Genomic DNA, 72,089 nt, shown 5'->3' with positions numbered 1-72,089 from the left:
TATTACACATTATTAACAATAAACAAACAAAAAAATCAATAGAATAATGTGACAGACAAGGTTCAAATAAGCTAACTCATCACTCGCGGATATGTACACAGAAAGATATTGTTTGGCTCTTGTACCATTGAGCAAAATAATTTTCATTTATTTGGACATTATTTTACTCAATAACAGTACGATACCAGTCAAATATGTACCTTGCAGAAACTTTTCAGCAGGCCAAATGAACTCAAAACTCCGGTCTGCAGCACTCGAATTTCCAAATTTACCCTTCTTAGTAAGAGAACTCAAGGCCTCTAACTGATATATACTTCTTCACCCAAATTGCAATATCTTCAACACACGCCTGGGCTTTTGGCGTCTTAAGAAACATCTCAAAAGTCGCAAACTCATGTATAGCATCTTTATAATCATAAACAGGAGCATCTACATTAACCTTTCTAAGCTCCTGTGAATACGCAATCGCACGGTCCCGCATAAAGTCGTGCTCAGCTACTATTGTTAACGTAGGGGGCATTTGTCTTAAGGGTATCTTCGCCATTAGAGGGTTGGCAGCTGGGTGGTCCAGATTGAACTGATCATTCGGTAAGAAAAGTTTCCATGCTAAAACCGCCATGCTTCTGTCATAAAGATAAGAGTTCGCCAACTTGATCTCTGATTTTGTGGCTGTGTTTCCAATTACAAAAGGGTACAATAGAACTTGAGCCACTACTCTTATCGGGTCCAAATGGTTCCCGGCTTCCACTGCCTTTTGTGTCACATAATTTGCAATATTTGATCCCGAGCTTGATCCAAGAAGCACACACCTATTTATGGCCACACAAATACGTCAAACTATTTGCAATATCTTAATGTCATTTATTGATCATCTTATTATTAATAAGATGCTTTAATGTCAATTTATATCAATTACATCCTATTTAGGGATGTAAACAGGCCGAGCCAAGACTTAAAAGGACTCAAGCTCAAGCTCGGCTCGCTTATTCTTTATTAACTTTTTAATTACTCTATTCCTATACTTTAATAATTATTTACATATAAATTCATAGTTAAAATTTTATGTATAACATAATAGGTATCATTTAATAACTTTTAGCATATGCTTATATATAATGATAGTTATTGTATAAATATATTAAATAAAAATTATAAAAATAAAAAGCTCGTTTAGGCTCGTGAACGGCTAGAGCTCGATATTAGAAGCTCAAGCTCAACTGATCAAGCTCGTTTACTACTTGCTTAAGCTGGCTCAATTCGAGTTTTTAATGAGCCGGTCTCGAGTAGCTCGGCTTGTTTATCCATTCAAATTGATCTTTCTTTTTAATCCTAACATTATGTGTATATGATGATGAAATCATGTGCAAAGGTATGCAACTCAAATAAGCCTAAATCAAATTAATAAAAACCAAGAACTCAAATTCTCAAATTTCCAATACCTCGAAAGATCAGCATGACCCGCGATCCATGGCTCAATCATCTCCGACCCAAACCCATCAACAATCAGTCTCCTGTTCAACCCCACCCGTCCGGAAACCCGACACTCGGCCAAATTTGACTGCTTCGCCAACCAATTCAACGCCTCCACACCGTCCTCAAACGCAGCCGGATATTTACTCTCGGGCGCCAGGCGGTACCCGACCGCCACCACAATCGCATCACACGCCTTGGCAACCCGCCTACAAAACAAATCATTCGCCACCGAAACCCCACTTCCCGTCACAAACCCACCTCCATGAAACTGCAAAACGACCGGCAGCTTCCGTAAATTACTACCCAGTTCCGGCGAATACCCGCCGTAAACCCCATCACCGTGATTCGGGTTCAAGCTCAAACCTTTTGACCCGGTAAGTACGGCTTCGGGTAGAAAGATCCGTAAGGAAAGAGAGGTTAACGGGTCGATGTGGATGTCTTTGGTGGCAACGCCTTCGTGGAAGCTAGGGTTTGCAGGGGCGACGGATTCGTCGGCGCGTGAGACGACGCCGAATTGGTTGTTGGGGTTTTGAGTGAGGGTTTGTAATTGGCGTTTAAGGATGAATTTGTAAATAAGACTGTAGAGTTTTACGGATACAGAAGGCATTATTATTGTATTGATAAATGGTGAATTGAAGAAGATGAAGAATACATTAGGATTTGGTGATTACTTGTTGGGGTTTTAAGGGAGACTTGTTCTATTCAAAATTGGGGGTCATGCTTAGAACCTTCGATAATGGTTTATTAAGTTTTTTAATTTGAATTTGAATATAATAGGGATTATTATTATTATTATTATTATTATTATTATTATTAGGCTTTGGTTCAAATAAGAATTTTGATTTTCCTAAGAAGGCTAGGAAGGAGGGTATTTTTGTCTAAACACTTTTATATCAAAACCCATTTACTTTAATCTCAAAACCCACTTACATAAAACCCAATTACATCTTCACTCATCTCCTACATCCACCGCCCACCGCCACCACTCCCGTCACCCACCGCCGCCACCTCGCCGGAAAAGTCCGAAAAAACACAATGAAAAACACTATGAAAAATACAATGTAAAAACACAATGATAAAAACACAATTGTATGACACAATGTAAAAACACACAATGAAAAATACTATTATATAACACAATTTTGTAAAACACAATTTATAAAAGACTCACTAATTTTTTAAAAATTTTTATATTACAATATGGTACTCATATTAAAGATAAAAAGACACTCGTTATTATGGTGAATTTGTTTTTCAATAAAAACGTAGTAAAAAAAAGTTATGGACGTTTTAAAATGATGAGGGAATTTGGTATGTTCCTTCATGTGGAAAGAGAAAGTCAACAAATGTGTTATTCCTTTTATGCCCTCCCCCCTTCTTTCACACTTGATTTCCCCTAAACTAATCTCAACCCTCTATGTTCAAAATTAATAGACAATATTACTTCTTATTCTTCCTACAAAAACTATACTTCATGTTATAATCTAACCTATTATTATTATTACTAGTTTTAGAGCCCGTGTCAAAAACGGGATGATTCAAATTATAAAATTATAAGTAAAACAAATAATTAGATAGCGTATATGAAAAAAATGTATTACATCTATGCTTATATCTATACAATGTGTACATAAATTGATTTTATTTATATCACAAAATGATTTTTTTAATTGAACTTAATAAAAAAAAATGTTCGTGTAAAATCATACCCGAGAATGCTTCTTTCTATTGAAAAAATCATTCTCGGTGTCATATATGTATAATTGAAAAATTTTGGTTATGAACCAATTTCGAAAATAAGACTTTTCATACGATTTACGATTGTAGTTCTAACTACTCAGCCTAAATACAAAAGAGGCGTTACCTTTATTGAAATATTTATCAATTTACCAGCTATCAAAGGAAAGAGAGATATTAAATTGTAGCAATGGATGTTTTTCAAGAACTATGTTTTTTTGAGCTACACCATAAAAATGATTTTGATAAGTTTTAGATGGCTTTTTGACAACATAAAAAATAGCATGTTAACCAATTCAATTTTGTGAATATTTTGTTTCATATGAACATAGTTTTGCACGACATGCTTTTCATACAATATTTTGATCACCATTGAAGGAAAAATTAGTGTTGAAATAAATATTTCAAATTTGATAAAAGTTAGAAGTATTGATAGGCATGGGGGTGGCATGTCGAAAGTGCTCGCAATTTTTTCTTAAATTTTAATAGTTGAGGGAAAAATAGTCAATTTGCCAAATCCTGAACCTTTTGATTATTTCAAAAAATGCCCTTAAAAATAATCTTGAAACCCGAATCATGTTTAAAATTCTAACTTTCATATTTTTGACATTTTAAAGTCAACACTTTGAACTCATAACAAATTTAACGATAAATCTATTTTGCATTCTCAAACTTTTAAAAAATATTCAAAATTTTCATTTGTGACCCGTAACAAATTTTGACCCAAATGTAGTTAACTTGTACCAAACAATGTATTTACCAACTTTTGACCCATAAAATCAAATTTAACTTCCACAAAAAACCCAAAACATTTTCATTTGAGAAACATGATTTGTTGTTGATTTTTGGAATTCACCAAATATTTTGAAATACATAGTAAAATAATATGTTAATATTTATATTTATAAAAATATATAGATATTATATAAATATAGTGTAAAAGGAAAGTGAATAATTATTTATTTATTACATACATTAGGATATATTAGTTTTGAAGGGAAAAAATTTATAAGAATTAACCAAAACATGACAAGTGTCCATATTTATTTTATTTTATTGGAATAGATAGATTATTATTACTATTATTATTATTATTATTTTCAGTTTTCAATATGGGTATGCGCTGCATGCATATTATGATTATTCTAGACGCTTGACTTTTATTACGTAAGAATGTAACAATATAAGATTGATAGTTGATACCATGTCGTTGCATGGAAATTAATTGATTACTATATTGTATGTCATTGTTATTTGTTTAATGTGTTTTCTTTAAAAACCAACGTTATCCTGATAAATTGGTTAATGAGTCGTTTGTGTGTTCGGTTTAAGAGCATTACCAGCCTATTCTCTAAAGTTGTTAAATTCATATAATTTACGGTAAATTTTGAGAAAACCATCAAAATCACCTCTTCAATCCATTCTCCATTATATGGATGTGTTATATTTCAACTTAAGTAAAAACCTAAATATAGAGACTCACTTTTGATCCATACCATATAATATATCAACTATATCTTAAATTCTCAATCATCATATACTATACTAGCTTTTGAACCCGTGTATTACATTGGTTTTGTCAAATGATAAAGATAAATAAGGTCTGTTATTTCAGTTGTGATTCTCAAAATACTTGTGAATTAATTTAATGTAGACTTAATAGAAAAAACAAACAGGGTTAATGAAAAGTATTAAGATAGCATGATTTTAGAAACACTATGTGTTGATTTGCAAGAAATTTAAAAAAAAAAGTACTAAAGTTGTGTAGTTGGTCAAACCTTAGGTATGAAAATGACACTTGATTCAATAATGAATATAATCCACACTATGTTATAACCCATTTGACAAAATGGTTTTAGCCCATGACCCATGAATAGCTAGAATGAATGAGATGAGAGATTGGGAATTAGGTGAAATGTGGGCTTGACACGTAAGCTTTAACATTTTATTTTATTAGTATTGTAAGACGTAAGATAACAAGACAAAAGAGAAAAAAATAATAAAAAAAAGAATTTATGGATATGAATAAGGTAAAAAATATGAAAGTTTTTTGAAAAATGATAGATAAATTTATGGAATGGTGTGTTTTGTAGCTAAATTATAGGGAAAAATGTGTGAAATGGGCTGGGAATGCTCTAAAGGGGGTCGCTTTTGAAGACTGAAAAACTTAACAAAATAATGAATATGAAGTATGAAACAAAATAATCATGGAGGTTTTAGTAAATGAGATTTTAAAATGAAAAATAAAAGAATATATAGTAGCAAATTTCAAAAATTTTTCAATTAGTCCACTCATAAAATTTTTCTTAGTCGGGTCACTAAATTTTCAAATCAAGTCTCTCTGTTTTTTTTGTGTTAAGAAACCAATGAAGGATAAAATGTGGGAGGTTGAGATTTTTAGTATATGTAGTTAAATTTAAAAATTTTTAAAAACGTTAATTATATTAAAGTTTTAAAAATAAAATTGACGTCATTACTCAACATCAACATAAAAAAATAAAAATAAAAATAAATTATTTTGTGAAACAAAAAAGAAAAATGCTAAAAAATATATTAAAACATTTAACTTAATAAAATACGAAAGTTGAGTGACTTAATTGCAATGCTTTATAAACTTGAGTGACTTAATTAGAGCGCTTTTGAAATTTGCTTACCATTACATGAAATTGCCCCTATCAAAAACTCCAACTACCGATTTGTTTGTTGGTTGAACCGGCTACCACTGACACTTACATCAATTAATATGAATAAAAACGAATTAAAGGTATTTAATTGAAACAATTTTAAAGACTTTCTTGTCTTCCTGGTCTAATTTGAAGAACATTACAAAAATATCCGTGTATATGTGAAGGATTTTGAAAGTAGTTTAACCCTCATTCATAAGAATACCCAATTCCAAAAGAGTTTTGATAAGATGCGTTTTTAATCACACATGTTTATTTATATTTTATATAAATATAAGATAACATGTTATTGTAACATTATTATGTTTATTAAAAAATCATAGTAGGGTTGTATATTAGTCACTTTTTTGAACAAGAAAGGAAAATCAAAACTATTATATTTTGTCACCAAATTTCTTTAACAAAAATCGTTTACATTATATATATATATATATTAAAAACCAAAATTTCTTTCACTCACAATTCTTACTATTCATCAAATTTCATCAAATGTACTCTACCTTCTGCTTTAAGTACAAGTTTTTTCTGCATCATAATCTACTATGTAATGTTTTGTGGTCCTCATTCTTCCTTTTTCTGTACCACCGCAAATGACCATCAAATTAAATATAAGATCATGATCAACTTCATCAAAACGTCTATTGATGAGTTTTTGCTATACTTCTTCTATTTAATCAAAGTAAAATTAACATATCGATTGGTGGTACCGTACCGATAATAATGCCGACTGAACGTGTATATCAGGTTTTCATTATCTACAACTATCACCTACTTTATACGCACGTCACAGCATGCGGATACAAAAACTCGTTAAATTTAAGGAGAAAACAAGCATGATAACCAAAAATACTACAAAAACTTTTAAATAGAAACACCATTATATTAGGTTAAGGTAAAGGATTCAACATAAAATAAACTAAAACTAAGATGCTCATAATTTATAAGTTATGGCGTCTAAAGTTTAATGTGAGAGAGAATATAATAGGCAAATTAATTTATCATTTTCACTTACTTTTGACTAAAACTTTGGTGCACACCCCACAAGTTTTGTTTTTTGGTTTAACGGCCTTTGAAATGACTATCAAATTCAATTTTTAACCATTACAATGGCTTTCACCTTTATAAAGGGACGCGTGACAATACGAGTATATGACATATTCAAGCACTAGGTTAGAGCCCGTGTTTCACACGGGTGAAAATTATAATAAAAATAAAAATTTGTTATATGTTATACATTAATTATAAGTAAATTAACAATATATCATTTAGAAGTCAAGAAATTCAACACAACTATTTAAGTGGAGTTGGTAAGCATCTTTAGTTTGAAACATGGGGTCTTGGGTTCGAGACATGAATCACACAATAATTTATTTTTCAAAATTTTACAAAATGTTATCTTCATATAAAGATGGTTGCATTTGAAGAGAAACCAAGTCATGGATTATAACATAACTAAACTAAAGTAAATGTTTGGTATATATGTTTTCTATCCATGTGAATATATATGTTTACATTTTTAGTCCCTACAACTTGCTTTTCATAAGTGTATGCCAACACTTCACTATACTTTCTGATTATATTTAATTTGATTTATTGATTTGCTTTATAGGGTTTTTGATGTGTCGTGTTTGATTTTGCCTTAAATGTCTTTTTTGATCGACGCTCTACAATTAGGGACACCTTATACTGTATCTTATGTCAACACTTTAGTGTATGGTTGCAGGATTCTGAATCCATCTTTGCTTATATTTTGTAAACTAGGTGTTCTGTGGAAGGTTGATATCATAATCCAGATTTATATTGTACTTGTCTATGATGTCATGGTGACTTTTGTGTTTCTTTTCTTTTCTATTTTTTTTATTGGTTGCTTAAAGTCGAGCACGTTAGCATGCCCCGCCTTACAATTTCGTTAACCGACCTGACCTTGAGTATAAGATTTTAATAACTATTTGTATAAATAAAGTATATATGTGTGAACCCTCGGGTGGGCAAAAGTAAAATTGCACTAATTTTGACGTTATTTTACCAATCTCATGAAAATAACGTTAAAGGTGGCGGAAGGTTAATCAGGCATCATGTGGTGGCGTTGATAGCCGAAAGACAAGGGCACATGCACCAATCAGCCGGTGTCCCTGATGATTGAGTGCTATGTGTCTTATGTCCAAGGCTTGATGCAAAACTACTATCGAGCCGAGGGTCTCACCGGAAGCAGCCTCTCTATCCCTATGGGATAGAGGTAAGGCTGTCTACATCTTACCCTCCTCAGACCTTACCATAGCATTGCTATTGGTGGGATATACTGAGTACGATGATGATTTGTATAAATAAAAGCTGTTAAGATGTTGAATGGGTTCTACAATACTTGCTGTTAAATGGGTTTTGCCTTCTCATTTCTTTTAATTTTGTTTCTTACTATTTTTAAATAAAATATTTAATGTAATAAATCTAATTATTTATTGCTTCCAGTTAAAATACCATTTCAAAAGTAGAAAGCAGTGTGTTTGGTTTGGCAGCTAAATAGTAAATACACATACAATACAAAGTACAACTCTTGTGCCACAAAATTTCCAGAAGTGGAAATTATAGTGCAGAACAAAGTCACAAAAACAAGTTTATGCTAGTAAACCGCGTACCTCGGTGTCAAGATCATGATAACCAACTTATTAAAGCACTGATTACTGATAACTTATGCCATCACCAGTCACCACTTATCACTTCACCAATACGGTATGCTGTTTCACATTCGTTGAGTATCCTTTCATCATTAAACTCAAAACGATTTCAATAAAGTGGCAGGCAAACGGGCAGCAAGCTGCACCGCAACCCCCTTTTGAATAGCAAAGTCAATCCTACTAAAAACTAAGCTTTGGGACGTTGGGGCCGAAAAGGTACCGTGTACGACCCGCTGAACCTTGCTCAGAAAATTCACAGCCTCCGGGGCTAGAAACCCAAATGTATCAAAAGCAAATGGGAGAAACACATGCTGATTCTCTAAACAGGCTTTTTTCGTGTTTGACAACTTTGCCCGGTTTGGCCTTCAACGCAGCCTGACCCACAACAAACCACGGTCTTTGAGCCCAACAAGCATGGGCGGATTTAGTGCGGGTTCCCTGGATTCACGGGAACCCATATTTCAAATTTTGTATTAAAACGATACATAAAAAGTATCTTTAGAAGTTAACTCATATCAAGAAGTTAAAGATGGTGTAGTGGTAAACTCCTTTAAAACCTTCCAAGTCTCTTGTAAGATCTCAAGTTCAAATCTTTTAAAGACCCATTTTGATTTCAAATTTTTTGTTTCTTTTTGGTAAACCATCATTGTGTTATTAGTTTGAGTTTACTTGAGAGGTCTCAAGTTCAAGTCTTTTTAAGTCTCATTTTGTTAACTTTTTTTTTTTCCTTTTTGATAAATTGTGTATTTAGTTAGTGTTTTTAATAGCTAAAAAAAGAACGTTGTGGCTTTCGTTATTTCCAAAGTACCTATTCACACATCACGTATATACAACCCATTTATTGTAAAAAAAATTTTCATTTTTAATGACCTTACATCTTTTTTAAATTAGCATATTGTTTTATTATGGTATTGTATATCATATTCTTCGATAAGGCTCGATCAACCTGAAAACGTTTGGTTGTGTGAAATTTAAACACCAAAAAAAGGTGAACCCATAGGAAAAAAAATCTTGGATCCACCACTGCCGACAAGAGGAGGCACTCCTGTAAGGTCCACACAAGGGTGTTTCCCCCCTGTCCACCCGAACACAAGAATATTAGCTGGCCTTAACGTGGACCTCCCTTCACGCGAATCTGTAAGAAAGTTAACAGTGACCTTCTTTTCTAGCAACAAGAACCATCCCGATGCCCATATTAAGACTATTAGGTGTGGATACTATTTTGCTTCTTATTTTATATTGTCATGTAAGCACCATATCATATAACACTTCACTCCACTATCTTCATTATTCCATAATATCATGGAAATGGTCACCAATTCATTACTTCCTTCTCTTTTTAAATAAAATAATAATACTTATAAAACAAAAACTAATGCAATATAACTAAAATTAACTTAATACAACAAAAATTAAAACTTAAATAAAATATAAAGTTACATTAAAAAAATAACAAAAAAGAAAAATTATTAATTTAAAACCTAAAATAATAAGAAAAAAAAAATACAACTAAACATATTTGTTGGCGATTTCGGTTTATCCGCCAACACCACCTCCACCATTAATGTATTCAGCCACGGTGGCATTGCCTTCCATTTCAGTTATCCTTTTCAACGAGCTAAACATTTTTCTGTCATATATCGGATTACCGTCAAAGTAATCCACTACTAGGCGCTCGTGACCCGCTTCACGATCTCTGTTCAAAGCAGCTCTTCTCGTTTTCGGTATCGAGTTTTCGTTGTTGCTCGTCTCGTCATCGGATGAAAAATCCGTAACAAAACTGAAGTAAAGGTCTGAGTTGAGAGACATTTGTAATTTTATGAAATGGAAAAAATGAGTAAGAGGGGGTTTATTTATATGGATTAATAGTTATTTAATTTTATTTCTATTTTTATTATTATTATTATTATTATTATTATTATTATTATTTTTCTTTAGAGCTGTGCTAATACCACGGCATTTTAAGCGGTACAAATTGCTCCACAACTTCACCGCCGGCGGTGCAAACGTGAAGTGGGGCGGTGCTTACCGCCGGCAGCTCTTACCACATCAGCATATCAATCAGCATAGTGGGTTCCATACCTAATAGTCTAAACGTCCACTTCATTTCACCATCTTCAATAATTCCAGCCTAGCTAATAATAGACCATTCGTAAATCGTAAATGAGTGCACGTGTACGTTCCTCTATCTCAAAATAATATTATTTATCATACATTTGTGTCATATTTAATGGATCAATTTTGTTACATGCAGTGCTAAACAATTGTAAGTCAAATACAAAAACGAAACTCTTTATCCCAAGCACCTGCACCATTTATGCATGTTCGTCTGTAAGCCATTATCAGGAAGTAAAATACCCTTTCACGAACACCTAACAGAACGAAACTCTTTGTTCATGTTAATGAAACTTTTTGAACGAAACACCGTTCTATCAAACCGAACATTTGCCTTTTAATTTATGTGACCCTGTAGTAATGAAGCGTAAGCCATTTATTGTTGTGTTTGATTCTTACAAGTGACAGTCTCAGTGTTTTTATAAACATTAAACACTATTTAACTACCAAAAATGCCATCTTCTTAAGGTTGATATTTCAAAAACTACATTAAACGAATATAAAAAGTTGTTACAAATGCAGATACAAAGCTAAATTATATGTACACTCACAAAAATTCAACATGTCCTGAAACTTCTCTACACAAAAGCTTTGACTCACTGGCCAACTTTATACTCTTGTGAATTATTAATCCAGTAAGCTTATGTGACGATGCCGGTTCATATTTCCTAGCTTCCACCTCACTCCCCAGCAACAAAGCTTCTCGAGCGGGGACAACATTTTCAAACCAAAATTCCCGTAACACGCCGTGTATTAACTTCCAATATTCTTCATCTCGAGATACACGAAATATAGTACTTCCATTTTCGGTCCAACAATACAAATCGGCCCAATCTCGGTCCATGACTTCCATTTGACCCTGAATCTGAGGCATGTAGTAAAAGGGCATAGTGGTCCAAGGCTTAGCCGATTCGGGTTTTCCTTTATTAAACGGGCATTTCACTTCAAGAATCCCAGGGTTTATGAAATTACCAAGAAGCCCATCTGGGGATGCCCCGATCCAATCAAACTTATCCTCTGAATGGGTCGCGAATCCCAATAAATTTACTTCACGACCTGTGATTTTTTATATTTTTCTATGGCGATTGACTCGTTAAGAACGCCCCACTGCATTGCGTGTTTAGTAACAGGTAAAACCGTTGATTTTGTATCTGTTGGGAATACTTTTTCACACCAAAGTTCATACCTTCGTTTGCCTTTCCATAAGCCGAGAGCCGTGCTGAAGGTACTAGTTGTTAACCGGTCTTTTCTAAGGGCGAACCATTCTTCAGTGCGTTGGGCTGGTGCATCTGACGGGTTCAGTTGACTAGTCAAAGTCAAAGCCAAAGTCTTCCATTGAGGTTTGTGAAGTAGAGAAGTTGGTGTTAAAGATGCGCAGGTTGGAAACGGTCTTATAAGGTTTAACTGAAACTTGTTTCTTTGAGGAGGAAGATATAATGTTGTTGCCTTATTGTGGAAAAAATGCATTCTAGTGATGCAGGCATTTGTCATTTTGGAAGTCTGCAAGAACCATACACAGATCAGTAACTTGATCAGATATTACTGAGATCAAATAAAAAACAATAAAAAATAAAAATTAGAGTTAAATATTTTGAATTGATGTTAGTTAAAGGTAACAGCATGAGCACTTCAGGTAATGAGTTAAATAAAAATGGCTCCTTTTTGAGAGGGCTGAAAAGGGTCCGTCAAGATGGGTTGACTTAAAACACTTTTGGTCCAAAATATTTGCACGCGATTAAGCAAATAAACAAATAGTTTATCGCATATTACTACAGATGTTATATTGTCTTGATAAATAATTAATTATCTAATCTTTTTATAATAGAAGTGCATGAAAACGAAAAAACCAAACCATCAAAGCCGAACTTTTAGTTAGGTTTCGGTTTTTCGAGTAGTCAAAATTAAAAAAACCGAACTGAACTTACAGATTTTCATTTTGGATTTTAAGTAATTTATAATCAATTAATATATAGTTTAACCCAAATATTTAGCCCAGATGCATAATAATCAATTATCATTAACTAACAGAAAAAACCAAGTCCAAATTCGTTATTTTTGCCAACCTTTTTCCTGGCCAAAATTTTCGAGCCCAAATGGCAAAATGAACTGAACCCAAACCAGAAAGACCGATACCGAATGATTTTCAAAGTCTCAAAAACTGAAATTTCGATTTTTGCCCAAACCGACCAACGCAGACCCCTTAATAAAAGGGTGGTTTTGAACAAAAGAAGATGCATAAAGAACAAAGCTTTTGAATTATTGAGAAGAAGCAAAAGAGAATACAATGAACTAATTTTAGTATTCACATTCCATAATTAGTGTAAACTTTCATATTATCACATGAACCACAAATTTGCGAAAAGGTTAAAGTAAAAAAACAAAAAAAAGACAAGGGCAATTGTTGTTAAAATAGGGGTAAATCGACATTTCAACATATGCAAATAGAGTAACAAAATATATAAAAGTGAAATGTTACCTGCATGTAGCTCAGGGGCAGTTAGATTCAATAACAATCTACAACAAACAAATAAACAGATATTGGTCAGCTAAAAGATGTTCATCAATTTGGGCGTATAATAAAAACCCAAAAAAATTAGCACACGGTAATAGCATAAAAGCATTTCCAAGTATAAGAAATGATTCAATAATAATAATTAATAATTAGTATGCGGATACAACACAAACAAGAACCCTAATATTTGTTTTAGGAAGATAAGATATTTTTGGTCTTCAATTTCTAAAACCCACCCTGCTCTTCTATTGGATTGGATTGGATTGCTGGCTAGGGTTTATCATCACAGGCGGAGAGACTGATGACGTCACCTTAAAATAGGGGTAAAATTGTCAAGTGTTATGGTTTAATAATAAAAAAGACAAAAAGTAAATAAACTTGTGATTCGATGTTAATGGTTGGGCCACACTTATACTAACTTCTTTCGAGTGTTCACTGGTTAACGAAGACTAGGTTGGGTTGGCGTCTTTAGCATCTCCACAACATCAAGCCTAAAATTAGGCAGCATGAAACACTTTGCTAACGCAATTTTAGATTGTGCCGCATATACTTCTTGTAAGTTGAAACATAGGATGTCAGAGATAATTTATTGCTATTTTTTTCTATGTATTATTCAAAAAATATTATGATTAAAAACAAAATTACATCCCTAGTATATACCTTACCTAAACTCTAACATTTCATTCTTCATCTCTGTCTATAAATTTATCTAAAAACATCATATTTCTTTTAAGTTAATGCCTCAAAATCATCTCACATCTACCTATATTCTAATAAAGTAAAATAAATGTGGACACATGTCATGCTTTGGTTAATTCTCACAATTTTTTTCCTCCAAAACTAATATACCCTAATATATGTAATAAATCAATAATGATTCACTTTCCTTTTACACTATATTTATATAATATCTATATATTTTTATAAATATAATTATTAACATATTATTTTACTATATATTTCAAAATACTTGGAATTTCAAAAATCAACAACAAATCATGTTTCTGAAATGAAAATTGTTTCGGGTTTTTTGTGGAACTTAAATGTGATTTTATGGGTCAAAAGTTGGTAAATTGATTGTTTGATACAAGTTAACTGCTTTTAGGTTAAAAATTGTAACGGGTCAAAAATGAAAATTTTGAGTATTTTTAAAAGTTTCTGAATGCAAAATAGATTTATCGTCAAATTTGTTATGGGTCAAAGTGTTGACTTTAAAATGTCAAAAGTATGAAAGTTAGAAGTTTAAACATGATTCGGGTTTCAAATTTATTTTTAAGGGCATTTTTTGAAATAATCAAAAGGTTCGGGATTTGGCAAACTAACTATTTTTCCCTCACATATTAAAATATAAGAAAAGATTGCGAACACTTTCGACGTGCCACCCCCATGCCTATCAATGCTTCTAACTTTTAGCAAATTTGAAATATTTATATCAACATTAATTTTTTCCTTCAATGGTGATCAGAACGTTGTATGGGAAACATGTCATGCAAAACTATACTCAAATGAATATTCACAAAATTGAATGGGTTAAATTGTTATTTTTTATGTTGTCATTATGACAAAGTCGAGAAGCCCTCTGAAACTTATCAAAATATTTTTCATGGTGTAGCTCAGAAAAACATAGCTATTGAGGAACATTCATTGTTACAATTTAATGTTTTACTTTCCTTTGATGGGTGGTAAGTTGATAAATATATCAATAAAGGCAACGCTCCTTTTATATTTAGGCTGAGTGGTTAGAACTACTATCGTATGAGAAGCTTTATTTCCGAAATTGATTCATAACCAAAAGTCTTTCAATTATACATATATGGCACCAAGAATAAATTTTTCAATAGAAAGAAGCATTCTCGGGTACATTTTTGCATGGACATTTTTTTATTAAGTTCATTTAAAAAAATCATTTTGTGGTATAAATAAAATCAATTTATGTACACATTATATAGATACAAGCATAGATGTAATATATTTTTTTCATATACGCTATGTAATTATTTTTTTTATTTATACTTTTATAATTTGAATTATCTCATGTGTGACACGAGCTCTAAAACTAGTTGTACTATATATTAATGGAGAAACACTGCTACAGTGTTTCCTTTAATATATAGTATAATTTTGCACCTTAGTCCTTGAATTTTAGATTGTTTTAATTTAGTCCCTCCAAGTTTTAAATTGTTTCGGTTTTGATCTATGGCATTTCTTTTTGCTAAACTTTGTTTACTTTTCACTTTAGCATCCCAAAGTTTTCATGATTTTAGTATGTACCTTAACATGTATTTTCCTTCCTATATAGTTTTTTGTTATTACTTATACATTTAAGTTATTGATTCTTTGGTAATCTTTAGCATACGATATTTTAAAAACTTTAGTATGCCGTTACGACATGCTCATATTTTTATATGTCATACCGTTAAAACGAAGTTGTATTCGCAACAAGTTATGTAAGTTCCAATAAAAACGGAGTTTTTTTCGCAATAGAATATTTTTTTTGTATTGTAACCACATACCAAGTGGTAGAGGTGCACAAATCGGGTTTTCCAAATACCCGGGTTCGGGTATGGAACCGGGTTCGGGTATGACCGGGTATTGGAAAATTGGATATTGGCAATACCCGGGTCGGGTTCGGGTCTAGGTATTCTCTCTAAAAACCATACCCTATGCATCGGGTTTGGGTCGGATATCGAACCGGGTATTCTAAAACTGGGTATTTGAATACCCTATTTTTGGGTATTGAAAAAACCCTATTTTTAGGTTTTTTTGGGGATTTTTTCGGTTTTTTTTTCAGGTATAGATCAGATTTTTTAAGGGGTTATAATTTTTAGGGGTATTTTCGGGTATTTTTTAGGTATTTTTCGGGTAATTTCGTGTATAGATTGGGTATTTGAAAAACTTGGTTTCGGGTATTGGAAAAACCCGGTTCCGGGTATGGAACCGGTTCCGGGTTTCGGGTATTACCAGGTATAAATCGGGTCCGGTTCCGGGTACGGGTTTTGGTACTGAAATGCATACCCTATCCGTACCCTACGGGTAGGGTCGGGTACGGGTTCGGGTATTAAAAACCCGGGTATAAAAAAAACCGGTTCTAAGTATTTTTTTCGGGTTTTTTGTGCACCTCTACCAAGTGTCAGTACCACATCAATGTCGTAATGAGTCGAACCAATACCAACCAAGTCCTTTTGATATAAAGATAAACTTTTATTTTGTTGTGTCGAAGTGATATTCGTTACGATGTGTTTGTGTATTCGCGTTTTAATATGCGGCTGTCGAGTTCCCCGCGCAAAGCGCGTCGGGAACACTCTAGTTTCATTCATTAAATCTATCTATATGTTACTTATAATTATTTTATTTAATTATTTACACACTCATATAATTCTATGAAAGATGATAAATAGTTTACCTCTCTCTATATATATATCAAGAGTTACTATTATTTAGTAAAAACTATTTTCTGTCATGTTTTAAAAATAAAAGGTAATATAGGTGAAATGTGAGTGGTCTCACAAGATGATTTCTCAAAATATGTTTAGAACAATTGTATATATTATTTTAGGCGGGAAGTGGATTAACATAAGCATATTGCAATGAAAAACAATCACATCGTGTGTGATTAATGAAAACAATTGAGTGGTTACTCATCTAGTATAATCGGTTTAACACATATTTGGTTTGATTTCAATTTGGAATTTAGAATTGAGCTTTTATATTGTGTTTCCGAGTTTCATTTAAGGAGAAAAAGTGAAGGATATAAGAAAATGTGTGTTCCGAGGCGAGTTTCACTAAAGGAGAGAAAAGGAAGGTAAGGGAAGGGAAATTGTTTCCTTCCAAATTGAAAGGAAATGGACGGAAAGAAAATGGAGAAGGAAAGGAAAGGTTTAAAGAAAATGGATGTCCTATCAATTAACCAACCAATTTAGTCGGTTGGTTTGGTTTGGTTTATCAATTAAAGAAAATGGAAAGAAATTGTTTCCTTTTCATTCTTTTCTTTCGTTAAGTGAACTCGAGATGTCCTATCAATTAACCAACCAATTAAAGAAAATGGAGAAGGAAAGGAAATGGATGTTGTGTTTTAGAGCATGTTTGGGATGTCCTATCAATTAACCAACCAATTTAGTCGGTTGGTTTGGTTTGGTTTATCTTCTTTTTTCAAAAGTGTAGTTAACTGTTAACAAATCAACCATAATGTTTATCAAAACCTGTTAAATTTGCACCATAAACACCCCTACCTTGTACATTTAACTCATATCTTTAAACCACTAAATGCCTAAAGTTCGTCTCGTAATTACTAAATAGCTGACATTCAAATCATAACAATCAAAAAATTGAAAACAAAAAAAAAATGAAAAGAAAACTCTAAATCGCTACACACCTAAAGTTCGTTTCATAGCTATTCTTGTGGTTGAGTTCGTTTGGATTAGATGTTGTCGATATGGGCTATGTTTGATCCTCAATGGGTCAAACATTTCAACTTAAATAAGTTGGCAAAAAATAGAACGGACCTCTCAAAGTCTCAAAGTGTAACTTTAGTGCACGAACCTCTTAAATCATTTTACTCATAAAGTTATATTATTATCACTATTAAAGGAGTCATATTTTACACGCTGGCTAGTTGTTAAAATTTTGGTCAACCCGACCAATAGATTGCCTATTTTGACTAGTTACCCATCTCGCTTAAAGCCTTGAACTATTCATTTTGTCGCCTCTAGTCAATTATTTTGGTTTTAACCCAAAAGGTATAGAAAATGGTAAGAGTAAAGTGCCAAAATCGTCTCTTAGGTTTGGTTGTTTTTGCGATTTTTGTCCAATCCTCTTTCTTGATTATTATTTTTGGACGAAAGTCACAAAATTGACCTAAACTTATGGACGATTTTGGCACTTTACTCATATGGTAATTATGTTTATAAATTTTCTCAAATATAATTATTTTTCCTCACAAATTTTCTCAATATTGTTTGATGCACTTAATCAAGAAAGAGGATTGTCTGCAGCTGATACCATGGAGTATGTTTTGTATATATATTTGCAAGTGATCAGAGTAACAATTATGGTGGTAGGGTTATTTCGGTCAAACTGGGAGATTACACACGAAGAATTGCCTCTACCAAACTATACTCTTCATGTTGATGAAGGTAACAAAATCATTTGTGGCTGGATTTGTTGTAACCGAGTCGTTGATTTTCAACTTTCAGGGCTGATAATGATCAAAGTTTGCCTGTTTGAGGGAGCGGATCATGCGGCCTGTCCATACATACGTAAGACAAGATATCCTCCACAGAAGATTTTTGTCTCACAGAGGTTGAATTTGCATGAGAAAATTTAATAGCTACCGAAGATGTTATTTTACTGTGCATATTTTCTTGAATAATAAGTTGATGGCACATTTTATATTCCATTTATTGCTTTTAACTGCAGAAGCTGCCCTTAAATCACACTAAATTACCTTAATGCCCTTTGCATTTTGTGAACAGTATATAATTGTAACCCAAGGAGTAGTAAAAAATTATGAAAGGAAAGAGAACACAAATTTTCAGAGCTTACAGAAAAAGTGAATCAAAATGATTCACATTAGTGAGTTTTTGAGGACCAACAAATCAACAACAGCAACAAAGGTTTTAGAGGTAAACTCGTGTTTTACTTCTCATCCCAGTCATCATTCTTGTAAGACACCAAAGTGTCAACCTTGTGTATCTGCATCAAGAAAACAACAATGCATGCCTTGTTACATTTGCAGTGCATGAAACCATCAACATGCGGTGACACATGCTTAGTTCTAACTTCTAATAGCTGAAATCTTCCAAAATTCAAGTTGATTATACTTAATGCAGTACCATTATATATGTTTAACTCCCTACATTGAGAAACATGTTCCATGATGATGTGGCTAAAACACCCTCACAAAATAGCATTTTGATACTATTATCAGATAAAATAACAACTTCAAATTGTTCTATTAAAAAAAACAACTTAATTATTAAGAGTGTTCCATATTCGTTTTGATACGTTAACTCGTTAAACCTAGAACGAAACCTAACCAAATTAATATTAACCACATCATGAACTTATTTCTCACAAATTGTATAAACAAAAATAGCATTTTGATACTATAAACAACTTCAAACTGTTCTATTTAAAACAACTTATTTCCCACTAACCGAATAAACAATCCCACACCCACACCCTCACAAAAATAGTTATACTAAGCAATCCAATGCACCTATGTGAAGCCATAAGATAAACGAACGGAATATCAATGTTACCTTAGTATCGAAAGAATGCAATTTCACCATTTGGGGATTTGCTATCAGTTTTGGATCACTCTCTGTCCAAGTGAAAGGCACTGCAACATCCATATCAGTATATGCCAACACATCAAATATACCTGCAAATGATCCAAAATTAACAAAAAGGTTAAATACCCATTCAACAGCAAACAGACCCTGTTAATATCCAAAAACATGTTAATTAATCCATACAGGGTTCATCAAGGCATGGCAGGTATGTGATGCTGGATGCAATCTGTCTCATGATAGCTTGAATCTCCCTCATGATTTCCTTATCACTCTTCTCTCTTAAAACTCTATAAATCAACAAACATCAAATCTATAATAGCAACAAATCTGAGATATTAAAAAGAAGGTTATTAACAATATCTTACCCTGTTTCAACAACTTCTTTATCAGTCTCTATACTAAAATTCCACCTTTCAAGTACTTCATTGGTGGCCTTGCTCATAATCACAAGAACAATCCTTTGTAGCTTCCCAGCTTCCAGCCATTCTTTATATAATCATAATAAGCCAATCACATAAGCAAAATGCAACAAAAACATTACCTAAATCCCAATAACATTTATGCATCAACAATATTGAAAGTTTACCAGACAGCTGAGTGGTCAAATTTGCAATGAAGGTCTTAACACCCTCATCTTCTGAAAGCAACAATGGAAGCCCATATTTCTTCACTCTTCCAAAGCTTTCGGCAGGATAAACGCCACGATTGTACAGAATACTACATTACATCATCAATTTCCCCCAATTAATATTAATGTTTTCCAGTCACACCCTAGAAGGCTTAAAAACTAGGGGTGTGCATGAAACCGAAAAACCGATCCCAGACCAACAAAAAACTAAAAATACCAAGCAGAGAACACCGAGCTGAAACAAAAACCAACGGTTTGGTTTTATGTTTTAAAAAAAACCGAACTTACACTCAGTTTTGGTTTTGGTTTTGGTTTTGCATATTATAAAAAATCAAAAGAACCGAACCAAGCCGAACAGATTTTCAATTTTTATTTTATCCTAAATGTGTAATAATCAAGTAATTATTAATCAACAAACTGATTTAGGCCCAAATTCATTGTTTTGAGCCAATATTTTTGAGCCAAACGGTTTAAAAAAATTCAAAACCGAACCGAGCACACCCTACCAAAAACATTCAATCATAAAACGAAAACCGCTAGAGGTGTTACCTGTTCGCTGCGTAACCTGAAATAGGGTTGTATAAATAAAAAAATATTAGTATCAAACAGACTCAAACAGGCCACCAATTTAACGAACAAAGAGAGAGAAGGAATAATTTACCGAAAAACTCGCTGACGATGGCTGTGGATCCACGGAGAGTGATGATGTCTTTGGTGGCAGTTTTTGAAGCCATTTCTGCAGTTTTTGAAGCCGTTTCTGTGGGGAATTTGATCGAACAGGTAGTGTGCACCGTTAAAAATAGGGCTGGCTAGGGTTTTGATGGATAAAAAGGAGAGTAACGGCTACTTTTTGCATTTGATCTTTTTGGCTCCAATAAAATAATAAAAAGAGTTGGTGCGGACTTAACGGTTTAATAAGTGGGCCCTACCCATGGAGATTCAAAGCCCATTTCTTAATTTTCTTTATCTTGTTTTCTTATTATTATTTAAATATTTTGGTGGCTATTTAAATAATCGAGGACTTTCTTTTTGTGTTTAGGTAATCGCGCTTTTCAATTTAGAGAGCTTTGTTGCCCCACTCTGGCCAAGCATGTTGTCTTAACCGGCGGGCTCACACCGATTTCGAGTTTGGTTTGGGCGTTTCCTAGGAAACCATACAGTCGGATGCCACTTGACAGTCGTTGTGCCACTACTCTAGCGTAGCACACGGTGGGACGAAAACCTGAGTAGGCTCGGGGCCTGAACTGACAACCTCGCAAGGCCTAGCTCAAATCTTTCATTGCTAATATCCACCAAAAAGTAACACAGGTGGGAATCGAACTTTGATCTCTACTAGAAAACCCAAGTCTTCCTATCACTAGACCACAAGTGGTGGGGGATAAATAATTGGCATCTTGTTTGAATCTTTACTTAGTATACTCACTGATAAATCCATTGTTTACAGGAAAAGAATGGTATTAAACAAACTGATCAATGAAATTACCAGGATAAGCAGGTTTTTCTTCATAGCAATGTTGAGTTGTGTTTAGAGGTGAAAATCATTACTGGTTAACCAAATCGAAACCATAACCGAAACTGGTAAATAACAGGTATGGAACAAACTGATTCCAAAAACCAGCTCGGTTTTGGACCTCTAGGTCATATGAGCGATTTGACGGGCTTGGTGTGTTTGTCCCCATAATTCCATAAATCGTGTCCTCTTCATAATGGCCCAAATTGTCAATTTAAACATTCAAGAAAAAAGCAATTTTTATTGACTAATTTATTGGGTACATTTATGATTTACCTATTGTGGTGATTTTTATAGTATATTTATCAATGAATCAATATATTCACATATGTTAACGTCATGTTACATCTCCCTCTTAACGCACAAAGAGATGTACTTCTTTCGACTTCTCTCAAAACTAGCAGAGGCCACCATATTCAACATAACTTTCTAACTAACTTGGTACTATGCTAGTGATCACCATTTACAAACACGTGTTTTCTTTTCTAAACACTGTTTGGCCTTTTGATATTGATTTATCTTTGATTTCTCAATATAATTATATACATTAATATTTTATATTTTATATTGTCTTACTTCCTTCGGGCAACTTCTTTTATACCAGATTTTTTATAAAGAAAAATCCCCAAAACAAACATTTGACTTTCAAAAAAATCCAAATATTGAAGTTTAATTATGTCCCCTAAACTTGTATTAGGTATCATGCGCTTGCTTCTTGTGTAGTTGATACCTTAGAGCATTCTTATCTTTAAACCAAAAATTACATTAAAGATCACTTTATTTTCTCTCTCTATTTCAATTAAATAATACTTTTTATACCTTTTATCATTATTTTTTCTCTTTCCTTCACTCACAACCACTTTCAAAATATATTAAAAAATTATAGGGGATGAACAGTAACTTTTCAAATATACAGAAAAATCACTACTTTTTCTAAAATATAAAAACTCTTCGCTCACAACACCCTGAATTACTCTCTAAATTATAAAAACACCTCTCACATAATATAAAGGGTTGGATGAGAATGCTCTTACTACCCATAGCTAGGCACTTATCTTTCTTTATATTTATTAGGCCTTATCACTGGTAATGACCCAAGTCCAACCACTCCCTAACACAATGCAATGAGATCTATACTTATCTTTCTTTATATTTATTAGGCCTTATCACTGGTAATGACCAAAGTCCAACCACTCCCTAACACAATGCAATGAGATCTATACGTGCCCTTAAATCTTGTTAACATCCTTATTGTTGAGTAGATTGATTGAAAGTTTAAGACCTTGACAAAATAGAGACTAAAAATAAGAAAAAACCAAACAATAAAACTCCAAACTCCAAAATATGACTAAGATGCTAAAGTCACATGCAAATCAATTCTCTGAGGTTGAATTGGCAGTGAACAACGATGACAATTGTGAATGTTGGTACGACGCTTGTCAAGCTCGGGCTTTGGTCCCGTGTGAGCCATGTCTTACCTCTATAAGATAGTAGAGCATTCTCATCTAACCCCTCGTTTAATGTAAAGGGTGTTTTTATAATTTAGAGAGTGATTCAAGGTGTTGTGAGTGAAGAGTTTTTATATTTTAAAAAAAAGTAGTGATTTTTCTGTATATTTGAAAAGCTACTATTCACCCCCTATAATTTTTTAATATATTTTGAAAGTGGTTGTGAGTTAAGGAAAGAGAAAGTTAATAATAAAAGATATAAAAAGTATTATTTAATTGAAATAGAGAGATAAAATATAGTGAGTTTTAATGTAATTTTTGATTTAAGAATAAAAGGTAGGATGAGAATGCTCTTATCTAGCCTACAAAAAGATATAAACCTGTTAGAAGGGGTTTCTGAACCACCCTCTAACGGTGAACATTAGTACGGGATATGACATTGTATAAAAAAACACTGTGTATGTAATATTTAAAGAGAGTATAAGAAGGTGGTGGTATAACATGTATATTAGCAAAGAGTGTGCATGAGTACGGTTGGGGGGGGGGGTGTGGAATTCTAAAATCCAAGGCCCCTTTGAAGTAAGGGTTAGCCTTATTTGGCCTACGCCCAAATGATATGCTCGGAAGCTGTATCGTCGTTACTTGGTTCAAAGCTCCCATGACTGGAGTAGTAAAATGAAGAGAGGCAGCTTAAATTAAAATTAAGGTAAAGTAAATATTTAAGACACTTTAGTTGGCTTATTTCGAATGATTAACCTTATTTACACAAATCTAAACTTTGTTACAACTACTTCATTAGTTGTACTTTTATATACATACTTTGTCAAGACAACATAGTCTGGTTAGAGTGGGGCATCGGGACTTTTCAAATTTGAAGAGTGTAGTAACCTAAATACAAAAAAATCGTCTTTCTAAGAAAAGAACCAACTAAAAAACCTAGACAATAACCTTCCACTTTATTTGACATTTCCCAATAGACATTTCAAGTTTTCCAAAATTATAGCACACGGCAGAGAAAGAAACTAGAGAATTTTAATTTTCTGCTTCTAGACCCGGCTCACGGGTTTATTATTTACCGGCGGCTACAAACTACATCTCGAACCTTTACATATTTACCGTTTTCATTTCTTTTTTTCCAAGACATCATTTTAAAAACCGCCATCACGTGACCCACAGTTTTCGCCAACTCACCCGGCCCCTATAAATACCATCTCCTAATCGTACATCTTTCACACACGCATTTTCACCTACTCCAATCTCACTCTCCTAAACACACTCTGCTCAATCGCACGCCATGGGTATAATTTCATTTTCCATTACATTATCTTATTTTATGTTTATGCTGATTCAATTTTCGTGTTGCAGCACAATCTGATAAGAAGATTAAGATCGGAATCAACGGTACGTGTTACGATTTGCTAGGGTTTCGGTTTGTGTATTTTGTTAGTTAATTGATTTGTTGTGGTGTAGGATTTGGAAGAATTGGACGGCTAGTTGCTAGAGTTGCTCTTCAGAGAGATGACGTTGAGCTTGTTGCTGTTAATGATCCGTTTATCACCACTGACTATATGGTAAATTGATTCTTCGTAGTTTACTTTTGCTTATGCTGCAAATGTGATTAGGTTTATTTACGATTCGATCTGTATCTGCGTGTCTGTATGCTAGGGTTTCTTAGAATTACAATGCGTTTTTGAAATTATATAAGTGAAATTGAAGTTATTATTTACTGGAATCTCATTTTTATTCTATTGTGATTATCATGACTATTTCCTCTGATTTAGGTATTTGGTTGACATTAGTCAAAATGATAGTTGAAATTAGTCAAAAGTGTCACTAGATCGAGGTTTGGTAGGTTCATGTCTGTATGTGTTTGTTTACACTGTTTTAAGCTCAGATGCAACTAGAAATTGATATTATTTGGGGTTTCATGATGTATCTAGTCATATGATGCAATAGTTTAAGTTATATGCAAGCATGTAGTGTAGATCTGTTATTGTGAGGAATGGATTAGGATTTGTGATTGTGCTTACTTGATTTGATGCAAATGTCTTGGCTACATTTTATCTCTGTATTTATATGTGCCTATTTCATTTAGTCATATGAACTGTGATGGACTTTGTAGGAATTCAGTCCTCTATCTGTGTGTACACTGGTTGACTCTTGTATAAGAAAGCTTATATCCTTATGGTATATCCGGTAGTAGTCTATTAGTTATATATACATGTGTGTGTGTGTGTTTATTTGCCTTTGTGAGTGTATTTAATCCTATGTATAGTATTTTGTCAAATAAATGTCTCATTTTCATGTAACTGTGTATATAGTTGCATACTAGGGCCCAAGAGGGGGCTTAGAGATATATTAAGTGTTAGTATTACATCTGCAAACGCTCACTGGATCTCATTTTATATGCAGACATACATGTTCAAGTATGACAGTGTTCATGGCCAATGGAAACACCATGAGCTTAAGGTGAAAGATGAAAAGACCCTTCTCTTTGGTGAGAAGCCAGTCACTGTTTTTGGCATCAGGTAACTTCTACAAAACTTTCTATGTTACCTTTTGAGAATCTTCATTCGTTTGTATGAAAGATCTTTTTTGGCCTAATGTTTATCTTTTTATTCTATTTAGGAACCCAGAAGAGATCCCATGGGGTGAGGCTGGTGCTGACTTTGTTGTTGAGTCTACTGGAGTCTTCACTGACAAGGACAAAGCTGCAGCCCACTTGAAGGTTTAACCTGATCTCTGAGTTTTGCATACTTTTAGCAGTTTTATTATGTTTTAACTGTTTTAATGATCATGGTTTTATTTGAATATCTTTTGTTTGATCAGGGTGGTGCTAAGAAAGTCATTATCTCTGCTCCTAGCAAGGATGCTCCCATGTTTGTTGTGGGCGTCAACGAGAAGGATTACAAACCCGACCTTGACATTGTCTCAAACGCTAGCTGCACTACCAACTGCCTTGCTCCATTGGCCAAGGTTAATTGAACTCGATCTCAACTAATAATTTGACTTGCTTTTGTTTGATGTTTTGGTATCTTGACATTGAAATGGCGACTCGTTTTTAGGTTATTAACGACAGGTTTGGCATTGTTGAGGGCCTTATGACAACAGTGCATTCCATCACTGGTAGGTAGCATTTCAGTTTATTCCTTACATCAATCAGATTATTGATTTAAAGCATACTAATACATCTTAATGAACATTTCAGCCACTCAAAAGACTGTTGATGGTCCATCAATGAAGGACTGGAGAGGTGGAAGAGCTGCTTCCTTCAACATCATTCCAAGCAGTACTGGAGCTGCTAAGGTACATAAAACCATGAAAAAATGGCAGTTACCGGCACATTATTTACATCTACTTTGATCTAATGTTTTTTATGTATATGTTCATGCAGGCTGTTGGTAAAGTTTTGCCAGCCCTTAACGGCAAATTAACTGGAATGGCCTTCCGTGTACCAACTGTGGATGTATCAGTTGTTGACTTAACTGTTAGGCTTGAAAAGAAGGCTACCTATGAACAAATCAAAGCCGCAATCAAGTAAGTATTGGAAACTGGAAGGAATATATTTGCCAACGCTAATTATATTGAACGCTATGTAACCCAAGTCTTGCGTAATTTCAGGGAGGAATCAGAGGGAAAGCTCAAGGGTATTTTGGGATACACAGAAGATGATCTTGTTTCCACAGACTTTTTTGGTGACAGCAGGTAAATTACGGGCCATGCAAAGAATCAATCTCACAAAATTCGTTTTGAATTGGATCTGATCCATTGTTGTTTTTTACTATACAGGTCAAGCATCTTTGATGCTAAAGCTGGAATTGCTTTGAATGAAAACTTTGTGAAGCTTGTGTCGTGGTATGACAACGAATGGGGATACAGGTACTTGCATGATCACATTGTCCCTGTTATTATCTTTCCGCATTTATAAAATGCATGCTCTCATGTATGCTAATTCTTTTTCGCTGCAGCTCGCGTGTTATTGATCTGATTTGCCACATTGCATCGGTGCAAGCCTAAATCTTCCGTGTCTGTTTCATTTGCTTTTTTCTTTATCTGTTAATGTTTTGAGAAGACTGTTGCTAAGTCTTGAGAGATTCAGTTGTTACAAGTAGTTGGTTAAGTGTATGGACGTAATAAATGTTTTGCATTTGATATTTTCATATCTGATGTTGACATGAGTATGCATATTTTTTGTTATTTTTTTCTGACATCTGGTTGAAGAAACAATCTGATTTAGGACGTCAAAATTGTTAAAAGGCGTGTGAATAAACCCTACTTATATTCAAGCTTAAAGCGAGCTGCTATTGAATACGTTGAGTATGGCTCGTTTATATCAAACAATACTAACTTGTAAAGGACATGCGAAGTTGTGTGTGTGTGTATACTACCACTTATCGGAGAGTACTAGGGGTCTCGTATAAATCTAATTTAACAGGGTCCGCAAATGAACTCTTCTGTTTTTTTTTGCTTTAGATAGTTGCCAATAGATGTTTATCTATCAGATTTAGAAAAGACTATAGAGTGTAGATGCGACCCGTCTTCCGTCCCCATCTCTATAACAACTTTTAAAATTAATGTATTTCTTTCTCATTTAATTAAATAATTTTGTGCATTTATAATTATTACAAGAATATCTAGTAAGGGCACCTTAATATGAAAAATAGAAGTCCAAGCAATATACCCAAAAATATAAAATAAAATCTCTTACTTCAAAGAATTAAGCATAGCATGAAATAACAAATGAATATTCAAGATGTTCGTGTTTAGCCACAATAATTAGGACGGTTAATGATTCTAAATAGACAAATTAGAGTGTAACGGGGCATAGTAAGTCTTTAACATTTAAGCATCAATAGAAACTTATCGGGTTGGTTTGAGCCTAACCCCATTTTCTAAATTTATTAATAATCAGCTAAACACGATCACCAAAGTATATTTATATGAATGCTCTTTAAATTTGTTAATAACCATTTCAGGAGTTTATGCATAAAAAGCCCGACACATGTTTAGCTATTTACGCACCAAGGTTAAAACTTGCATATTAATGTAGACTTTACTCTTGACGTGACACGCATTAATGGAACATGAGATTGCATCAAATGGATTAAAAATACCAGCAATACTTAAATGACTAGTACTTAATTATAACTTAAGTAGTTAAGTGCAATACAAACTAAACCTCGATCTTACAAAGCCGAAGTTTATGCACCAACGTAAATACTATTTGTTCATATATTTGAACGTAAACTTCAAATCCAAAATCCTAAGAGCTCTATTCCCAAAATGTTATGGGGTATTCATTCATGCCCCTTAATTTCACGTAGACGTCGCATCACCCACTTTACCCCTTTTTACTTCATCTCATCTAAAGAAAATGGCTTAGCCCTCAAATTAATTTAAAAACAATTCTTAAGTTATTGTGTGTGAGGGTAGATGATTTTAAAGACGGCTAACACTTTAACTTATCTTGCCTTTAACGCCCCTTAAGGCGCCATGAAGGGAGTGGCGTCCCACTCGTTAAGCTTCTGCCAAATTAGTTTTAGTGCCCTAGACGTTAAGGTATACCCAAGCCCTAAGTGAATATCCGCTATCAAATAAAGAAATGCTATATCCGAAACTAAAGTAGGAACATAGAAGTACTACAATTTATTTTAATTTCAATTTCAAATTAGTTAATTAGTTTTCTTAAAAGGATGAATCTTTTGTGAATGTAATCTTTTAAATCATTTTATTTGAGTATATACATTGGCACTATGATAGTATTATTTTCCAATCAAATAATATAAGCTAATAAAAATGAAACGTTTTCAAGCCCTGCAATGGTTGTTTTTAAAAAGGCAGTGCATAATGTATATAAGTGTTAGAAAATAAAATAAAATAAAATAAAATAACATACATTTAGAAAGTTAAAGAGTTAAAACATGGGCTGTTGAATAAATAATAATGTATAATCTCTCTTAAATATAGATTAAGAAAATCTTTCTAAATATAAAAAAAGTGAGTTGTGGTCATGGTTGATTCAAATAACAGTTAAAGAGAGAAATAGCAGCATTGCCGCCAAACTTCCATTTCCACAAAATTTCCTACAACTTCTATGTACAAATACACGTTGAAGAAGCGTGGATCGACTTACTTATATACGATCAACGTTCCTCGGGTATGAGTGTGCTGTATCACCGATGGTTTTCCAGAATATGAGTTCTTCCACCTACAAAATGAGCAGCACCGTGAACTTACCCCTCAGAAAGGGACAGAGGGGTCCTCTTTGGGGTAACCCTCCGGTGTGAGAATAAGATATTGTAGGAGAAGATGATAAGAATGTGAAAGTGAGTAAGGACTTAGAATATATTTTCTTGCTTACCTCCCACTGTGGAGGTGGTGTGGTATTTATAGTATTAGGGTTTCCAATGATTGGGCTCAGACCCAATTAAGGCCTTTTTGGCCTCCTCCTATTGCTTCGCGCCACGTGTCCTTAGGACACCTGGTGCTTTTTCATTGATTATTTTCTGACCAAGGTATTTCACCTGACCCATGTGCAATCACGTGGTAGCACATGGGCTTTGCTGAGTTGTCCACCCTTCATTGGCAGCTGTCAACATCAGGATATTCTTTATTCCTTAAAGGATACCTTCTGGAAGGTTGTCTGATGAGCACAATCATGGTTGTCCTTATCCTGATTTGGATAAGGACGTGGTTGATTGTGTGCATGTGTGATATGCGCCTATCCTGGGGATGCGCGAGGTCTTCTCTTTATTCTCACGCGCAGATGTTTCATGCGCGGATGTGATATGCGTGAGCCTGTGATATGCGCAAGCATATGTAATATGCGCGAGCATATGTGATATGCGCCACGCGCAGATGCGCCACGCGTGAGCATATGTGATGCGTGAGCACATGTGATGCGTGAGCATATATGATATGCGTGAGCATATGTGATATGCGTGAGCATATGTGATATGCGCCACGCGCATAGGTTTTGGCTTTGCATCTTCATGACATCCTGATTTCAAGCCTCTTGTCTATATCTTGTGGGTTGACCCGCCCCGCTCGATGTTAAGGCGGGTGCATACCTCTTCAAGCCCCCACAGTCTAATGTGTGTCTTGTCTCGCGCGAGCGAGGTAAGATAGATATTAGACTTAATGGTTTGCTTTTTTAATAGGGTTTATCTTTTCTTTTTCATTTCTCACAAGTGCGTTGCGCGAAATTCTATCCTTTTGGTTGAAATGAATCGTCCATGTACGTGGTTTGTTGGTGCTGACATGCGTCAGAGATGGAGACGTTATGTGTCAGACTTTTCGTGTGCTCGAGGTGCTACAGTGGCCTTTCATGTCTCCTCATACAGTGTCAGGAACACGTGTCGCGCTCATGTTGGCCTGCACCTGCGAGTGGGGGCGCGTGAGCGTAACTCTGATCATTACGTGTTTCTTTCTCTCTCCTGGGCCTATAAAAGCAAGCCTTTTGAGTGGTTTTTTCTTCATCTTCATTGTTATTTTCAGAGCTCTTTCTTCTTCAATTTTCATTCCGATTAAGAGCCTTTATCCTTTGCTTCCAGATTTCCGTGCTTAAAGTAACCATACTGTTTGATTCACAATTGTATGTCTGATAACCCAGACACCACAATTTCCCCCAGCAAACGTCGTGTAAAGTCGTTGGTTATGTCCACTTTGAAGAAGACCGGCAAGGGTAAACGGGCTGCCGAGGCCTCGTCGGAGGAGGTGGGAAGAACAAAACGGTGAAGAGATGGGATGAGATTCCCTGCAAATTGAAACAGTCTGACTTCGATAATCTCGTCGCCTCTCAGGGTTTTCTCCCTGAGTACAGCTGTCTGCTCCCGGCGACCGGGCAAACGGCGGCAGATCCGCCCACCGGCTATATCTCTTTATACTCTCACTTTTTCACTCACTGTAACCTTCGTCTTCCGATGACAAGGTTTATGGGTGCGCTCCGTCAGTTTTATGGGATTCACATATCCCAAGTCCATCCTTGTGGACTAGTGCGCATGACTCATTTTGAGTTCATGTGCAAAGCTCAGCGCGAGGAGCCCACCCCTTGGCGCTTTCAATATTTTTACAAGCCAAAAATCCAAGATTCTTGGTTCTCATTCATACCGCGCAGTCAAAAGGTTAAGTGCTGCACTGTTTCCTTCAAAAGCCTTCATGACTGGGCTGAAAAATTTTTTTATATTAAGGCTGGTGTGATTCCCATCCGCATGACCATGCGCTCGATCACTTCTGCGCCCGCGGATGAGAATGTTCTTAAGAACCCAACGGGCGCATGGGTTAACAAGTTATCTGCTGAACCATCCCTCGCCAAGAATATTTGCGAGGAGGCGCTGGTGGGGGTTGGTATGAGCAAGAGGTGGACCGACAGCGCGACTGAGCCTGTCGTCCATGTTGATGGCTTAGGTGAGTTATTAGCTCATTGCATTATTTCTGCGCGAATATAATTCGTTTTGCTGATATCATTTGTCTTGTTTTATGCAGTAAGCAAGGAATACGTCCACACCGCATATGACGAGCATATGGAGGGCGGCTCTGTCGCGCTGAGCGCTGGGGAAGTTGCTTTCCCCGATCGCTTCGATGATATGTTCATCCCTGTCGATTTAGAATTTTGCTTTGACAGCGATGCGCCTGGTAAGCCTTTGTACTTATGCTTATGCCTTTAGAATACCAAATTTGGTTAACATTTCTGTTGCACGTATTGTAGATGCGCTCGAGAACTATGAGTTGGAGCTTGCGGAAGAGGAGGTGGAGGAGGAAGCAGCTGAGGCGCCACAACTCAAGCGCAAAGCTAAAGGCAAAACTGGCGCAGGGGCCAGTAAAAAACAGAAGAAAAATGATGCCCCTGTTGCCCAGAATCTTCCTCCTACCCAAGCGAAGGGACTTGAGAAAACCAAGGGATTTACCTCCAAGTTTTCCTCGTCTTCTTTGCCTCGAGGTGTGGGCAATCCTCCCGTCCACACGAGGTATGGTGCTGCCACCTCATCTCTTCGCGCGGCGGACAAGGGAAGCGGCGCTGCGCCTGCTGTTTCATCTTCTCTAACAGGTATACTTTGTTTATATTTTGTGGTTTTATGAGTGTGATTCCGATAGAGTTATTAATGAAGCTTTGTTCACTCAAATGTTTGTAGAGCCGGCGACTTTGGTGGCTCAACCTCAGGCGCAGCAAGGTACCGAGGCTGCGCCGAAGGTTGCTTTGAAGTCCCCTGTTTTACCCTCGAAAAGGGGGAAAATGGACTTCATGGCGATGCTCAATTCGCGGACGGCGGTGCGCCAAGGTATTTATTGCGCTTTGATTTTCTGATTTTTTCCTTTAGATCAAGTCATGAATCATTTCTCCTTGGTTTTTTCATAGGAATTATAGCTGGCACACAAGCTGCTGGTGGCACTGCTGGTGCCGGCGCCGGCGCCGTTAGTTCTGCTCCTGCTCCAACAAGCACTGAATCTCCTCTCATTGGGATTACTAAGGAGCAGGAGACTATTTTACGCGCTGATCTAACGGCGTCAAGACCTCCCTCACCTCCTCCTGCGCACAGCCCTCGTGAGACTGTTTTTGATTTTTCCAAGTCGCAGGAGAAGAGACCTGTTACAGAGGATGATGAGGAGGTCAATTCTGAAGGCCCTGATGGTGGCCGCGCAAGCCCTGTAGCGCCACGAGATTTCGTGGCGCAGCCTTCTTCTCGTGGGGCTGGCGCTGACTTTTCTGCCGGCTCTCCGCAGGTATAAGTTTGTTTTGCTCCGCTGTGCGGACTTCCAGATTAGTGTTTAGATGACTAAAACGTTGCTTTTGCGTTGCTTTGTGTTTGCAGGAAGCCGATCACATATACCGCCCGAGCTGGAATATCACTGAAGATAGCTCATTTCAATCCATGGGCGTATGTGAAGACTTCTGGGCTCACTCTGTTCCTCCGGCTGAGAGGAGGTTTCAAGAGGACCGCGCTCGCGTGGACTTGCTTAATGACCACCTTTTTGCTGGGTCTGCGTTCTTTGCTGCCTCCCAAGAGCTTCGCAATGATTATATAAAAGTGCGTGATGCCCTTGTGGAGGCCAAGCGAGAGGCTAAGGTTTCAGCTTGGAATCTTTCTGATGCCCGAGAGAGGGCTGAGAAACTCCAAGCGAAACTTAGCGAGAACCGGGAAAGTGCCAACGCTGCTTTTGTGAAGCGCGGGCATGAGCTGCAAGCTGCGCGGGAGAAGCTGCAGGTGGCCGAAGCGGATGCCGCCAAGTACGCGCGCCGGGCGCGTGACCTGGAGTTGGAGGCAGAGGCGCGTGACCAAACTCTTGCGCAGGCTAACACTGACAAATCTTTATTAGAGAATGAGGTTGCGCGCCTGAAGAAAGAGCTCGATGCTGCGCGAGCGGAAAAGAATGAAGCCTTGGCGGCAGCAGCGTCTGACAAAGAAGAGCTAAAACAAGCCAAGGAAACTGTTGAGTTGTTAAACTCTCAGATTCCTGCTCTTGAGACGTCTGTTTCTTCCCTCGCGCAGGATCGTCAATGGCTAGTTTCACAGGGTGTGACTCGTTGCGCTTATGCGATGAAATACTCAGACGAGTTTCAGACCCTTGTGATGGATTGCAACGCAGCATCGCGCTTGGTGGGTCGAGCTGAAGGGTTTAAGGATGGCTATGAATATGGCATGCTGAAGAAGAATCCATCCGACTACCCTTATCAGCTCGACGTTGTCTGCGCTGACATGACCGAGGTGGGGGAGAAGTACTTGAACACTCCAATTCCCATCCTTGAGTAGGTATTTTAACCTTAATGAGTTTACTTTGACTTATTTTCCTAATCTTTTGTACTCATACTTTTCCTGGTGACTTGCAGATAGCCGCGCTTGCTGACCAGCCCAATCTTGGCGCGCTAAAGAAATTACTTGATGAATGTGAAGGGACTGGTGGCAGCGATGATGGCGCGGGCAATGCTGCCTCTGCTAGCGGCTCTGGCGTGGCCAAATGACCTACTCCTGACACTATCGTGATAGAAGACGACTCCATTCAAGACGAACAGCTTGATTATGGTAAGTTTGGAGATGACGAGGAGCGGGCTGCGCCAGATGCTGAGGGAGGAGGTAATGATGAGGACGATGAAGAGGCTGATATTGATATAGAGACTTGAAAAGCCCTTCATGTTTTTTTTTTGTAGTTTTTATCTCATCATTTGTAAATTTGTAAACTTCTATGTTTTGGAATTAAATTTTGTTTTTTCCTTATTCGCATCTTGCGCATTCCCAATTCATCTCTTTATATTGCATGTGTTTGCTTGTTGAATATAAGATATGCTTGCACATTGAAACTTGAACAAGGTTGTAAGGAAATTATTTTACTTAATCCTTGTCATATTTCAAGTTATTTTGCAATATTATGAATATGCTGACACGTGCCTTGGCATTTCATTATTCCTCTTTTGCGCGACGTTATCGCGCATTTATTATAGGGAATTATGAATGAGTTTTTTAGCCTTTACGTGTCAGTATGTGTTACTCTGATATCCATTATAATCCCATGCGCGACCTCGACCTGAGACCTTAACAACTATGTTTTGGCATGTGCTTTGCCTTAGCTGTGATTAGGTATTTTTATGGTCTAGCTGCGCAGCATGTAGGATGGATGTTCTGAGTAATTTGAGCTAAGGCTCATATTATTGGGCTAAGGCCCTGAGCAAAGGCTCATATTATTGGGCTAAGGCCCTGACGTTTTAGAGTTAAAACTCGTTAACGCGTTTGAGCTTGAAGCTCGCGCATGTATGTTTTACTTCGTTTTATTTTTAGTTTGATGTCAATACAATGTTGTCATATTGCTCAAAATTAATAAAGGGAAGTGTGAAACATGTATGCAAAAGGTAATAGAACACACATTAAGAGAAAATAGCGCGTATCATTATTCATAATGGCTTAAAAAGCCTTGATTACAAACTTGACAATTTTTACATGAAACATTTTCTAAGTTGTGCTGCGTTCCATGTGCGCGGGATCTTCTTTCCATTCAAATCTTTTAAAGCGTATGCGCCTTTTCCCAATTCTTCCAAGACTTGATAAGGTCCCTCCCAGTTGGGGTACATCTTTCCCGGGGGTATCGCGCGACTAGCTTCATTGTTCCGAAGGACAAAATCATTCTTCTTGAAGTGGCATTCTTTCACGCGCTGATTGTAATATTTTTCTAGTTTTTTCTTGTATTTGGCTTCACTGATGATAGCCGCCTCTCTGCGCCCTTCAAGTAAGTTGAGATCCAACCTCCTTTCGCGCTCGTTATCCGTCTTACTCATCATGAGCACTCTATAGGATGGGCATCCAATCTCTGCTGGAATCATAGCCTCCGTTCCATAGGTTAGGCTGAACGGGGATTCGCCATTGCTGGTTTTGCTTAATGTCCTGTGCGCCCACAGGACATTAGGTAGCTCCTCGACCCATGAATGGGATTCTCCCTCCAAACTTTTCTTCAGCCCATTCAGCAAGCTTTGGTTCGCGCGTTCCACTTGGCCATTCCCTTGAGGGTGGTATACTGAAGTGAAGACCTGGTTGATGCGCAATTCTTTGAGCCAACTGGATATCTTCTTGTCAGTGAATTGTTTGCCATTGTCGCTCACAATTTCCATGGGCAGGCCAAAACGGCATATGATGTGGCTCCAAATAAATTGCTTCATTGCCTCGGCTGTGATTTTTGCCAGTGGCTTGGCTTTAACCCATTTTGTGAAATAATCTACTGCCACTACCAAAAATTTTAACCGCCCTTGCGCTTGTGGTAAGGGACCCACAATATCAATTGCCCATTTGTGGAAAGGCCATGCGGAGGTCACCGGAATCAAGTTGTTCTTTGGCCGCATGGTGTTTGGCGCATAGCTCTGACACGCTTTGCATTTTTGGATCTCTTTTAACGCGTCCAAGTACATGCCTGTCCAATAGTAACCTGCGTTCATTGCCTTGGCAACCACCATGCGCGGGCCAGCATGTATTCCACAGATTCCCTCGTGTATCTCTCTGATCACATAGCTTGCTTCCTCGGCATCTAAGCATTTCATGAGCGGTCCAAGATAAGAGCGTCGATATAACGTACCATCAAGCAGTTCGTAGTTCTGCGACTTGTGTCCTATCTTCCTCGCCTGTGCGCGATCGTCTGGTACTTTTCCCTCCTTCAAGAATTCCATTATTGGAGTTATCCATGATGAAGGTGTTGTATGAATTACAAGGACAGACTTCGCTTCCACCGACGGGTTGCTCATTACTTCCACTCTGACATCTTTGCCGAAATGATCGAAGCTGGTTGATGCCATCTTGCTCAGCGCGTCGGCAGACTTGTTTTCACTGCGCGGAATATGTATGATTCTGAAGAAGTCAAATTGCTCGGTGAGTTTCTTCGCCTGTTCTAAATACAGAGGCATAGTGTTCTCCTTGGCATCATAAAGGCCATTGACCTGTGCTGCTACCAAGTATGAATCGACATGAGCCTCTAGCTTTTTAACTCCGAACTTGTGCGCGATGCGCAGACCAGCCAGCAGGGCTTCATACTCAGCTTCATTGTTGGTGCTCTTGAAATCCAACCTGATTGCGTAAGTATACTCATGATTTTCTGGATCCACCAGTTTGAGGCCTGCGCCGGACCCTTCGTTGTTTGAAGCTCCATCAGTGAATAATCTCCAAACATTTTCTTCATTATTGGCTTGCGGAGGGTCTACTTCGCGCTGAGCTTCTTCGACTTTTCATTCAGGGATTTCTGCAATGAAATCAGCTAAGACTTGTCCCTTGATTGCTGGACGAGGTTTGTAGGTGATCGTGTGCTCCCCTAATTCCAACGCCCATTTTGTCAGCCTTCCTGAGAGCGCGGGACGTCGCAAGACTTGCTGGATGTTGTAATCAGTCAGGACTTCAATGGGATGACCATTGAAATATCTATGAAGCTTGCGCGACGCATGTGTTAGTGATAAAACTAACTTTTCTATGATGGTGTAGCGCGTCTCAGGATCTGTCAGTACCCGACTTACATAATAGATTGGTGTTTGGATTCCCTTGCGATCCACCAACAACACTGCGCCAATGGCGCGCTCTCCTGCTGACAGGTACAACGTTAGAGTTTCGCCAGGAAGTGGAGCTGTGAGCGCAGGCAGATTTATCAGACATTCTTTTATCTCACTGAAAGCTTGCTCGGCCTCAGGCGTCCACTTGAATTGGCTTTTCTTTAAGCAATTTCTCAATGTGTTAACGAATGGGGTAGATTTGCTTGCATGGTTCGCTAGGAACCTGTTAATTGATACCAATCTACCATTCAACTTTTGAACTTCCTTCATGGTGGATGGCGAGGGCATGTCGAGGATAGCCTCCACCTTCTCTGGGTTCACCTTGAAACCATCATTGGTGACCATTACACCGAGAAATTTCCCCTCTTCTACGCCGAATGTGCATTTGCTCGGGTTGAGCTTCATGTTTACTTCCTTTAGGCGCCGAAGGGTTTCTTCGATGTCTTTGAGCATTTTTTTTCCTCCCTACTTTTAATCACCAAATCATCCACATAGACTTCTAAGTTTCTTCCAATTTGCTCGTTGAAAACTGCATCCATGAGTCTTTGGTAAGTGGCTCCTGCATTCTTCAAACCAAAGGGCATTTTTGTGTAACAGAAAACACCCTTGTCAGTTCTGAAAGCAGTCTTGTCCTCATCTTGTGGTGCCATTTGAATTTGGTGATAGCCCTTATAGGCATCCAGGAAACATTTGAGCTTAAATGGCGCCACAGAGTCCACCTTCGCGTCAATGTTTGGGAGGGGGTAACAATCTTTTGGACACGCTTTGTTGAGGTCCTTGAAATCAATGCACATTCTCCATGACCCATTGCTCTTCTTTACCATCACAGGATTGGCTACCCATGTTTGGTATCGTATTGGGCGGATGATATTTGCGCGCAGTAGATCTTCTACTTGCTCATTCATGGCCTTTGCCTTCTCATCTCCCATGACTCTTTTCTTTTGAGCAATTGGCTCTACAGACTTGAATGTGTTGAGAGAATGCTGCGCCAGGTCTCGCGGAACCCCAGTCATATCAGAATGTTGCCACGCGAAGACCGATATATACGTTGTGAGCAATCTTTTCATTCTCACCCTTGTGTCATCTGATATCGTAGCTCCAATTGTGATTGTTTGTTCTGGGAATTTTGGGTTGAGAATCCATTCCTCTGGCGCGTTGTTTGCCATTGGAAGCTTCATTCTCCCTTCTCGAGGTATACTTGTTACTGCGCACAAATGATCTCGGTATACAAATGTTACTCCTGTTGGTGTTGGGAACCCCAATGCGCCGTGCGCTGGTGACGGTATGGCGTTGAATTGGGCAATCGTTCCTCTACCCAAGATCATATTATGGCATGAAGTGGTGGGCAAGACCAAGAAGTTGACAATTTCAGCTCGCTTGTGTTTCTCATCCCCCATAGTTAGTTCGAATTGTACCTGACCTAGGGGGTGAATAATTTCGTTTGAGACACCCGGGATTGGTGCATTCACAATTTCGAGCCTTGCTTGGTCTGCTGGATCCAACTTCCTGAAACATTGCTCATACATGATGTCTGATTCACTGCCGGTGTCCATCAGGACTTTTGACACCTCATAATGAGCGATGTGTGCAGTGATGACTAGAGGACTGCTGATAGACGGGCCTCCTCTGATTCTTGGGAAGATTACTTGTTGCTCACGCCAATCCCCTTGGACTTGCGCGCTTCTCTTCCTCGATCTTTGCCCTTGCCTTCCTCCTTCAGCTACACAGATTCTTTTGAACTTTTTACTGGCTGGGGCTCCGTCTGGTTGTTCATTCTATGGTCTTGGATTTTTTACCAGGTGAGCCAACTTGCCTGATTTTACATCTTTTTCGATCGCATCCTTCAAATGGTGGCATGCATCGGTGTTGTGCCCTGTGGATTTGTGAAACTCACAATACTTGCCACTGTTTGATGGTCCCTTATGGAGTAATGGCCTGGGGCTTTTAAACTGGACATTCTCTGTGTTTAACACTTGCGAAGGTGTTTTGGTGAGGGGGGTCCATATTCTTGGTAGAGGTCTGTTAGGCTCTCTGGCGCCTTCCTTCCTGTCCCCCTCTCCGCGATTAAGCATGTCTTTTTGGGGCTGGGGTGAACTTTGTTGCGCTTGCTTTTCTGCGGGAGAATAATTGGTTTGTTGCAACCTGGACCATAGGGAGTTTTGTTTGCCCCTCCTTTCATTGTTGCGTGGTGTTTCTGTTTGATGCCCTCTATCTCTTGCTCTGTCTTGGGCAATTTGTTTTTCATTTCGCGCGAAGACTCGCGATGCTTCCATAAGCTTAGCCCAAGTGGTTGGCATGCCATCTCTGCTCACGAGAGCTCTGCGGAGTTGATCACTGCGCGCACCTTGTATAAAGGCCACGCGCAAGAGTTGTTCAGTGATACCTCCAATTGCAAGAGATTCCTGATTGAAACGAGTTATGTAGTCTTCAATGGTTTCATCATTCCTGCGCACGCAGTGCATGATGTCATCGGGGTCGCGCGTGTGTCTGCGCTGCTGTACAAAGTGAGCCTGGAACTTTTCCAATAGCTCTTCGAACCCATCGATTTGTCCTGTCGGCAAACTTTCGAACCAGACACGCGCTGCGCCCGTGAGGCAGCGAGCAAACATGTGACACCATGTTGGCATCGTCCAGCTTTCTAGGTTTCTAGTGTTGTAAAAACCTTGTAAGAAATCGTCTGGATCTGTTGTGCCATCGTACTTGCCTAAACCACTTGGCATCTTGGTTTTGTGTTGAATGGGAGCCTTCGCGATGCGCTCAGTGAATTTTGAATGTTTTACCAAGATGGCTGGCCTATATGGTGTGGTTACGTCCACTTGCTCTTTCGCTTGTGGGTTGTATGGTGTGTATAGATCCATATCGGCTTTGGCTCCAGGCGCTATGTTCATGTGCGCGCGGAGCTGTGACCCTGCATGAGTATCTCGCGTCTTCCTCATGCTGTGCACCTCTTCCTCATCACTAATATCAGCGTGTTCGGTGTGAACAGAGTGACCATCTTCCGGCGCGCGCGCCTTTTTTGTTGTTCCTTGAATGGTTTGTTTATCAAATGCGAGCCTTTGTGTCAAGTCGGCTAACTTTTTGTGTTTTACCAGTTCATTGTATTTGTCCATTAAACGCCGTTGTTCGTTTATGAGCCATTCTTTAGGGTCATTGGTTTCAACTTCCGGACCCATTGGTCCTTTTTGTTTTGCACTAGTCAGATTTTGGAACGTGAGATCGTCTGGAGGAGTTTCAGTCTGGCTATGAGGTGTTGTGATGAAGGGATGGTTACTGGTGGTGCGCGCAGTATCACGCGGCGCCCTCAGAAACTGATGTCCCTCATTAACATCCTCAAGCTCATTATCCTCCAGAACTTGATCGCTGTTTCGAACACCGGAAACCATGGTGAAGATTTTCAGAGAGAAAATTGGTGAAATAGTGGTTTTGTTGCCGTGGTCCCACGGATGGCGCCAATGAAGAAGCGTGGATCGACTTACTTATATACGATCAACGTTCCTCGGGTATGAGTGTGATGTATCACCGATGGTTTTCCAGAATATGAGTTCTTCCACCTACAAAATGAGCAGCACCGTGAACTTACCCCTCAGAAAGGGACAGAGGGGTCCTCTTTGGGGTAACCCTCCGGCGTGAGAATAAGATATTGTAGGAGAAGATGATAAGAATGTGAAAGTGAGTAAAGACTTAGAATATATTTTCTTGCTTACCTCCCACTGTTGAGGTGGTGTGGTATTTATAGTATTAGGGTTTCCAATGATTGGGCTCAGACCCAATTAAGGCCTTTTTGGCCTCCTCCTATTGCTTCGCGCCACGTGTCCTTAGGACACCTGGTGCTTTTTCATTGATTATTCTCTGACCAAGGTATTTCACCTGACCCATGTGCAATCACGTGGTAGCACATGGGCTTTGCTGAGTTGTCCACCCTTCATTGGCAGCTGTCAACATCAGCATATTCTTTATTCCTTAAAGGATACCTTCTGGAAGGTTGTCTGATGAGCACAATCATGGTTGTCCTTATCCTGATTTGGATAAGGACGTGGTTGATTGTGTGCATGTGTGATATGCGCCTATCCTGGGGATGCGCGAGGTCTTCTCTTTATTCTCACGCGCAGATGTTTCATGCGCAGATGTGATATGCGTGAGCATGTGATATGCGCAAGCATATGTAATATGCGCGAGCATATGTGATATGCGCCACGCGCAGATGCGCCACGCGCAGATGTGATATGCGTGAGCATATGTGATGCGTGAGCATATGTGATGCGTGAGCATATGTGATGCGTGAGCATATATGATATGCGTGAGCATATGTGATGCGTGAGCATATGTGATATGCGCCACGCGCATAGGTTTTGGCTTTGCGTCTTCATGACATCCTGATTTCAAGCCTCTTGTCTATATCTTGTGGGTTGACCCGCCCCGCTCGATGTTAAGGCGGGTGCATACCTCTTCACACGTGTCATCTCCCAAATTTAAGGAGACTTCCCAAACCATGTCTCTATGCTTTCTATTTAATCCCACACCAAAGCCATTCAACAAGTAATAATTAAGTAGACATAATTACAACAACTCTGTTGGTCCCATGGAGTCCGGAGGTGTTTCAAAGTTCGATACACGAACCGCTGAGGAAATAGCCATCGATGAATGGCTTCCCGTCACGGGGTCCAGAAAAGCCAAGTGGTATTACGCCGCCTTTCACAATGTCACCACCATGGTTGGAGCCGGTGTCCTTAGTCTCCCCTTTGCCCTATCCGAACTTGGATGGTTCGTGACCCCACCTCTTTTCTTTCTTAAATCCGTTTAATTTAATAAACGAATGAACATGGTCAAACTTTTCTTGTTCATTTAGTTAAACAAATGAATATAAACGCATATTTTTTTTTCTTAATATATTTATTTAATATTTTTTGGCATATTACAGTTTAGTCTAGTTTTTTGAAATAAAAGTATCACCTACTACAATTTAGTCTTTTTAGGCCCAATTGATTGATGCACACATTTACTTTTAATTGGTGTTCCCTTAGTTAATTATGCCTCTACATCTATATTCAGTTATGCTCATTTATACTATTAATTAATAAACGAACATGAACACACTTGTTTTCTTAACAAATGGACACAAACAAGAAAACCTTGATCGTTTAATTGTTCCTGTCCGCTCGCTGTTGAGTTAAAGTTAAACGAACGAACACGATACCACTACTTTATGAGTGAGATTTGATATGATGCAGGGGCTTTGGAGTAACAATGCTAACTATGTCTTGGATGATTACATTGTACACATTATGGCAAATGGTGCAGATGCATGAAATGGTTCCTGGAAAGCGGTTTGACCGGTACCACGAGCTAGGCCAACACGCGTTTGGTGAAAAGCTTGGGCTTTTTCTGGTTGTGCCTCAACAGCTTGTAGTGGAAGTTGGTACTTGCATTGTTTACATGGTTACCGGAGGCAAATCTTTGGAAAAGGTCCAGCAGTTGCTTTGTCCCAACTGTAAACCTATGAGGACAACTTACTACATTTTGATGTTCTCGTCTGTTCAGTTTGCGCTTGCGCATTTACCAAACTTCAACTCCATCACTATTGTCTCTGTGGCTGCTGCTATCATGTCATTGAGGTATATAACCATAAATAAATAATCCCATTTTGTTATATGCCACTTATTGGTAACTGTTTCACGGGATTGCAGTTATTCATTTATTTCTTGGATAGCTTCTTGGAATAGGGGAGCTGATGCGGATGTGGAGTATAGTTTGAGGTCGAAAACTCATGTCGGACAAATGTTTGACATGTTCAGTGCTTTGGGCAATGTGGCTTTTGCATATGCTGGTCACAATGTGGTCTTGGAAATCCAAGCAACCATCCCTTCGACTCCCGAAAAGCCATCCAAGGGACCGATGTGGCAAGGCTGTTTTTGTGCCTATATTATTGTTGCCATTTGCTATTTCCCCGTTGCGATTATTGGATACTATATCTTTGGCAACAAAGTTGATGACAACATCCTCATCACTCTGGATCATCCACCATGGCTTATTGCTATGGCTAACATGTTTGTCATCATTCATATCATTGGTGGCTATCAGGTATCACTAAACATTATTATGCATAATGCAATTATTGTGTTTTTGTTATTTCATTTCACATGTTTTTCTTTCTTTGACTGACCCGGAAAAGCAAATCAGATTTTTTCGATGCCAGTGTATGACATGATCGAAACCTACTTGGTGAAATCAAGGAAATTCAGGCCAAGTGCTCCCCTTCGATTCACTGTTCGTACATCATTTGTTGGTAAGACTTTGATCTCACTAATAATATTGTATTTGGAATTTACTGCTTGATGAGGTTATCTAGATAGAAGATAGTATTTTAACTCTTTTGGCACATTCGACTCATTCCATTTCATATATTACCAATTTGATCTGCTAATGAGCAGTAATCTTGTTTATGGGATCTTTGCAGTTTTCACCGCTTTTGTTGCAATCACAATTCCTTTCTTCGGTGGTCTTCTTGGCTTCTTTGGAGGTTTTGCACTGGCGCCGACAAGCTATTATGTAAGTCTAAATATGTTGGAACGAACGCTAAGAAATCATTTAAAATAATTTGATAAGACTTAATTTCATTACTTGCAGCTTCCTTGTGTTATTTGGTTAATACTCAAAAGGCCAAGAAAGTGGAGCTTAAGTTGGTGCACAAATTGGGTAAGTCATAAGTTGTAAAGTTGATAAGCCTTTTGTTCTATGAGTTGCTAATTTGTATTTGTAATGTTTCAGTTTTGCATAGTATTTGGTGTTCTATTGATGGTTTTAGCACCCATTGGAGCCCTGAGGTCACTCATTAAGTCAGCTGGCAACTACAAAATTTTCTCTTAAAAATTCTACTTTGAAACTTCATATATAGACGACGATGACGAAGAAGAAGATGAAGTTGTTCACAAAAATCCAAGAAGTATGTATGTTGTTTTTGTGCAATAAAATGTGACCCTGTGCATCAACAAGCTGGCTTCTCTTTGCACCAAAAGACTGATTAGCCTTCGTTAATAAATAAAGCAATAAAAGTCACGTGTGAAAGGCCCGCAAGATGGTTTTGGAGTTTGACACGGGCACTATATGATTTGTAGTTGTTGAACCAATATACAGTAAATGACTTGTATTGTATGTGCTTTTTAAGATAACCTTTTAGTGTGCAGCATTTTTATATTTTATTCTCGCTTTTGTTGTTTGTGTGCGTTTTCTCATGATTTTTATTACGAAAGACACAATCGGCTAAATGATGGCTCTTGCTTACACTGATGCGGCTTTCAATAACAAAATTTGAAGATACAGTATCAAGAACACAAGTGTATGTAAACATGATCATATATCATGTTGGCGCCGTGTCCTAACACGTCATGTTTAGTGAAACTATGAAACCAAATGCATATGATCTTTTGTATTAACAGTGTTTGTCAAACCTTTCAAACAATTTCCCACCACACCTTCAAAACATTTCAACAAGTGACTACTATACTCGCGATTCAAAGTAGGTTTGTCCCACATCCGTTGGTTAAAAGAGTTAGATAGAGAGAATGTGTGTATATAAGCAGCCCAACTGCAAAGTTGAAGGGCATGCAGCTATGCAATGAGCACAAAGCAAAGTATTCTTTTGCCTTTTACTAAAGAACTAGTAATTTACCCGTGCGTTAGTGCGGTAAAATCGGTCAGTAAAACCAGGTGTTGCAATGACAAATCAACGCGAATTCAATCATTAGTAGCTACGTCAAAATGGAAACAAAAAAATAAAAATAAAAATTGAGGTTTGCAAATGGGGTGGCGTCGGTTGGTCCTGGAAGACGGCAGCGAGTCACCGCGAATTTAGTCAATATTAGCTACGTTCGTTATGGTACTGGAACTTAATTAAAATGAAAACAAAAAATAAAAATAAAAATTGAGGTGAGCTAATGGGGTGACTTTGGTCGGTCCCAGATGCTAAGGCAGTGGTTTTATGATACTCATATCATATGATAAGTTTCTTTTGTTAACATATTTAAAACAATGTTTATTCGGTCAGTAAACTCGGGCGTTGGTAAAACCGATCATTGCAACAGCGAGTCGACTCGTATTCGGGTGTTCCGGTGGTGAGTCGGTAAAACTGGGGTGCTGGTAAAATCCGGGCTTTCCGGCGGAGGGTCAACGTGAATTTTGTCGATTTGTTTACATTTGTTACGGTACCGGAACTAAAATTAAGTTTGGTAAAACCCGAGCGTTGTCGGTACTGGACGTGCGTGGTGAGTTGATAAAACCCGAGTATTGTCAGTCCCGGGCGTTATGGCGATGAGTCGACACAAATTTGGTAATACAAAAAACAAAACGTTCGTTACGAATCTAGAAAAAAAAGGTGAGTCGGTAAAACCCGAGTATTGTCCCTGGGCATTGTGGCGGTGAGTCGACACAAATTTGGTAATACAAAAAACAAAACGTTCGTTATGAATCTAGAAAAATAAAACAAAAAGAAATAACATTTAACCAATAAAACAAAAAAAGTTAAAAAAAAGGACCGTTGTGGTGGTGTCACTTGGCCCAATCAGAACCTTGCGACACCAACATTCAACTTTACTTATATACCGTGTGCTTGTTGTGCTAAATTAGCATACGTCTATTTTTGGAGAGCTCCTTTCTCTTTGTAAGGACTCCAACAAAACACAGTTTAAATTTAGTTTATTTTCAGTTACATTTAGAAATGCTTTTCAAATATGCTCACCTACTGAGAATAGAGGTGTACAAAACCGGTTTTAAACCTAAACCGAACCGGTTTATAAACCAAACTGGTTTGGTCAACGGCTGGTCAAAACCGGTTTGACTCAAACCGGTTCGGCTTATAAACCGGTTTAGACATAAAATAGACTGACCTGGTCACGTTGGTTCGGTTCGGTTTATAAACCGGTTTTAAACGGTTTTAGCCGGTTTTAAACCGGTTTTTCCCAAACCGGTTCGGTTTTAAAACCGGTTTGCTAGATTTTAAGGGGAACCGGTCTTGAAACTAACGGTTTGAAAACCGATTTGGGTGAAACCGGTCCCAAACCGGTTTTTTTGTACCCCTCTAACTGAGAATACAAGTTCTGGCCATCGTATCTTACCATTGGACATTAAATTCAATTAAAATAAAAACTTTTTTCCTATCTAAAACCAGCATTTTTACTATTTGACACATAAATCAAAATAACTATTCTTTAAGTATAATAACTATGCCAAAAACAACAAATATATAAAAACTATAATTGTAAAGATATATAAACAAAATAATTAAATAAATAATAAACGAGTTTCAAAAATTACTCACAAACATTACTCCAACTTTAGATACGAAACTAATCAAGTCCCGGATCGATAATCAACACGAACTAAACGAATAACTCTCATTTATATTAATCAGAAAATCCAACTCAAAAAACTGATTACAACTTTCAAACCCTAACTCGGTTTGACACTTGATGAACCCTAACTCGGTTGCATCAACTTCTTCTTCTAATGTCTAACCATAACTCGACTTATATAGACTAACCAAACTTGCTAGTCAAGACATTACCAAATATAATAAACCCTAATAATTCTTGGGCTGGACTTTACACTTGGGACAAACAACAATTGAGCCAACAGTCACCCCCCCCCCCCAATTTTTGTATCTGATGTGGTCTAAATTATATATATTATTATATAAATATTTCCCATACTTTTAAGTACTTTTGAGCCAAGTTTTTTATTCAATATTACTCTCAATTGGTTTATATTTGAATTATATAGGTTACAAGAGAAAAGACCTAAAATATAGATTTTTATCAAATGATAATAAATTCTTTAAAGATTGAATAATTAAAAATAAAACATGTTTCAAATTGTATGAAAGATATATCACGTGAAGTTGTTATAATTTTATGTGGTTCTCAAAATAAATACATATACATGTAGACTAAAAATAATAATTGAAAAGAACTAACATGATTTTAGTTTTTGAGTTCAAGGTTCAATTCTCTATCTCGGGGACAGCAGTGTTTAGCCAACATAATTATAAACAAAGATGAAACAAGTATATATGGGTCCGACCACAATTTAATTCGTAGAGGTGCATGGATGGAGTTATAAAAGGCAAGTAGGTCTACAATTTTAAAAAAAGAGAAAAAAGATCAGCTACACTAGCGTGGATTCCAAGTCAAAGAAAATAGACAGAATTACAAATTTTGTCCTTTAAAATAAGACGAATTACGGTTCGTGTCATTTTCTTAGTTTCCTTGCAGGCGGTGTACGTTAAACTTTTTTTTCCTACAAGTTTTGTCCTTTACGCTAACTGGGTTAGAAAAAGTCAGTTAAATCCCATCACGTGAGGCGCATGTGAGGGTGGTTTTGTCCTTTCATATATCTCTGCAACTAAACCCTTTATCAGTCTTCTTCTTACTCCATCTTACTCCGCCGGCAATGCTACCGGAATCCACAAACAAACCACCACCACAATAAACCACCACAATGTCACCACCAACCAAACACCCACTTGAATTAACCGGTGAATCTCAACTGGGATCATGGAAGCTATCAGCTATAATCAACATTATAATCAAACTATTAGTTGGAATATTGAGCCACTTGTTAACAACCATAGGCCACAACAACTCTACACAGCTGCAATCCCAACATTTTTCAACTTAATTTCTGATATGCAATTGGAGATCATACACACACAAACATATGTTTTGGATTATTATCCCCAAATCAATTGTGCAGTGAATGTGTGATTAGTTGTCCACTGTCTTGCGATGCCGCTTAGGGTTCATAAATGGAACCCAGCAACAACACACAAAAATCGCCCACCGACAAACAATCGCCATCTAACCCACGACCCAGAGACCGTCGTCCGTACTGCCTGCCTCTCCGCAACCGGTTCCATCGCCACCCACGTCACCACTCACCTCTCACAAACCCTAAACTCTAACTGCAATCTCTCCACCACCACTTCGCAGATCTGAAAAATCAAAATCGCAGACTGGATGGGTTTCCGGCCACCATTACGGCAGCAGCTACGGCCACCATTACGGCAGTCGGTTTTCCGGCCACCATCGCCATCACCATCGCCGGAATCACCATCGATCCCTAGACTCACCATCGCCGTCACAGTCGCCGATATGAGGGTTTCCGGCCACCATTACGGCAGCTTCTACTTCCCTAGAATCACCATTGCCGTCACAGTCGGTTTTTCGACCACCATTACGGCAGCAGCTACGGCGGCTCCGGCGAGGCTGTGGGCTGTAGATTGGTTGGTGAGATTGATGATGGCGAGGTTGTGATTCCGGTGGTGGTGGTGGTGGTGGTGAGTCCGGCGGGGGTGTTTAGGGTGGATTCTGTGATGGGTAATTGGTTGGTGAGATTGATGATGGTGATTGAAGAAGATGTGGTTAGTTGCAGAGATATATGAAAGGACAAAACTACCCTCACATGCGCCTCACGTGATGGGATTTAACTGACTTTTTCTAACCCAGTTAGCGTAAAGGACAAAACTTGTAGGAAAAAAAAGTTTAAAGTACACCGCCTGCAAGGAAACTAAGAAAAGGACACGAACCGTAATTCGTCTTATTTTAAAGGACAAAATTTGTAATTCTGTCAAGAAAATATATATAAAGATCAGAAAGTTTTAGAGTTTTGGGCAGACGGCAGCAAACCAAGAAAGTCAGAATTTGAGAAGGGAATCGAGCAACACAGAGCAGCCGTAAAGCAAGAAAAGAAAGAGAAAGAAGCAACAATACTTTTGTGTCCGGGTAACACCGATTCATCTAAACATCCTTGTTAGTCGGTTTGAATTTAATATTTTTGTCATGAATTTATTATTATTTGAACCTATTTATTATCTTTTGTTCTTGAGTATGGTTGTTGGCTAAACCCTTAGACTGCCTAGGTTATGATGAAACTACTTTGATGTTTTGATTTGACTTGGGATTATTTATCGTTATGGTTTTTATGTTTTAGTAAAAGATTTATTTATATTAAATTGATGCGTATGGATGCTTAGGATTGTTTGATGAGTTTTGTTCCATAGTTTTCCTTGATTATTGTTTGTCATATGATAGGATTGCTATTTGGTCGATTACTTTGTGTTCTTGATTATTTTATGATTGATGTCATGATAAGATCATATGAATAATATTGTCAAATAAACCTAAGTGTGTTGCTAACCTAAAATCTGTAAAGTACTAGGTTATTGATAGATCTTTATTATTTAATCTTGCTAGATTTAGTTCTTCGTAAGGAGTCCGTCTAGGGTTGATTATTTATTATTGTCTATTGAGTCAATTAAATATTTTAAATTGCCTTTGATTTCCGCGCTGTAAAGTAGGATTTCGTATAAAGGAACTAAATCATAATTAATTAGGTGACCGTAAGGGAACTTGATTTTTAATACTGGTGTGCGTTAAAATTTATTAGAAACTCATAGGTGTCTTCTTGAGAAGGGTCAGGGGTCATGTTCGGGTTTTCTTTTAAGTGTCTATTTTACGATCCCAGTCCATAACTAAATATTTTCCCGGGTTAATTCATTACTGAAATTTAGGGGATTCTAGCCTAGGTAGTTTTCTCAACATCATCTTATTTTAATTACCAAACTTTTGCTTTCGTTTAAATTACTTGTTTTCTTAATTAGTTTTTAATTATAGTGTTAAATTAGTATTTTAAATAAAAAACCCCCAAAACAAATATAATTAATAAGTCGTGTTTTGTAGTCGAGTCTAATTAGCTAATAAACGTAATTTAGAGAGTCTCGTGGGTTCGATATCCGGACTTACTTAGCTTTACTAGAGTCGACCGATTCACTTGCCGGTTAGTAGTTTAGTCGAGTTTTAGAGAGTCTAGAGTATTACTTAGTGTTTATTTTTAGTTAATTTAGTTAATAATTATTAAACTACTTTTAGCACATCAGTATCCGACTCACCCAACTCACCCCCTAATTTCCTACACGAAATTGGTAGATCTTCAACTTCAAGCTTGTCATCATTCTCTTGATTCTCCCGAGGATTTTCTTGATCTCTTGCAATGTTCTTTGGGCTCCACCTGGCTTGAAGTAGCACTTGCTTCGTTTGATCATTAGACACCTCTCCTTGGGCTTGAATCACTTTCTTGACCACACGTTTAGTTTCTTGAGCTCTCTTCTTTGGACTTTGAATTTTGGAACTTGGATCTATGATTGGAATCTGACTCGTAACCGGCTTGTCTTCTTTCAGTCCAACACTTTGAAGATTTCTACCTGCAAAATTCTTCATTCCAATGATAGCTTACTGACCGAGACTTGTTATCTTGAGGCTAATCTTGTACAATCGGTTCTTAGTCTTTGTCACCTTCATCAAAAGCTTACCCGTATCATCTTTAATGGTTAGCAAATCACGTTTCATGTGAATCTCGCATCCACCTTCGTTTGCTTGACCAAGACTTATGATATTGCACTGTAGGCTCGGAATGTAGTAGACATCGGTTAATAGGCGCTGCTCCCCTGTTTTTCCTTCAATTAAAACCGACCCTTTTCCTCGAATATCAATACAAGATTCATCTCCGAATTTCACCGTTCCTGTTTCTTGTTCATTCAATTCATAAAAGTACACTTTATTACCCGTCATGTGATTCGATGCTCCGTTGTCGAGATACCAAACATCTTTCTTCATCGGCTCGGTTTCGAAACGTTTTGGAATCACACCGTCTTCATTCAGTAAAACTGTCTTTTGATCACCTTTTATCATAAACAAAGATGGATCAAAATTATCAACTTTGTTCAAATTAGATTCTTCCTTTTTCTTCATACGTTCCGGGCACATAGTCGCAAAATGACCGAACTCATCACAATGGTAACACTGAACCTGTGATCTATCCTTTCTTCCCCTTTGATGATCATTGGTTCTTCTTTGACCCATATACCTTGACCCACGATGTTGACCATCTCGGTTGTCACAACCATCTTGATCCTCATCCTCCTGGTCTTGACTTCCAGTTTCACGGCCTCTTCCACGCCCCTGTGAACTCGGCCAACCCTTACCTCGGCTACCAGACTGATCATATGACTTGTCTTTATAACTACCTTCCGATCGATTGAAAAGTAACTGACCCTGTGAATTTGAAGAGCGCTCTCTCTCTCTCTCTCTCTCTTAGACGTTCCTCAAATGCCTTAAGTCTCCCAATAGCATCTTCAAACATCAAACTATCGAGATCAACACTTTGCTCGATTGAGGCTACGAGTTGGAAATATTTATCTGGAACCGCATCCAGCAATTTCTTCACCAAGACATCTTGCTCGAACACGTGACCTAGACTCGTTGCCTTTGAAACCATACTTGTTATTTTTCTTGCAAACTCGTCAACAGTCTCGTTTTCCGCCATCTTGAGTTTCTCAAATTCACTTTTCAGAGTTAGCAGTTGAGCCTTTTGAACTCGCTCGGCCCCAACATACCGTGCCTTCAAAGCCGTCCATATCTCGGGCATTCTTGTATTGAGAAATCTGAAGAAGAATATCACCATCCACCACTTAAAACAAAAATGATCTTGCCGTTTATTTCTTCTTTGCATCAATAACCACGCCCTCTTCTGGTTGAACAACTTCCCAAAGGTCTTGATCATCCAATATCGCTTCCACTACAATCGCCCATGTGATGTAGTTAGTTCCATTCAACTTTGGAACCTGTAGAGATACCCCCCACTCGCTTTGGGTTGGATTACCGGTCTTTCTTCGTCACCTGCCTTTGACGTCGAACCCATTTGCTCCACTTCGTTGGAACAAACACAAACCAAACAGTCCCGAACAACTTTTCAGAACCAAACTTGTTTGTTCGTGAAACCCGGTTACGAATATCTCTCAAAAAACCGAATCGCTAATTGGTGTCTTCGGAACAAAAAAACAAACCCCGTGTTTGACTTTTGCCTTCTTCAACCAAAAAAATAAAAAACAAACTATTGTTTTACCTTTTGAATTCGTCATAACAGTTACCATAAAAAAAAAACTTTAATTGCTAACAATATCTTTTTTTACTTTCTTCGTAACTTATGCACTAGTTATCAAAAGCAAATACGTTGACTTTTGCTACACATTCTTTAATGTTCTTTAGTCATAAAAAATGTGCAGCTCACGAAACCCAATCTGAAATCCCAACGCCGCAACAAAACAATTAAATCAGGAAACCAATTTCCGTTAACCTTTTGCTTCGAACACCCCGATTGGAAACCACCTTGTTTCCAAGCTATCGCCGCACAAACAACCTACTTGCTGCCTGCCGCTATCCGATCGTCTGCTCATAACTCCTTAGCCGCCTATACCCAGTTAACTCGATTATCGACTTCTTGAACTTGGCTCTGATACCAATTCAAGTCCAGATCGATAATTAACACGAACTAAACGAATAACTCTCATTTATATTAATCAGAAAATCCAACTCAAAAAACCAATTACAACTTTCAAACCCTAACTCGGTTTGACACTTGATGAACCCTAACTCGGTTGCATCAACTTCTTCTTCTATTGTCTAACCATAACTCGGCTTATATAGACTAACCAAACTTGCTAGTCAAGACATTACCAAATATAATAAACGCTAATAATTCTTGGGCTGGACTTTACACTTTGGCCAAACAACAATTGAGCCAACAACTAAGAATATTAAAAACTATAATTATAAAGATATATAAACAAAATAATTAAATAAATAATAAACGAGTTTCAAAAATTAGTCACAAACATAACTCCAACTTTAGATACGAAACTAAGAATATAAGAGCATCCTCAATAAACATTTTTATAGTATGTTTTGAAGGTGTTTGTTCATGTCATTCGTTTTTACCTATTGTGTGAGTAGTTATTAACAAGTAGTTTTCAAAGAAGTTTTTCAAAGCAACTACCAACAACATTGCTTTTTGTTGGTGGCGGGGCAAGATGGGAGTGTTGGGTCTTGAATAAAAAAAATATTAGCTAAATTTGTGTTTAGGTGATAATGTGACAATGGTTTGGATGTTTTTAGGTTATAGGATGGATTTCGGGTGTTTTTAAGCTGATTAGACGCGTTTTTTGTTGTTTTTGGAAGTACTTATTGTGGATGCTCTTAGTTGAAGTCTTGAAGTGGCTATTTAATAGACGATTGCCTGAACTAAAAAATTTGTGTGGATTTTGAAGAGGACTGTCTCAATATGTTAGACGATTACCTGAACTAAAAGTTTGTGTGGATTTTGAAAAGGACTGTCTCAATATGTTGAGAGGGGTACATTAGAGAATGCTTACACCTCATTGCTCCTTGTATGTGGTAAGTGCTAGCATTCCGGTTAATTATATAAATAATTTATTATTGGTTTTCTCTTGTCCTTTCCTCTTGGTTTTATATGATAGCAAATTAATTTAACACATTAAGGCATGCCTTGTTCCGGGCACAATGGACATATTTACTATGGTATTCAGATAGATGTAAGTTTTATCTCATGAAGTCTACCGGATTAAACTATAAGGAACCTCTCCCCCCCTCTATGTAATTTTTAATTTTCATTTGAAAGTTATCATTGTGAATGGTTACGTATATTTATTAGTAAATTAGTTTAAAAGAGACATCAATCACAAAAAATCCGCTAGGACATTTTAGGATCTCTTGCCATTTTAAGTAAAAATCAGAGTAACAGCGAAAAAGGAAAAAAAAAGATTACCTGTTTTAACCAAACCAATTATAACATGTTCTCTAGATTCGAACCCAAGTGGTCCATTTTACAAACTTTATTTCATGTATGATGTTAACAACCTATCACGTTATAGACTTATAGACCTAACCTCAATCAATCGATAATAATTTTTTTTTTTTTTGAAAATTAAAGAATTATTTATTATTCGGGTAAAACCAACCAAACGATTTACAATGAAGTGGCAGGTAAGCGGGCAACAAGTTGTGCCGTAACCCCCTTTTGGATAGCAAACCCAATCCTACTAAAAACAAAGTTTTGATTCTTATGAGTCGATAAATTGCTATGCATGACTTTTTGAACTCTGTTTAGAAGGTCCACGACATCTAGAGCTAAGTAACCAAAAGTGTCAAAGGCAAATGGGATAAACACGTGTTGATTCTCCAAACAAGCTTTCTCGTGTTTAACAACCTTACCCGAGGCCGCCTTAAATGCTGCCCCAACAAGAGGGGAGACTCCCGTGAGGTCCACACAAGCGTGTTTCCCCCTACCCACCCAAAAACAAGAATATCGGTCGGTCGTAACGTAGATCTTCCTTCAAGAGGATCCGTAAGAAAGTTTACGAGAGCCTCCTTTTTAGCTGAAATTCCGGCCTGTTTAAGAACATCGCATAGAACATCCCTCACCAAATCATGTCTGTATTTAAACCCAGGTAACTCTTTGCAATGAATTACGTGCTCGCCAAAAGAATCCAAACAGACCTTGTGGCAAACTGGGCATGGCTCATCTACCGGGAACAAAGGAATCATTAACCGATACTTAAGGATGGTCTGGTACTCCAAGGCCGACATATGTTGGCCCAATCCTTCAATAGGGATAACACTTAAGAAATCTTGAGCCCGTGGATATCGAAGGCACTCAAACACCGCTTTTTGACGAGGAGATAAATCAAACTTCACTTCCAAACTCTGGATGATTCCACTATAAAAGGCACTCGCCAAAGCATGTTGGGCTTTAGGTGGGGCGGTGTCTTTATTAGAGAAACCGCTAATATTAAAATCAGGAAGTGAAATATGCAACCGATCTATTGCACTCCCATAATCGAAGTCAAACCCATCAATACCACAATCTCGAAGAACGTGGTCTTGCAATTTCCAAGATTGTGCCATCGAGGCCACAAACGCATATGTAGATACGTCTGAAGTTGAACATAAACCCAAACCTCCAAAACGAGTCGGAAGTGATGCCAACCGCCATTGAAAATCTCCAAAGAAGGCACCACCACAAACCACTATGTCCTCAACCGCCCCCCGAAGGCCATTGTCAAAAACAGAAACAGCTTCCCCCACATACTCGGGATGGCACGTTCTAAGGCCGAACAACAACTTACCTACTCCCATACATGATCGAAGCAAAAGGAGCTCGCATTGAGGGTCCCGCAAATGTGGGAGATGGCTCATCAGTTCTACAGCCCGCGAAGCCCTTTTCACAGCAAGTCCGCTGATGAATTCTGCATCCCTGCTAACGGCTCCCCCAAGGAGTTTCACACCTAACATCGGCCTTCCAATCTCACGGGGAAACATCCCCTCCTGCACCTTAACCCCATTGCATGACGGCCAAAATACTTCTATTTTCTTAATGTTAAGTTCAAGGCCCAGTCGGGGGCCCTCTACCTTGATAATATCCAAAGCTTTAGCAACCTCTTTAGTGTCTCCAATAATTGTACCATCATCTAAGTACCAAGAATGGAAGAGGAGCTTATAGGAATCCTGGACAAGATGAACAAGTGGGTGCAGAACTAAGGCGAAAAGAAGAGGTCCCAAGGGGTCCCCCTACTGAACCCTAGTGGTGGACCAAATGTGGTCATCCCCCATATATAGCCTGGACGGCTGCCTATATAAAAAGTTTACCCATAAGGAAATAGACGGGCATCGAGCACGAACCTCATTCAGAAGGGCAGTCCTATCCACCAAGTTGAAAGCATTACAAAAATCAACGGTAAGCATAGCCAACGACCCATCAGAATGAAACTTATTTAAAAACCTGTTCGCACTATGAAGCACAGCCTCCGCACCACTAGAGACTCCCACCCCAAACTGAAAGTCATAAAGGTATTTGGCAATTTCCTTTCCAACACCCTCATAGCCACCTTAGAGATCAACCTCCTCCAAATGGCACCTACGGCAATGGGTCTAATCCCATTGTCCGGTTTAAGCAACGGTGTGAGAGGAACCGACGTAATGAACTCCGCTAAAACCCCCGGGCACCTCCCCCCAAACATAAATTAACCACTGCGGTAATAGATTTTAGCAACCCAACAGTGATCGTCGACCCCTCCCCACAAAAGGCATCCAAAATGTATTGGGCCTTCAATCCATCTCGCCCGCAAGACGTCCCTTTAGGGAAGGATTTAATGCATCCAAGCACACTATCCTCGTCAACAACAAAAGGAGGCTTAGAAGGCAATGATACAGGCATAATCGGCGGGGGCAAGTTGGGATGCTTAACCGCTAACGCTTTCAAAGTATCATTGCCTAAAGGTACAACCCCTGAAAAGCACAATACTTTAATCGCGGCGGTGAAATGCCCGTCCGCCACTTTTTGTAAACACTGTTTCACATTAGTGCAAACAGCAGAGTCATCGTGCTTAGCGAAAGGCCCATCATGACTCGAGTCCACCCTCAAAGGTTGGGAAAAAAGGGATAAAATAAGTGCATCAAAACCATCCTTACCACCACAAGCCGTTAGTGCCCGCTGAATACTATGACATTGTAAAGACTTCCTCATACCCGACCTGCGCTCTTGACTAGTAGAAGGTCTGAAAACTCGCAATGTGCACCGCGGTAACAACAAAAGTCTCACCCATGCCTCAACAGACTCTGGCATAGCAACCACCTTTGCCAGAGCCGTAGCTAAGGCCTGAGCAAAAGCCATATGACAACTATGAGTAGAGGTGTACAAAACCGGTTTTAAACCCAAACCGAACCGGTTTGGTCAACGGCTGGTCAAAACCGGTTTGACTAAAACCGGTTCGGTTTATAAACCGGTTTAGACACAAGATAGACCGACCTGGTCACGTCGGTTCGGTTCGGTTTATAAACCGGTTTAACCGGTTTTAACCAGTTTTAAACCGGTTTTTCTCAAACCGGTTTGGTTTTAAAACTAGTTTGGTAGATCTTAAGGGGAACCGGTCCTGAAACTGGCGGTTTAGGTCGGGTTGGGAACCGGTTTTGGTGAAACCGGTTTTAAACCCAAACCGGTTCGGTTCGGTTTGCCTAAAACCGGTCCCAAACCGGTTTTTTTGTACACCTCTGGGCAAGCCTCCTTTAAGCATGTTCTCCCTACCCAATTGTTAGTCCAAAACCATAGCTTTTGACCATCCCCTAACTTACTGTCATTCCAATTTAAATTGTTAATAGCATTGGCTATATTTAGCCAGACTCCAGTATTGCCTTTTTTTTACTGGGAATCACTTCGCTATCATTAATTTGAATACGAATAGAGTCAATGACTCTTTCCCAAAGCATGTTTTCTCTTGTTTTATATCTCCAGCCCCACTTCCCTAACAACGAATTATTTGCATCTCTAAGTCCCAAAATTCCTAAATTGCCCTAATCTTCTGGAAGGGTCAACCTATCCCAAGGAACCCAATGAATCTTGTGAGCATTATTAGACCCTCCCCATAGAAATCTATTCATAATTTTTTGAGATTCTCCACTACCTTACTCGGCACTTTAAAGATAGAAAATAATGCACGGGTAAACTTTCAAGCACCGCTTTAATTAACACCACCCTTCCTCCAATTGAAAGAGAATGGGTTTTCCAAACCGCAAACCTTTTCTCAAAAGTATCCATTATCTCATTCCAATTATGAACCATATTCCCTTACCAAAATACCAAGATGTATAAAAGGCATCCTCCAGGATTTACACCCAACCACCCCAGCCATCTCATCAATTTCCACTCCATTGACATTACTACCAAACAATAACGATTTTTTCAAATTTATTTTAAGGCTAGAGCACATATGGAAGCATCTCAATAATCTATTTATTTTTTCCAAGTTTTCCTTTGACCATTCACCTATGATCATGGCGTCGTCCACATACAGAACGTGCGTAACTGTAACGATTCCGGCAGAATCAGGTATACCCTAACCGGTATATACTATTGATGTGTTATTTAATAATGAATATGTGAATTATAATGTGTTTATACAAGTATGTATGATTCACAGTACGGATTATACTCGATTATACAGTTAATCGTATTGGAAATACGATTAACCGATGAACGATTATTGAAACCCGGAAGAATCGAGGATACATTATAGACGAGATACATAATATTTAGTGATGTTTACGAAGTGTTAAAGCTTCGAGATAAGTAAATTAAAGCACAGAAAAAGAACTTCGATTTAATGGTACGTCGGTACGTTAAACGAAACCTTTAATACCAAACCAAGCAAGAGACGATCGATCAAGCCGAAAAAGATGCACAATTATTAATAATATGATGTTTCAAGTCAATAAATGTCATGGTTTAAGTTTTTAAAGTTTTTAAATCGGTTTTATATAAATTTCATTTTTTAGCCGAAGAACTACCGTTTTAACCTCGTTTTAAGCCGAATTAAACATTTAACCGAAAAACGAACTGAACCAGATTATCCACAACATTATCCGGATTGCGGGAATCCAAATGTGTGGATAGAAATGGAGAGGTGGGTCCCACCCCACCTCCCCCCTTTAATGCTGATTGGACCAAGGGTCCTCTACCCTTATTCTTTTTTTTCTCATCAAGCATTCAACAATCCTCTTTGCTCTCAACATCAAGACCTAAAAACCGAGTTTTGTAGCAAGAACAACGAGGTAAAGATCGAGTAATATTCGTCTTCATCTTCCTTTCTCGAGTTTTATTGCAAGGAAATGAGGTTTCAAGTGAAAAAGGGTGAAAACCCGAGATGAAACCGATTCTTGCATGATCAAGTGATGTATACGGGTTATACAAGGGACCTTGGTCCAAGAAAGGAGTTAAACGAACCAAAAACGAATTTTTACGGTTAAATCTTTGTTTTTAGATCATAACCGAAACCGTGAAAGAAATGGCTTGATTGTGGGTGTAACTTGCTTGGTGTGGTGTCATTGTGCTTGTAGGTGTTGTATCTAGTTGCTAGCAAAGGCAAGAAAGCGAGATCCTTGCGGTTTGAAGCTAGAAACTCAAGGTAGTTCGGTTTTTGTATGTTGTTGAGTTTTGGGACAGATTGTGATACGTGTGGAGTTAGGTCATGAAATTTTACAGAGGTGTTAGATATATGAAAATATGAGTTCTGTGAATTTTTGGTAATTTTTGGACAGAGGATGAATATTTGGTGAATTTAATGCTCGGTTTTGGCCAAAAATGGTGAAAAATAGTTAAATATCATGAAAAATTCTGGAAAATTTCAGATAAGCTTTTTATAACATGTATAAGTCACACACAAAATTTGAGGTCAGTTGGAGAAGTTTAAGTAGGCTTTTCGGTTAAACGCGTTCTAGGGTTTTCTAGCTCGGTTTTAGTGAAAACGGCATGTAAAATGAGATTTTGGTTCTGGAAAAATTACAGGGGACTATGTGTATGGCAGGGGTCATCCAGGAAAAATTTGGGATTTTTCTAAGATCGTTTGGTATTTACTACATATTTAGTGTTTAAATGGTGTTTAAAAATAGATAAATAAATTTTAAATATAAAAATTAATTCTGTAAATATTTTTATAAAAATCCCCACTGTCAAAAAGTGATTTTTACAAAATTTCAAGATCCGATATTAAACGGATATTTATTTGTGCTAAAAAGAAGATAAAAACAAACTTTTAAAGCTTAAAACGCGTAAACCGGTAAAGTTCGCTTAAGCGAGCTGACTGGTGTATAAAAACCCTAAAAATGAACCATTTCCATATAATTGAGTTAAGCAAGTAAAAATGAATCCTCCGAAAATAATTCGGATGATTTGGGTAATCTTAAACGATTTAACAGTTTCCGTTACGCCAAAGACGGAAACGGGCCCCGCGGCCAATCGGGGCGTCTAAACCGAGCTCTAAATTCACAACCTTAATTAAATTATCAGTCAACAACTATTTTCGGGTCGTGTGTGACCAAACTCATTTTTGAAACGTGAAAACGGATAACCGTGCTAGGCACGCAAAACGAGAAAAACGACTAATAGTAATTTTGACCAGTGAACTCTAAACGATATCACAATCTGAGTCCTGAGAAGTGTTTCTGGGTTAACATTGCCCCAGGAACGGTTACAGTACTGGGTTAACAGTGTCCCCAGATGTACCGGTTAACACGGTTAAAGTTATATTAATAATGATTGAATAGTAACGAATTTAGGGATCGTATTACAGATCCGGATTAGTAGCTGTGTATTGTGTTACTGCTTGCTTACGTTAAGGTGAGTTTCACGAGCCCCTTTTTCTGAATTGTTTTAAATATTTTCCCGGGGCGGAAAGCATGCTATTACTGAAATGTTTAAATACATACTGAACGCATGGATTTGCGTGGATTTATATATATTTTATTGTACGGGAATCGTACGGAAATGTACTAAGATGGTAATTGTCTGAGTTGCTAACATTCTAAGGCCCCGGAACACGAGTGATTAACTGAAAGCCGGTAGAGTGTGGATAGTACTATTGGTCTGACAAACCCCACTGGTCCGGTATGGATTTGCTGATGTTTCCCAGCCAGTTGCACATGTCTATTTTGTTGTTATTTATTTTGCTATGTAATGTTAGACATAGCGGTTTGGGGCAGTTCCGTGGGCGGGGGATATGCCACGGGGGTTGTGTGTGATAGTCAGAGGTTTCACTTGTGGGCTCAGCATAATTACATCGCTAATATATGATTATTATAATGATTTGTCACTGTTGTTTAAATTAGTGAAACTCACCAACTATTCGTAGTTGACCCGTTTTCTTTGCATGCATTCTAGGTACTCCCAAGCTGGAATAATTGCTATATGTTTGTTGATGCGTGCTTTTAGTGGAAGCTTAGTGTTCATTTTGTATTAAATATGTTAATGTAATGTTGGTAAAACTTATGTGCTATCGCCTAGACGGGAACTAAACTTGGGAACAATGTAATATGATGTAAATTAATGTAGTGGTGTTTTCTTTATAAGCAATGCTGTTGATATCAGATGTGTCTGTTGCATCCCGTTTACGTTTCCGCTGCGGTTACGGGGTGTTACAGAACTTGGTATCAGAGCCATTGGTTATAAAAGAATTAGGATGTCTTTAAAAGATACCTAAAATATAACCAATAGCTCAAGTATTATAAGATCTGAATATCAACTAATAATATATAGTGACGAGATCTGGATGAACTTGGATGGACAAGTGAGTTATTATGGTCCGGAACATAATAACAGACTTGTCCGCACGAGGGAATTCAGGGGAAGTCACGGGGAACATTAATAGGTAAAATCGGCAACATATGTGTAAGTATATGATAATATTTTTATGTGACAAGGTTGTATAAGTGTGTGTATATTAATTTAATTATGATTTACATTATGGAAGAAACTATATGTTTGCTAACTTGTGTACAGGTAAGGATGTCGAGATCACAAAGTCTGACAGTAGAGGAGGACCCGGTGGAGACCAGTTCCGGGGACTCTAGGAGCTTACGCTTAGCTTCCAGCACTGAGCCTAGTGAGACTAGCCGTAGGAGTGCTAGCCTGTCCGTCCTTACTAGGGTTACCAGGTCCCCCACCCCACCCGCACCACAGGTCACCCCTACCCCTCCCAGACCCGGTCCCCGCCTCACGGCGCGGATCAGTGCCCCTTATGTCCCACCTACCTTTACCCCACCCAGACCTACTTTCCACAGGGGCGAGTCCTCCCGCCCCCAGCCCGAGCCTGTGCCTCCACCCGTGTGGGGTACCCCTAGGCTGGAGAGGGATGAGCGTCCCTCCACCGAGGCTGCATGGCTCCGAGTGCTCACCGAGCAGATGAATGAGCACACCACCGCCTTGACGGTGGGTATCCAGAGGAGGAATCACTTGGCGGACTGCATACTGGACAGCCAGTATGCGATCGCTCAGCTGAGGAGGGAGGACGCATACTCCCAGTGGATGATTGACCGGATGGAAACACGGATCCGGGGTCTGATGGCAGTGTTAGTGGTGATGGTGGCAGTGTTGGTGTGGTTGATATACCACCATGTTTAGTTATGTTAGGGTGGTAGTAGTCAGGGTCCGCTTTTTGATACTCTGTGTAAGCAGTTAGTGGCGATGCTAACATAGAATGAATCTTGGGTAGTTATAGTATAGCCACTAGCCCATAAGGGGTCGATTTTGGGGATGTCATTGTAGATACTCTTGATGTATCATTCAAGCACTGACCCATAGCGGGTTATGTCGAAATGATGCCGATGTAGGACCGATGTATGAAAACTTAATCTATGGGCTGATGTTTGTGTAATGTGTACTGATGTTTATGTAATATGTACTAATGTTTATTAATGAATGGAATATGTGTTGTGTATTGAGATTGGAAATTGTATTAATTATATGTGTTTTCTTAATGTTGTGTAGAATGGCACCAAAACGGTCAGCTCAAATGTCAGAAGTGGATGTGAGTCGTCTGATTGCTCGGCAGTTAGAGGCGGCGATACCGGATATAGTATCGCGCATCGCCGCCAGTATTAACAATACGACCAATCCAGACCCTGCGAGAAATCAAACGACCACCAATAATGATGGGGAACAAAATGTTAATCCTCCATCGAACGGTAACCCGATTCCGAGTAATGACGAGCCGCCTAGGGTGGTCGTTACAGACAGTAATGGCCCTATACCCAGTGTAGAAACGAACCGCACTGAACCGACTCCTGCAACAAGGGGATGTTCAATTAAAGATTTTATGTTGTGCAAACCCCTAGAATTTAGCGGGTCTGAGGGACCCAATGGGTTGGTTAAGTGGATTGAGAAAATAGAGTCGGTTGTGAACATCAGTAACTGCCCTGAGGATTATGTTGTTAAGTATGCTACCTGCACGTTCACGGACCATGCCTTGACATGGTGGAACACAATAGTGCAGACTCGCGGTCAGGCAGCGACAAACCGCATGACCTGGGCAGAACTCAAGGCCTTTGTGCTGGAACATTTCTGCCGGAAAAACGAACTGCAGAAGTTAGAAAACGAATTGTGGAACCTGGAGATGCAGGGGGCAGACCACTTGGGTTATACGAACCGATTTAATGAGTTGTCACGATTGGTGCCATGGTTGGTCACCCCGGAGTCAAAGAGGGTTGAGCGTTATATGTGGGGACTAACCCCAGTAGTAAGGAGTATAGTCAACGCTGGGGGACACCAGACGTTTGAGGGTGCGGTGACGCAAGCTGGTATTGTCACATACGATTTCGTGAGGAGTGGGTCACTGAAGGTGGCAGGAGAGTCTGCTGGGGGAAAGCGAGGTACGTATGATAATAGGACCCAGGGGAAGCAGCAAGATAAACGTGCTAGGCCCGCTGCCCAGAACTACGCCATGGCTAGTTCAAGCGGAAGGCAGGAACCGCAGACAAGGACGTTTCCTAGGTGTGGGAAATGCGGTTACCAGCATGGTGGCGAGTGCAGGGGGGTAGTGTGCCACCGGTGTGGCAGGAATGGGCACTACGCACCGAGTTGTAGGACAAACCTGAACAATCTGAACCGACAACCGCAACCTATCCGTGCGCAGCCGTTTAGGACCCAACCAGCCCGACAACAATACCCACAAGGAAACCAAACGATGACCACCAGCCGTGCTTGCTTTGAATGCGGCAGCACAGATCACTTCAAGAGAAACTGTCCGAAACTGAACCAGGGAGGGAATGGGAGGCAAACCATGGGTCAGGCATCGTCGTCCAATCCGGCGAGAGGTCGAGCATTTGTGATGGGGGCGAACGAAGCACGCCAGGACCCCAGCGTAGTGACAGGTACATTCCTCGTCTCTGATCATTACGCTTCTGTATTATTTGATACAGGCGCCGATAGAAGTTTTGTTTCTGTTAAATTCCTATCGATAGCAAACCTTCCGATTAGTGAACCCATAGAACCTTATACCGTAGAAGTCGCTAACGGTAAAACCATGATAGTTAATCAGATAGTTCGGAATTGCCCTTTTATTCTGAACGATCAATCCTTCCTGATTGACTTATTACCGGTAGAATTAGGTAGTTTTGACGTGATAGTGGGAATGGATTGGTTAGCACGTAACAAAGTAGAAATAAACTGTGAAAAGAAAATCGTCAAGATCCGGGTGTCGGATGACGAAGAGGTGTTATGCAAGGAGAGAAGTCGGGCACAATGATACCATTTATATCCCACCTCAAAGTGTTAAAATATATACGACAGGGATGCGTGGCGTATCTAGCGAGTTTGATGGCCTTAGATTCTGAGGAGAAACGGGTGGATGATATCCCGGTGGTACGCGAATTTCCATAAGTTTTCCCAGAAGAACTTCCTGGATTACCGCCAACCCGACAGGTCGAATTCAGAATCGATTTATTACCTCAAGCTGGCCCTGTTGCTAAAGCACCCTACCGACTTGCACCGTCCGAGATGCAAGAATTATCCAATCAGTTGCAAGAATTGTTGGATAAAGGATTTATACGTCCTAGTTATTCCCCATGGGGTGCACCTGTACTATTCGTGAAAAAGAAAGACGGGAGCCTTAGAATGTGCATTGATTACAGGGAGTTGAACAAGTTAACAATCAAAAATAGGTACCCTATTCCCCGAATTGATGATCTGTTTGACCAGCTGCAAGGTGCGAGCTATTTCTCAAAGATCGATCTTAGATCGGGTTACCATCAGGTTAGAATTCAGGAAGAAGATATCCCAAAAACCGCCTTCCGGACTCGCTACGGCCATTACGAGTTCTTAGTTATGCCTTTCGGGCAAACAAATGCGCCGGCAGTGTTCATGGACCTCATGAATCGAGTCTGTAAACCCTATCTCGACAAATTCGTCATCGTGTTTATTGACGATATTTTGATTTACTCGAAAAGTAAAGAAGAGCACGAGCAACACTTAAGAATAATTTTAGAGCTTCTAAATCAGGAGAAGTTGTATGCAAAATTCTCCAAGTGTAACTTCTGGTTACAAGAAGTGCAATTCCTCGGTCACGTTGTAAACCATCAAGGAATACACGTTGATCCGAGTAAGATTGAAGCAATTAAGAATTGGCAAGCGCCTAAAACGCCAAAGGAAATCCGCCAATTCTTAGGCTTAGCTGGATATTATCGTCGATTCATAGAGAACTTTTCCAGCATCGCCCAACCTTTAACTCTCCTGACTCAAAAGGATCGAAGGTATGAATGGGGAGAGAAGCAGGAGACGGCGTTTCAAACGTTAAAGCAAAAATTGTGCCAAGCGCCGATTTTAAGTCTCCCCGATGGAGACGATGGTTTTGTCGCGTATTGTGACGCATCGCGTAGAGGGTTAGGATGCGTGTTGATGCAGAATAATAAGGTTATAGCCTATGCTTCCCGGCAGTTAAAAGTACATGAGAAAAATTACACTACTCATGACTTAGAACTGGGAGCGGTTATCTTCGCACTTAAAATCTGGAGACATTATCTCTACGGTACGAAGTGCACCATCTTCACCGATCATAAAAGTTTGCAGCACATATTCGATCAGAAAGAACTGAATATGAGGCAACGAAGATGGGTCGAGTTGTTAAGCGATTATGACTGTGACATCCGTTATCACCCCGGCAAGGCTAATGTCGTAGCCGATGCCTTGAGTAGGAAAGATCGGATTAAACCATTGCGAGTGCGAGCGCTGGGGATGATAGTCCAGTCGAACCTTTCGGACCTGATTCGAGGCGCTCAACGTGAGGCGTTGAAAGAGGGACAGTTGGAAAAAGAGGGACTTTACGGCAATGAGAAGAATTTCGAACAGCGCGTGGACGAAATTCTCTATTTCAAAAATCGGATTTGGATCCCGACCCTTCATGACCTTCGTGAATTAATCATGGACGAAGCGCATAGATCGAAATATTCCATACATCCGGGATCAGATAAGATGTACAAGTATGTGAAGGAGTTCTACTGGTGGCCGGGTATGAAAAAGGATATCGCAACGTATGTCGGAAAGTGTACGACTTGTGCGAGAGTTAAGGCGGAGCACCAGAAACCCTCGGGGATGTTACAACAACCAGAAATTCCCGAATGGAAGTGGGAGCAAATCACGATGGATTTTGTGACACATCTCCCTAAGACGTCCCGAGGACATGATGCAATTTGGGTAATCGTGGATCGATTAACCAAATCGGCACATTTTATCCCGATTAGGAATAATTATAACACTGAGAGACTTGCGCAGATTTATATAAATGAAATTGTGTCTCGTCATGGGATACCCATCTCAATCATCTCCGATCGGGATAGCCATTTCACCTCCAATCTTTGGCAAGCTGTCCAAGAAGCGCTGGGAACGCGTATTGATCTAAGCACAGCTTACCACCCTCAGACCGATGGTCAGTCTGAGAGGACCATCCAAACTCTGGAGGATTTGCTTCGTGCATGCGTACTGGATTTTAAGGGAAATTGGGATCAACATCTCCCACTCGTTGAATTTTCCTATAATAACAGTTACCATAGCAGTATAAAGGCAGCGCCTTACGAAGCATTGTATGGTCGGAAGTGCCGATCACCACTCTGCTGGACTGAAGTGGGCGACACTCAGGTTATTAGATCAGACCTGGTCCAGGAAACGACCAGCAAAATCCTTGAAATTAGGAACAATATGAAGGCCGCGCGGGATCGGCAGAAGAGTTATGCCGATACCCGTAGAAAACCGTTGTCGTTTGAGAAAGGTGATAAAGTGTATTTGAAGGTATCACCTTGGAAGGGTGTAGTCAGATTTGGAAAGGCGGGGAAGTTAGCCCCGAGATATATTGGACCATTTAATATTACTGCAAAAATCGGTCCCGTAGCATACCGATTAGAACTACCCGATGAACTGAGTGCAGTTCACAACGTGTTTCACGTATCGAACTTGAAAAGATGTCTGGCGGATGAGACATCGGTGTTACCTTTAGAGGGTGTCCAAATAAGTGGTAAGCTCAATTTCGTAGAGGAACCCATAGAAATAGTAGACGGGAAAATCAAGCAACTTAGACACAATAAGATCTCGTTAGTCAAAGTTAGATGGAATTCGCAACGAGGCCCAGAATATACATGGGAACGAAAGGACGAATTCCGGAAGAAATACCCCTATCTATTTCCTCAAAAGGAAGTAGTTGACGCGTAAAATTTCGAGGACGAAATTTCTTTTACGGGGGGAGAATGTAACGATTCCGGCAGAATCAGGTATACCCTAACCGGTATATACTATTGATGTGTTATTTAATAATGAATATGTGAATTATAATGTGTTTATACAAGTATGTATGATTCACAGTACGGATTATACTCGATTATACAGTTAATCGTATTGGAAATACGATTAACCGATGAACGATTATTGAAACCCGGAAGAATCGAGGATACATTATAGACGAGATACATAATATTTAGTGATGTTTACGAAGTGTTAAAGCTTCGGGATAAGTAAATTAAAGCACAGAAAAATAACTTCGATTTAATGGTACGTCGGTAGGTTAAACGAAACCTTTAATACCAAACCAAGCAAGAGACGATCGATCAAGCCGAAAAAAATGCACAATTATTAATAATATGATGTTTCAAGTCAATAAATGTCATGGTTTAAGTTTTTAAAGTTTTTAAATCAGTTTTATATAAATTTCATTTTTTAGCCGAAAAACTACCGTTTTAACCTCGTTTTAAGCCGAATTAAACATTTAACCGAAAAACGAACTGAACCAGATTATCCACAACATTATCCGGATTGCGGGAATCCAAATGTGTGGATAGAAATGGAGAGGTGGGTCCCACCCCACCTCCCCCCTTTAATGCCGATCGGACCAAGGGTCCTCTACCCTTATTCTTTTTTTTCTCATCAAGCATTCAACAATCCTCTTTGCTCTCAACATCAAGACCTAAAAACCGAGTTTTGTAGCAAGAACAACGAGGTAAAGATCGAGTTATATTCGTCTTCATCTTCCTTTCTCGAGTTTTATTGCAAGGAAATGAGGTTTCAAGTGAAAAAGGGTGAAAACCCGAGATGAAACCGATTCTTGCATGATCAAGTGATGTATACGGGTTATACAAGGGACCTTGGTCCAAGAAAGGAGTTAAACGAACCAAAAACGAATTTTTACGGTTAAATCTTTGTTTTTAGATCATAACCGAAACCATGAAAGAAATGGCTTGATTGTGGGTGTAACTTGCTTGGTGTGGTGTCATTGTGCTTGTAGGTGTTGTATCTAGCTGCTAGCAAAGGCTAGAAAGCGAGATCCTTGCGGTTTGAAGCTAGAAACTCAAGGTAGTTCGGTTTTTGTATGTTGTTGAGTTTTGGGACAGATTGTGATACGTGTGGAGTTAGGTTATGAAATTTTACAGAGGTGTTAGATATATGAAAATATGAGTTCTGTGAATTTTTGGTAATTTTTGGACAAAGGATGAATATTTGACGAATTTAATGCTCGGTTTTGGCCAAAAATGGTGAAAAATAGTTAAATATCATGAAAAATTCTGGAAAATTTCAGATAAGCTTTTTATAACATGTATAAGTCACAAACAAAATTTGAGGTCAGTTGGAGAAGTTTAAGTAGGCTTTTCGGTTAAACGAGTTCTAGGGTTTTCTAGCTCGGTTTTAGTGAAAATGGCATGTAAAATGAGATTTTGGTTCTGGAAAAATTACAGGGGACTATGTGGATGGCAGGGGTCATCCAGAAAAAATTTGGGATTTTTCTAAGATCGTTTGGTATTTACGACATATTTAGTGTTTAAACGGTGTTTAAAAATAGATAAATAAATTTTAAATATAAAAATTAATTCTGGAAATATTTTTATAAAAATCCCCACTGTCAAAAAGTGATTTTTACAAAATTTCAAGATCCGATATTAAACGGATATTTATTTGTGCTAAAAAGAAAATAAAAACAAACTTTTAAAGCTTAAAACGCGTAAACCGGTAAAGTTCGCCTAGGCGAGCTGACTGGTGTATAAAAACCTTAAAAATGAACCATTTCCATATAATTAAGTTAAACAAGTAAAATTGAATCATCCGAAAATAATTCGGATGATTTGGGTAATCTTAAATGATTTAACAGTTTCCGGTACGCCAAAGACGGAAACGGGCCCCGCGGCCAATCGGGGCGTCTAAACCGAGCTCTAAATTCACAACCTTAATTAAATTATCAGTCAACAACTATTTTCGGGTCGTGTGTGACCAAACTCATTTTTGAAACGTGAAAACGGATAACCGTGCTAGGCACGCAAAACGAGAAAAACGACTAATAGTAATTTTGACCAGTGAACTCTAAACGATATCACAATCTGAGTCCTGAGAAGTGTTTCTGGGTTAACATTGCCCCCGGAACGGTTACAGTACTGGGTTAACAGTGTCCCCAGATGTACCGGTTAACACGGTTAAACTTATATTAATAATGATTGAATAGTAACGAATTTAGGGATCGTATTACAGATCCGGATTAGTAGCTGTGTATTGTGTTACTGCTTGCTTACGTTAAGGTGAGTTTCACGAGCCCCTTTTTCTGAATTGTTTTAAATATTTTCCCGGGGCGGAAAGCATGCTATTACTGAAATGTTTAAATACATACTGAACGCATGGATTTACGTGGATTTATATATATTTTATTGTACGGGAATCGTACGGAAATGTACTAAGATGGTAATTGTCTGAGTTGCTAACATTCTAAGGCCCCGGAACACGAGTGATTAACTGAAAGCCGGTAGAGTGTGGATAGTACTATTGGTCTGACAAACCCAACTGGTCCGGCATGGATTTGCTGATGTTTCCCAGCCAGTTGCACATATCTATTTTGTTATTATTTATTTTGCTATGTAATGTTAGACATAGCGGTTTGGGGCAGTTCCGTGGGCGGGGGATATGCCACGGGTCCGTGGGCGGGGGATATGCCACAGGGGTTGTGTGTGATAGTCAGAGGTTTCACTTGTGGGCTCAGCATAATTACATCGCTAATATATTATTATTATAATGATTTGTCACTGTTGTTTAAATTAGTGAAACTCACCAACTATTCGTAGTTGACCCGTTTTCTTTGCATGCTTTCTAGGTACTCCCAAGCTGGAATAATTGCTACATGTTTGTTGATGCGTGCTTTTAGTGGAAGCTTAGTGTTCATTTTGTATTAAATATGTTAATGTAATGTTGGTAAAACTTATGTGCTATCGCCTAGACGGGAACTAAACTTGGGAACAATGTAATATGATGTAAATTAATGTAGTGGTGTTTTCTTTATAAGCAATGCTGTTGATATCAGATGTGTCTGTTGCATCCCGTTTACGTTTCCGCTGCGGTTACGGGGTGTTACAGTAACCACCGCCCCCCGTTAGGAGTCCGAAAACTTGTTATAATACCCTCCCCCACCGCCTTATTCATCGTATTAGAAAAGGCCTCCATCACTACTAGAAAAAGAAAAGGAGAAAGAGGGTCTCCTTGTCTCATTCCTTTAAAACAATGAAACTCAAAAGTGGGCGACCCGTTTTAGAGACTCTAGATTATTACTTAGTTTTTAATTTAAGTTAAATTAGTAAATAATTATTAAACTAATTTTAGCACATCAAAAAGCACGAGTGGCATATCATCTTCTGATATGTTTTATGCAGGCAGGGGAAGGGAAAATAACAAGAGAAGTGGGAGTCGGGAGGAGTTCGTCTAGAACTCGGAAAAATGTGAAGTGCTAGAAGTGTAATGAAGTTGGACACGTTAAGAGTAGGTGTCCAAATAGATTACAGGGAAAGGCTGCTGAGGTGAACACTGCTGAACAAGTTAATGAAGGCGTCAGTGATGTCGATGCATTATTTTGTTGTGTTGATAGCATGGTGGACTCTTGGGTTATGGATTCCGGATCTTCGTTTCACACTATGCACAGCGGGGAGACAATGGTGAATCTAAAGGTTGGTAACTTTGGGAAGGTGCGTATCGCTAATGGTGATGTTCTTAATGTTACGGGCATGGGCGACGTTAATTTGGTAACTCCATTGGGAACCGTTTGTAACTTGAAAGAATGTTAGGTTTATTCCATCGTTGACGAGAAGGCTTATCTCTGTTAGTCAGCTAGATAAATTAGGCATGGAAGTCAAGTTCGGTAAAGGTAAATGGAAGGTAACTAAAGGTAGTCTGGTTATTGCTCGTGGAAACAAATGTGGTTCATTATACATGGTGGAAGTGCCTATTGAGGGAAGTATGACCGTTCCTCAAAAAAAAGTCGGGTTCGCTGAGTCGAAGGGGCAAAATAAGGTTCAATTTGCAAAAGTGGAGCCTTGTGCCAAGGTGATTCAAGCTGAGTGGGGTCGGGAGTCTAAAACAAATAAGGTGTTTAGTGTCAGTGGGAGTGCGAGTTGTGTTCAGGGAACAGTTACAAAACAACGTTGGGTTTTGAAAACCGTTATTCTGATTGACAAAATCTCTCTGGGGGAACTCTTGTTGAAAGAGGAGAATGGTAATGGTTCTCGTTTTATCTCTGGAACTGGTGGATCGTGCGCATCAGTTGAGATAGAGGGCGGATCAGTTTTGGCTGATGAATTGGAGCTTGGTGGAGCTTCAACTGGCAAGAGGGTTGCTGCAACTAGGGGGTAAGTCTTAGCTTGTTTATGGGAATTGGATGCTTGAAAGAATTTTAATAAAGATAGCTGATATTACTGATGACTTGGTTGCTTTGTACTTGAATGGCGGGCTAGAGTTTATCGCAAGGCCTTCAAGTTAGAGATTGTTAAGATTTGTGAAGGCCTTTGGGTCGGGTTTGTTGGTTGACAATTAGAAGACTAAAGGGGGGCAGTCCTTTTAATTATGGAGGATGGCCCATTGGAGTTTTCTTGGTCCCCACTCTATTAAACCCAATTGTTATCTATATATACCTAGTCATGTATTGTAATTTTTTATATTGTGCTTAATAAAAATACCTTAGTTGTAGCCCGTGGACGTAGGTCGCCTTGACCAAACCACGTAAAATCTCGTGTCTCTTATTTATTGCTTTCGTTTGTGCGTGTGTATTTGTGATTCCGCTACGTACCAACTCTGTTTAATACCTGACACACATATAACATGATAGCAAAATAAGAAAGAAACAAAATAATGATGCCAAGAGTACAACTCTCAAAGCCAAAACCTATACGAAATTGTTAATATATAAATGTACAGGTTTTATCTTAATAATTTTGAAACTCACACTGTCACACATCTACCTACTTTCGTGAATAGTTAGATTCCTACGGAAAAACAATATTCAG

The 72,089-nt window shown here is 38.5% G+C and overlaps 3 protein-coding genes and 2 pseudogenes across 4 annotated transcripts; 2 read left to right on the top strand and 3 right to left on the bottom strand.

Moving 5' to 3' along the window:
• Positions 1–199: 199 nt before the first annotated feature.
• Positions 200–2,080, bottom strand: LOC143561567 (putative carboxylesterase 16). The gene is made up of 2 exons (XM_077049614.1): positions 1,440–2,080; positions 200–809 (listed from the first exon to the last, which is right to left on the bottom strand). The coding sequence occupies exons 1-2, from the start codon at positions 2,078–2,080 to the stop codon at positions 278–280; spliced, it is 1,173 nt and encodes a 390-aa protein (XP_076905729.1). The 3' UTR covers positions 200–277.
• Positions 2,081–11,186: 9,106 nt separating this feature from the next.
• LOC143561566 (uncharacterized) lies at positions 11,187–12,180 on the bottom strand (annotated as a pseudogene).
• A 6,553-nt stretch (positions 12,181–18,733) lies between these two features.
• LOC143561580 (mitotic spindle checkpoint protein MAD2-like) lies at positions 18,734–20,848 on the bottom strand (annotated as a pseudogene). Its single transcript, XR_013140331.1, has 6 exons — positions 20,776–20,848; positions 20,664–20,679; positions 20,073–20,203; positions 19,670–19,972; positions 19,454–19,575; positions 18,734–18,884 (listed from the first exon to the last, which is right to left on the bottom strand). The product of XR_013140331.1 is annotated as a mitotic spindle checkpoint protein MAD2-like (transcript).
• Positions 20,849–24,429: 3,581 nt separating this feature from the next.
• Positions 24,430–27,255, top strand: LOC143561579 (glyceraldehyde-3-phosphate dehydrogenase, cytosolic). The gene is made up of 11 exons (XM_077049624.1): positions 24,430–24,473; positions 24,543–24,643; positions 25,485–25,600; positions 25,701–25,800; positions 25,902–26,048; positions 26,138–26,198; positions 26,281–26,378; positions 26,467–26,609; positions 26,694–26,777; positions 26,862–26,951; positions 27,041–27,255. The coding sequence occupies exons 2-11, from the start codon at positions 24,641–24,643 to the stop codon at positions 27,087–27,089; spliced, it is 891 nt and encodes a 296-aa protein (XP_076905739.1). The 5' UTR covers positions 24,430–24,473; positions 24,543–24,640; the 3' UTR covers positions 27,090–27,255.
• A 14,404-nt stretch (positions 27,256–41,659) lies between these two features.
• LOC143561565 (lysine histidine transporter 2-like) lies at positions 41,660–43,944 on the top strand. Its single transcript, XM_077049613.1, has 7 exons — positions 41,660–41,841; positions 42,309–42,692; positions 42,765–43,158; positions 43,258–43,363; positions 43,535–43,626; positions 43,705–43,773; positions 43,846–43,944. The coding sequence occupies exons 1-7, from the start codon at positions 41,660–41,662 to the stop codon at positions 43,942–43,944; spliced, it is 1,326 nt and encodes a 441-aa protein (XP_076905728.1).
• Positions 43,945–72,089: the final 28,145 nt, after the last annotated feature.

The sequence above is a fragment of the Bidens hawaiensis genome, unplaced genomic scaffold, assembly GCF_021521415.1.
Source record: "Bidens hawaiensis isolate Kalapana, Puna unplaced genomic scaffold, B.hawaiensis_p1.1 tig00020713_1, whole genome shotgun sequence".
Taxonomy (NCBI): Eukaryota; Viridiplantae; Streptophyta; class Magnoliopsida; order Asterales; family Asteraceae; genus Bidens; species Bidens hawaiensis.
Note: the sequence above shows the minus strand (reverse complement) of the source record. Positions and strands in the feature narration are given on the sequence as shown.

Coding starts and splice junctions, on each gene's coding strand:
- LOC143561565 (XM_077049613.1), top strand. CDS start 41,660: ATGGAGTCCGGAGGTGTTTCAAAGTTCGATACACGAACCGCTGAGGAA. Junction 43,627..43,704: donor TGGCGCCGACAAGCTATTAT/GTAAGTCTAAAT, acceptor CATTACTTGCAG/CTTCCTTGTGTTATTTGGTT. Junction 43,774..43,845: donor TAAGTTGGTGCACAAATTGG/GTAAGTCATAAG, acceptor GTAATGTTTCAG/TTTTGCATAGTATTTGGTGT.
- LOC143561579 (XM_077049624.1), top strand. Junction 26,610..26,693: donor CAAATCAAAGCCGCAATCAA/GTAAGTATTGGA, acceptor GCGTAATTTCAG/GGAGGAATCAGAGGGAAAGC. Junction 26,952..27,040: donor GACAACGAATGGGGATACAG/GTACTTGCATGA, acceptor TTTTCGCTGCAG/CTCGCGTGTTATTGATCTGA.
- LOC143561567 (XM_077049614.1), bottom strand. CDS start 2,080: ATGCCTTCTGTATCCGTAAAACTCTACAGTCTTATTTACAAATTCATC. Junction 810..1,439: donor GGTCATGCTGATCTTTCGAG/GTATTGGAAATT, acceptor GGCCATAAATAG/GTGTGTGCTTCTTGGATCAA.